Raw genomic sequence first — 72,089 nt, forward strand, 5'->3', positions numbered from 1 at the left:
GTAGTCTCCATTATACGTCCTTAGTTAGACTCAAGTGTGTATGCAAACAGCCAATAAAAAAAAAGTGTGTATGCAAACAATGGTCCTTACATTAGGGGACAAATTATGGAGAGTTGTAAATGGAGGAACCATAAATACAAGACGTACACTGGACAGGGTCATATATTTGAATGGATCTTTGTATTGGTTTAACACTGGAGCACCTCGTACAATAACCTCTTTCGACCTTCCTAGTGAAAAATTTGGATCGATTTCTCTTCCTGGAAGAATAAGTTTTTCTAGAGTTGACAACCTAGTTAAGAATTCGTTATGTGAGTTGGAAGGGTCCTTGTGTTTAATAGGTTTAGATCATAAAATGATCAATTTGTAGATGTTAACAACCAAATGCAACGAAAAAGGGTGGGTTAACCAGCGTATTCTTCTTCCATTTGAACCTTCGGGTTACCATGATACTGTACCTATCCGACATGGGAAAATTTTGATTCCACTCAAGCAAGGGACAACTGCTTTTATGTGTGTCAGTATGATCAGCAGGGTCAAGTATTAAAGACAATAGAAGTGACCGGGTTAGGGATGTTGGTCCCTGGGAAGTATGAGAATAGTCTTGTAACTATAAGCCAGTCTGCAGTTGGTAACCGTAAAAACAACGCTACTAGAATTTTCGAACTTATTCTTACGTTATCAATTATTTATTTTCTACTCTCACATATATATTCATACAATATATAGAGTACGGAATCATTCCACTTTTAACTCTCTAGACATATTGGGCATAAAGGGTAGTAAAACAGATAGTGAGCAAGTAACATTAATAACACGCACCTTTTCCCAACCAGTGTAAATGGAGTCTCTATGGGAAGCCACAGTGCCAGAATCTCCATAGGCTTGATCCCGAGGGAGATGAGAGCTGAAAAACAGAGAGGCGGCAACAGCTGGATTTTCCAAAGCTAAGTCTCGAGTAGTAACATCGCGATCCCTACCCTTGAACTTGGGATGCCAAACTTCGACCGGGCCTAATGTTAAGGGACCAGCTGGAAGTACGTGGATCCTGTCTGTGGCGGCGCGAAGAGACAGCAGACCGCGAAGGATCAGTGCGGGTACTAGTATGGGGATGAGAAGTAGAAGTAGTTTTGGCCTTTTTAGTTGGAGGACTCTTATTTGAAACTTCAACAGGCGCATCGCCATCAGAGTCGCTGTCCCAAAGCTTGTATTTGTTCATATCCATAGCGGTAGCAGAAGGGGGAGAGGAAGTATGGGCAAAATCGTCTTCCCACTCAGCCACACGAGAGTACGAAGGAGGAAGGGTGTCAGCAGTAGTAGTTTTAGCTTTAGCAGCAGCGGCACGTTGGGCAACAGCTCGTGAATGAGAAATTTTGGGGGTATATTTGAAGGACTTGTGAGCTGGACATTTTCTTTTTTGAGGTGGGGAAGGTTTTGGCTTTCTTTCTTTGGGGAGCGGCAGGCGATAGTGGGGGCCTTGGTATTTGCCAATGTCTTTTAGAAAAGGGTCAAGTAATAGAGGATTGGCTTTTTCTGGATCAATGCCGAGAACTTCACACTGTGCACTACCAAGTTCGCGAAGGGATTGGAAAATTTCTGAAGAAACTCCGTTGTATATCTGTGATCGCGAATCGAGTCTCCAACCTATATCACCAGGAATAAAGACAAATTACAAACAAGTGGGACATAAATACTGCGACTCAAAATGGCTTACTTACCACTTGTAAGGAAATGGAGATGCCTCAGAGAAACGTCCGAAAGGAGGTCCGCGGATAAAAAACTCCCAGACACATACAACGGATAGTGGTGCCACACCTTGTCAGAAGTGGTGATGTGAAGAATAAAAGACTTCTTTTGTGGACAAGTGCAGAAAGATTGGTATCCCACACTCCCAAGTTTAGTGCTTTTCTTTATATAGAAGTGAGTAAGGATATCGCGGAGTTGGATTTTGAGGGAGTGGGTCTCATTGTAATAGTTGGCGGCATACATAACACGCTAGAAGTTACCTATGCCTTGGCACGGAGGAATGTTGAAATGGTTACAGACCTCGACGTCAAGAAGAGTTAAGGGAAAACGCAAACCAGCCGCTATCTGTCCTACAGTAGCAACGAGATAACCGGGGCGCGGTGTTACCAAGTGAGGAAAGTGGGTGACGCCAGACACATGTTCTAGAATAACGTCACTAGGTATGCCATAAGCGGCTTTAACGGCATCTAAGTTGGGTCTGCAGTAGTAGGATGGTGGCGGAAGCAGAGAAGGTTTCCTCCCAGAAGTAGATGGAACAGCGGTTGGGTCAGTGGAATCAAAAGTTGGCGATTCAGATCGTTCCGCGGAAGGATGGCTAGATCTAGGGGTAGAGGATTCAGATCTATTGGATTTGGTGGCGGAGGTAGCCTCCGATTCCGATACAGACATGAGGGAACCAGTGCTAAGAGGGGAGTTTACAAAAAGAGAGGTATGCAATTCTAGAAAAGAAGAAAGTGATGAAGCAGCACCCCAACAACGATTAAAACAAATAACGAGAGGAAAGGAAAACAAATAAGAAGGAGGAAGACAAACCTACGATGAGAGGGAGCCAAGACAACGGAGGTCGTAGAACAAGAACAGTGCTGGAGAGCTACCGGAGGGAAGAACAGTGGGAAGAAGTTGGAAAGGGTTGAAAGGAAGGAAGTTGAAAAGAATGGTGAGGGTTTGGGGTTTTGGGGGTTTTGAGAGAAGAGAGAGGTTTGAGCGGGATTTGAAGGGGCAGGGGCAAAAAGGGACTAGCCAACAAAAGAACCAAGGAAAGTGTGACACGTAGAATCTTGATTTTCAAAGAGGCAGAGTATGATGCGCGTGCACCGTATTTCCACGTGGCAATAAAGAGAAAGCACGTGGAGCGCGTGCTGGGAGAGGAAAGATATGGGGACAGAGTGGCAGTGTCAGAGAAGAGAGGTATACCGTGAAAGGTGTATGAGATGAGAAATGTTAGTTCTCGGCCCCATAGTTGTTCGCGGACCATTGACACTGCCTCTTTTTGTGTGTGAGATGTGGTATGGTCGTTGAACAAATAGAAGCATATCAAAACCTAATTATCCCTCAATAAGTAAAGGATGAGTAGGGTATCGTTCCACTTTTAAGTGTATGTTTATATGAAGGACAGGACTGGAAAGGTGGTTTGAGGGATTAAAAACTATGATTATAGATATTGTAGATTCTAATGCTAAACTAAACTAAACTAACTAAACTTATACTAAAGCTAAGAATTGGAAATAAGGAGAAAGAATATGAGAGAGATAGATTCAAGAGATTCAAATCCACCAATGTTTTTTATTCAATGACCTTTTGTTTCATGTTGTTCTCCAAGTAGACTACAATCGGGCAATCGAGCGAGTGCCGATGCCCTCTTGGATGAAACATCGTTAACAATTAACTCTACTCAAGGTTGTTCCTATGTTCATGTTACTAGTATCTTCTTTTCTTTTATGTGAGCTTGGGTAGCTATTCAATGAATCACCATCTAAGGCAAACACAAGGAATACTTCCCTTACTCTAAAACACTACACAACTAGAAGAAAAGTAGAGAATAATAGTATAATATTCAATTACAATAAATAAAACTCTAATTTAGCATTATATTCAATTGCAATAAATAAAAGCATGTTACTAGCAAATATTCAATTGCAATAAATAAAACCCTAAACTAGCATGATATTCAATTGTAATAAATAAAAACCTTAATCTATACTTCCATCCCCTGGTGTGGGCAATGGAACTAATAACTAAAAACATAAAGAACTAACCTGATTGAAGAACACCATGAACCAGAAGAATCATTAAACCTTAAGCACTGGGTTCATCTCCTCCCTTGAAGGAGAAGATTAGCCTTCCATAAAGAAGGAAGAACACGAAAAACGAGAAGAAGAAGAGTTGAAGAACATAAGACTAGAAAGACTAATTTATTAAGACTCTCTGCCTCAAGTTCTGGAGACAAGAATATAAGTGAATTGGCCCCTTACATGAGGCACTTAGGTCCCTCTATTTATAGGGTTACAATGAGCTCTAGAAGCATTCCAAACCGTCATTTGTTTCCTAATACAAATAGACTTCTTTCAGAGTCCAACTTCATGTCCAAAAACTTAGAAGGAATTGGCTACAAATTAATCGATTCATATGCCCTGACTCATTATCCATGCATCTCAGACTCAAGCAATGCGTCTGGACTCACGATCTATGCGTCCCAGATGTGAGCATTGAGTCCAGACTCACGATCCATGAGTCTCAGACTTAGAAGTCTATTTTCCCTCTTTTGCTCCATCCTTCTATCCTCTTTTGCGGGCTTTGGTCCAAGCAACAAATCCTTTGGCCTTGGGCTTCCAAATAGGCTTTAAAATAGGTCCAAATTGTATCTTTAATAGCTTCAATTTCTTGGCCTTCTCCATGATTGTCCACGGGCTTCCCATGTGATCCTTAATGCTCCGAATTGCTCCGTTTTACCCCATTTTCTCTAATATTCTACAAAACTCTCTTTTTCACCTGTAGAATCTTAAAACACAACTTATAAACACTATTAGTCCACTAAGATAGCTAAACAAAAGGCATAATCGAGGGTTAAATTGCACTTTTTGAGCACTTATCACAACTCCCAACTAGCCTTTTGCTAGTCTCTTAGCAAATAGGATAAAAATAGATAAGTGATCAAAATCATATCCTAATAACAAAAATAAAATCCTAACTCACTTTCGCAGGCATCGTGATTGCATTTACCATATGCAACAAGGCTTTAAACCTTTAAGTTCCCCAAAAATGACGAGTTATAGTCTCGTGAGGGTTTTCAGGTGATATACCCACAAAATCAATCAATAGCATGTTCAAGAATGATGATATTTTTCAGAGAGGGAAATTCCTTACCCACTTCGTGCTTACTCCAACAGACAGTCTCCATTGCTAACTACATTGCTGCAAAGACTCATAGATTATGATGGGAGATAGTAAAAATTGACAAAATTCTCAATCAAGGCTTATGTGTGTACTTAGTCAATCTCCTATACTCTCCTATCCAAGAAACGGAATCCCTAGTTTACCATAGATAGATAATCTCGACTTTCAATCCTCACCGGTCATACTCTCAGAAAGGAATCTCTCAGAAGATGGTCTACTATGTTACCTCATGTATGTGGGGAAAAGAATAATGCATACGAACATCCCACATACTACCTTGAAAAATAGACTTCTGAATAAAAGTAGTCTCATGGAAAGAATGTCAATCACATATGAAGTGTCGGGTCCTTCACTTTAGCATCCTCTCACCTATTCTAGACTTTGTACCATACTGTAGTGATAAGTCATGGGTTGTAACTTGGCTTAGGTATTGGTTTATGAAGGAAAGGTAAAAAGGATTCTAAGGTTGTTTCTGAAAAACACTAAGGGTTTTGCTTTCATTCTTTGGAAGATTTCTTCAAATTCTGTATTACAGATAAAATTCTTCCTTTGTCTTAGCTTTTCCATCCATTCTGTTCAACTTCTTTTTTTTTTTTTTTTTTTAGACTAGTGGTATATCCTTGATTAGTACTGGATATACTTGTTTTCCACTAGCTTCTTTCACTTAGAACAGAATGATGGTCTTTATTGTATCTCTCTGGTATTTCCTTGTAATTTTCCTTTTGTGCTCTTTCTTCCTCTTTGTGTCCCTCGTATTCTCAGAAACATATGGGTATGGATGATAAAGATTTGGCTATACTCCTTGTCTGGAGTTGGGTAAAGGATAAAGGGTTTTGGAAGAAAATGGCTTATTGTAAGGCTCAAAAGGGTTTAACATGATGGTCCTACTAGGTGGGATAAAGGCTGAATGGGTTCACTACTTGACTTATCAGTATGATACTCTATTTCGAATAGACTACAAGACCTAATGGCTATCTCCCCAGTTGATGTCACTTCGTGATTAACCAAATCACAAAATAATGAGACTATATTAAAACAACATAGAGAACTGAAAGATGTTGAGTCACTAAGACTCAGATTTTTCGTAAGAACTCTCCAAAGAATAGGTATAAAGCTCAAGTCTCACGGACTAAGTCTAAAAATTCTACTTCCAGTTTATTAGGGGTTTAAATCTCTCCTCTAGCAAAAGTATACAAAACTGATCAAGTATTATGGTGGTGCCTTGATAAAGAATTCTATCAACAAGAACTATGTCCGAGCATAATAAATAGTCTAAGCGGTAATGAAATCAATAATATCAACTATCTATCAAACTCAACACTAAGCAGTATAGAATATATATCCCAGACTCATCATTAAAATTCATTTTTCTCATGTTGCTGATATAGAAACAAAAATATTTTTGTTTTTGAAAACTAATTTTCGAAATTCATTTCTCAAGTACACCCTCCCCCAACTTAACATATGCATTGTCCTCAATGTATAGAAATTAAGTAAATGAAATGAATGAGAAAAAGGGAAGATGTTACCATTGATGCCGAATTTTTAGGTCTTTTTACGTCAGATCCCCAAGACGTAATGTGAGTCTTTTAAAGTCAGATTCTCAAGACTTTATATCATGCATTATCAATTTGGAGTGAGGAGATCAGATTTTCTCACCCAAATCTGACGAATGTTTGGAGGACGAGGAGGTCTTACCTTGTGGGTCATCAAAAATACTCCTTGATATCTTTGGAAAGATTCTTTGGTGAAGTTGCTTCTCTACCTTGAATTATTTCAGGTCTGATGATTGTGTGATAGGCCTTGTGGTTCCTCTGTATAGAAGATTGATGAAAATCTTTCTTTCTAACAGGACAATAGTATCTGATGTGTCCTTTACCACCACAGTAATGATAATGGATGTCTGGCTGACTGCACTCAAGGTGGGCGGTAGACTGGTTCACATACTTCTCTCGTTCAGACAATGATGGTGTAGAAGAAGCTTCAGCAGTGCAATGCTTCTTATCAATATGGTCCATTTTCTGCTTCAGAAGACTCATTTCAGTTTCTAGATTCTGTTGTTTTTCCAAAACTTCTTTAAACTGATTCTCTAGCAACTGATTTTTCTGGGTAGAAGTCTGTTGCTCATCCTGAAATGTAGAGTTCATCTTCTCAAGATATGATACTCTCTCAGTCAATTTTCCATTCTGCTCACTTAAATCCTGAATTTTCTGCAGAGATTCTAAGAACATGGCTCGCAACGCCTCTGTGGTGGGGTTCTCAGGTTCATCATAGTTTTTTGTAGATTGAGCACTTTCAATTGTATCTTCGAATGGGACGAATTCTTGTATCATGCTATCAAGGAAGTACACCTCTCCACCTTCAGTGTCATCACAATCCTTATGCAACAGGTGAAAGATATTTATGTCCATGGACATCTTACCAAAGTTGATCTTCATTTCACTGTTGTGACAATTTATCAAAGCTTTTGCGGTAGCTAGGAAAGGTCGGTCTAGAATAATTGGAATTTTATCAAAGGCCTCCTTGGTGTCTATTACAATGAAATCCACTGGATAGTAGAAATCAGCTACTTGAACAAGAACATCCTCAACTATGCCTCTGGGAATCTTGGTAGAACGGTCGACTAACTTCAATTTGACTTTTTGTAGGCTTTAGGTTCTCCAGGCCCGGTAGCTTTTGTACACATGATATGGCAAGAGATTAACACTAGCACCAAGGTCTAAAAAGAGCATTACACCGTAAATTTTTCTCCTATCTTGCATGATATTGTAGGACTTCCTGGATCTTTGAGCTTGACTGGAGCTTGCTGATGGATAATAGATGTTGTTTGTCCAACTAGAAACGCTTGCTTTGGAACATGAGTACTTCTCTTTATGTTGCATGCATCCTTCATGAATTTGGCATATGATGATGGCAACCTGCTTGATCGCTTTGAGAAAGGGATATTGATGTTATCTTTCTCAAATGCCTCCTTCATCTCTAAAAATTGCTTGTCCTTTTTGCTTTGAGCAAAAAACATATGAAAAGGTGCCTTTGGTACAAACACATCAGCATGTGTTTGCTCTTCTTTCTCTTTGGCATTCTTGCATATCTTGTCTTGGTTGTCTTGACAAATGGGAGTGGAAAGGATTTCCCCCACTTCCTTTTGAACTTCATTTGAAATCTTGACCGATTGCTCTGTAGCAATGTCATCATGAGAAGATAAGTCAACCTTGTTGTCTATCTTCAATCGATCGGTAGTAGTAATCGAGCTAACATGATCATGGAGGTGATCAATACTAGAAGTTGTCCCAATGTGGCATACATCTTTACTCTTCAATATTGGTTCCAATAAGCTAGGTTGAGTGGCTTGTGTCTTTACTGGACAAAGCGGTGGTGAGTTAATCGACCTTAGCCTCTAGAGACTCCATTCTAGAACATTGACTTGCCCGAGATTAACGGGAGATTGAGTGATTGACTGCAAGAAGCTCTAGAACACTTTCAAACTTCTGATTTTTTTGTGATAGCAAAGTAATTGCATTCTCTAGGTTGGCAGGTGCGGCATAATTTCTCCTAGGATCAGGCACTAACTCTCCACTTGTATTGGAATTTTGTTGAGAGTATAATTGTTGTTGAGGGACCAACTGTGAAACTTGACTTGTCTGTGGAATATAACTTTGATCTTGAGAACCTGGGGGTCCAGCATTCTGTCTCCAATAATTACCTTGAAAGTTATTACCACCTTGGTTGGGCCTCTGAAATGAGTTTATATTGTACTCTCCAACTGATGCATGTTGATAGTAACCAGGACATTCTAGAGTTGCATAGGAAGTGTCCAACAGGACTTCGCGCGATTGGCTAGCTTGCATGACCGGAGAGATTTAACTTGAGACTTGTTGAACTTGGAGGGATTCATAGAGAACTGATTAAATTTCTTACTCAGAGTTTCAATGCTGGTGACCAGGCTGGCCAATGTAGACTTCAGTTCTTGATCTGATTGTTCATGTGCTTGGTAACTGAATTGCTTTGGCTCCCCCTCCATGCTAGTGATATCCTCATTGCTAGTAGTCCATTGTTGTGTTTCTTCAGCTAAATTCTCGAGAAAGTTGTAAGCTTCCTCTCCATCCATTGATGTAAACTTGCCTTTGTGCATTGGTATCATCTCGGTTGTTCATCATCGAGAGTCCTCGATAGAAAAAATGAGCGATTAGTGTGCTTTATCATAACCATGATATGGACATGAGACTAGCAGATTATTGAATTTCTCCCAGCTTTGATGATATTCTTCATCACTTTTCCTTTGAAATTGTTTGATAGCTTCTTGCGTGGCATCTGTCTTACAGGGTGGGTAGAACTTGTTCATAAACTTTGTTCTCAACTTCTCCCGTTGTCTATTTGAATTGATCGGGTCAGCGCTTAACCATTCGGAGGCTTTACCTTCGAAAGTGAGAGCGGAAAAAGAATCAACTTGATACTCTCATCTTTGATATTTTGGTTCTTGAAAGTTAGAGGACTAATAGAAATTTGTTCATGTGAACATAAAATTTGAACATTATGCGAACCATTGAACTTTGGAAGCATAGAGATTACTGATGCTCTAAGTTCAAACTGGTTAGCTTCGTCTCTGGAAAAACAATACCGCTTGGTGGGTCTCCAATGATTGGTGAATAGAAATCACTTTCGAACTTCTTCCTCCTGTTGTGCTTGCATGGGAGGGATAGCTTCAGGATTATTGGTGTCCAAAACACCTCCATCATTGCTTGCGGCCATTGTATCAATCTCATCTAGTATTCTTGTGAGTCGGTTGTTAAACCTTATCCACTGTTGTGTTCTTACTGGACGATGATATGGACGACGGGGCATACACTAGAAAATTCTATGCGAAAATAACAAAAAACTATCCTACTATGCTTGAATGCAATTAAACTAATATGCAACTATTCTAAATTATATTATAATGTAAAACTACTTTCCTTCAACTGGGTTAGGCTTTGCAGCTAGTATCTCGCCCGTTGTCTAAAGCTGTCTCTTCTAGGGTTATGGTGAATCACTTGGATTGCTTAAGTACCAATCTTTGCCACGAGACGATAGTCCGTTTGTCAAGATTCAGACAAGAAACACTAGAGTTTGATTTTTCGCTGTGTTGGCTTACAACTTCAATTGTTGAAAAGATCCTAAATGCAATTATGTTAGAAAGCAATAAAACTAAACTATGATGCAACTATACTAAGAAAGCAACAAAACTAAACTACGATGCAACTATACTAAGAATGAAATAAAAAGAATGAAGATTCAACTAACCTAGATGGTATATCTTGTCTTCAAGATGTCCTTCAAGCTTCTTTCTTTCTTAAAAGGATGGATGATGCGGCTAAAATTACCTCAAGATCCAAACTTCTAATCTTGAAAGAAAATGTTAAACATAAACAACTTAAAACGGCGGTGCCATCGACATCGCCTCTTGGGGCTCTGATTAATTATATCCCGGCGGCATGGCGCTGATTGACATGCCTCTTTTTTGTGTGTGAGATGTGGTATGGTCGTTGAACAAATAGAAGCGTATCAAAACCTAATTATCCCTCAATAAGTAAAGGATGAGTAGGGTATCGTTCCACTTTTAAGTGTATGTTTATATGAAGGGCGAGGATTTGGAAAGGGGTTTGAGGGATTAAAACTATGATTATAGATATTGTAGATTCTAATGCTAAACTAAACTAAACTAACTAAACTTATACTAAAGCTAAGAATTGGAAATAAGGAGAAAGAATATGAGAGAGATAGATTCAAGAGATTCAAATCCACCAATGTTTTTTATTCAATGACCTTTTGCTTCATGTTGTTCTCCAAGTAGACTACAATCGGGCAATCGAGCGAGTGCCGATGCCCTCTTGGATGAAACATCGTTAACAATTAACTCTACTCAAGGTTGTTCCTATGTTCATGTTACTAGTATCTTCTTTTCTTTTATGTGAGCTTGGGTAGCTATTCAATGAATCACCATCTAAGGCAAACACAAGGAATACTTCCCTTACTCCAAAACACTACACAACTAGAAGAAAAGTAGAGAATAATAGTATAATATTCAATTACAATAAATAAAACTCTAATCTAGCATTATATTCAATTGCAATAAATAAAAGCATGTTACTAGCAAATATTCAATTACAATAAATAAAACCCTAAACTAGCATGATATTCAATTGTAATAAATAAAAACCTTAATCTATACTTCCATCCCCTGGTGTGGGCAATGGAACTAATAACTAAAAACATAAAGAACTAACCTGATTGAAGAACACCATAAACCAAAAGAATCATTAAACCTTAAGCACTGGCTTCATCTCCTCCCTTGAAGGAGAAGATTAGCCTTCCATAAAGAAGGAAGAACATGAAAAACGAGAAGAAGAAGAGTTGAAGAACATAAGACTAGAAAGACTAATTTATTAAGACTCTCTGCCTCAAGTTCTGGAGATAATAATATAAGTGAATTGGCCCCTTACATGAGGCACTTAGGTCCTCTATTTATAGGGGTTACAATGAGCTCTAGAAGCATTCCAAACCGTCATTTGTTTCCTAATACAAATAGACTTCTTTTAGAGTCCAACTTCATGTCCAAAACTAAGAAGGAATTGGCTACGATTAATCGATTCATGCGTCCGGACTCATTATCCATCGTCTCGGACTCAAGCAATGCGTCTAGACTCCGATCTATCGTCCCCGTGACGCCGAGCATTGAGTCCGGACTCATGATCCATGAGTCTCAGACTCAGAAGTCTATTTTCCCTCTTTTGCTCCATCCTTCTATCCTCTTTTGCGGGCTTTGGTCCAAGCAACGAATCCTTTGGCCTTAGGCTTCCAAATAGGCTTTAAAATAGGTCCAAGTTGCATCTTTAATAGCTTCAATTTCTTGGCCTTCTCCATGATTGTCCACGGGCTTCCCATGTGATCTTTAATGCTCCGAATTGCTCCGTTTTACCCCATTTTCTCTAATATTCTACAAAACTCTCTTTTTCACCTGTAGAATTTTAAAACACACTTATAAACACTATTAGTCCACTAAGATAGCTAAACAAGAGGCATAATCGATGGTTAAATTGCACTTTTTGAGCACTTATCAACCATCAATAAGACCGAGAGAGGGCATATGTATGGGACGTATTCATGACTTGGGAGGTTAGTGGTGACAATGGGACCGGACGCGGTATAGTATGGGGGAACAGGTTGCATGGGATCAGATCCGCGGTATCCTAACTGCTTTGGAACTGCTGCGAGACGTGGAGAGAGAGAGAGAGTGGAATCATAACTGCAAGATAACGGCCGCGATACGTGGAGAGAGAGAGAGAATGGACGAAGAAGATCGACGAACCAGAGGTAAAAAGAGGTGAGAAAGAAAGAAAAGATAAAGAGCGCCAGAAAGGAGAGAAGAAAGAGGGGGAGAGAGGAGAAAAGAAAGAGGAAGAGACAAGTGATATTATAGGTTGTAATAACAGTGTATACACAGACTATCACATAATATCAATTCAAACATCTAATGCTTCAAGCCTAACGTACATTAAACTGTTCAAAGCACGTACTACATTACAATAGAAGTACCTCACTTCACTTGCCTTCCCTTCCACTGTGTTTCACTAAGGCTACAGGGTGATTTTTCCAAATGTGCATTTTTGTTTTCTCAAAGTCTCGAAAAAAGTTGCACAATGGATGTAAGCAAATGTCAACCATTAAGGTGGCGTGTAACCTTTTTAATGGCCAAAGAGGAAAAAAAATCATCATGGCTATAGGGGGATCATCAATTTCATCATGACGATTTTGTTGTTTTGCTCTGTATATATATTACGATGAACCTAGTAGCAGAAAAGGCATTTTGAGTGGTTGAACTTATGCAATGTAAAGTCGAAACTCAATGTATCCACATGGTGGAGCACGGAGTGACGAAGGTTTCACCCAAAGGCTGTGGGGATGGGGATCAGAAATTAAAACAAACAGAGAAGAAGCTAGAAAGCATCTCTAATTGGCTTGTAGTGAATGTGCCATATAAAAATCGAAACACAAAATGATATTCTACAAAAAGAAACGCGGAAAAACATATTAAAAAAAAATGATAAGCTAAATACAAGATTTAGGACTCAACAAACGCTTCTTACAGGTACAAGACTATCTTCATATTTTTCAGCAATGAGCATGCATCCATGAATATGTCTGACTTTAATCACATCCGACACTCGACCCACTTGATTATAGTGACATAAATAGTTGTTTTCCTGTCTACAGCGTACCAAAACCACACCTTTTGCAATAGGTATTACATTGGTGACCATTTCCAATTCAGAAGGAAGAAAAATAGGTCGATTGACCCACATCTGTTTGTTGTCATCGCAGGTTGTCTCTAGCACCCACATATCAATCATATTCTGATAATGATCAATCACACACAGACATCCTTCAAACTCACATAACCAATGTCGATCTTTAAGAAAACCTATATCATCTGGAACTGAAATCTCTACTCCAAATCTTTCATGGGTAAGGTTAAATGTGGTTATCCGTCGCGGAACTCCACTTGCCGTTTTTGTAGAGAACCAATACAATGTTCCATTCAAATGGATGATTTGGTCCTTAAAACGGGTTGTGCCTATATTTCCTATTACCGTTCTCCACGATTTTTCACCCAGTGTGAGGACCTCAATATTTGAATGACTCGATGCATGACATCCAACTACTTTATATTTCTTTGAGACAATATCAAATCCGAATCCAAGTCTGATATTACCTGAGGGGAAAGTCGTTAAAAATCTAGGTTCTGGCAAAGTTACACTGTCGTTCGTGACTGGATTTGAAACGTATAAATTTTCCGAACTTCCAAGGGAACAGATCAAACCATTGCATGCAGGTACGAATGGATCGCTAGAACTATTAGAATCGAAGATTTTCCCTTCGATTACAGTACTCCTTCCATCTTGATCAATCGAATAAATCACATGAGAGAAACCAATACGTCCTATTATTTGAAAACTCGTACGATGTCTCAGATTGACTTGTCGATGTCGGAGACTAAAATGGAATTGTATGAATGCTTCATCTTGGATCAGAGCACACCATTGCTTGCACACACACTTGAATCTAACTAAGGACTTCAACGGGAGTTTAGACATTATGTATACCATGATTTCATCTGGAACGTAATGATTCACTGTTACGCCCCTCTTATTGCAAACTCGTTTCATCTTGCTAACACTCCTACAAGAGATGTTAATGGTTAAGTTGGAACTCGGAAAGCATAAAAGAATTCGTAAACAATGATAGAATACAGATGACGCTAGTGGAAGGGGTCGAAGTGGTCGAAAGACCTCTATATTTAAAATTTCTGGGAGTCGAAGCCTCAATTATAATAGAAGTTTGGGCTGATGCCTATTATATATGGATTCTGGTTTCCAAATTGCTTTCGTAGTCCTATTTCTATTTTGGCAAGTAATGCTTTCACGTTTCAAATAACAGTCTCATTATGTGTGTACTTTATTTGATATATCAAAAAACTCCTACAGTCTCATTATATCGGTTTTTTCCGATATATATCGGAATTTCCGATATAAAATTTTATATTGCCGATATAATCGATATATCCGATATTTACGATATATATCAGTTGACTTTTTGACCATTTTTTAATATAAATCCGATATTTCCAATATATTTTTGATATATATCCGATATTTTTGATATTTTAAATAGTTTGGACTGGTCACCAAAAAAATGGATATATCCAATATATATCGGTTTTTAGGTACACCGATATATTCATCGATATCGATATTTTGGGCCTTGCTTATTAGGAGTCTCTACCACCACTTACGCTAGTAATTAAGTTTAAGAAATTGGTCACAAGGCCCAATTTTGGAGAAAATGAAGTCTAGAGGATACGGTTTTTTATGAGTAACTCACAAATGACAAATTTTAGAGAAAAGTAACTCACAAACCCACTATTTCAAAATTAGTAACCTTTAAGGACAAAATAAGTTGGTCCTGCCTTTTTATATTTTTTAAAATGTCAGTTATACCCTTCCATAAAAATAACCCTCAAGGACAAATGGCCCGGATTTAAAATAAATATTTTCCGATTTTACCCTTTCTGTCATTTTACTATGAATAATGAGTGTTCATACCTTCTGCTGGTGTATGAACAATGATTGTTCATATCCAAATAGGTGAATGTACCTTATACAATATATTGATGTATGAACATTGAATGTTCATACCAAAAGGACTATGAACATTCAATGTTCATACCCAAAGACTATGAAATTGATTGTTCATACCCAAAGGACCAAGGACTATGAACATTGAATGTTCATACCCAATCAATGTTCATACCCAAAGACTATGAACATTGAATGTTCACTATGAACATCGAATGTTTATACCAAAAGGACTATGAACATTGAATGTTCATACCCAATCAATGTTCATACCTAAGGACTATGAACATTGAATGTTCATACCAAAAGGATTATGAACATTGAATGTTCACTATGAACATTAAATGTTCATACTCAATCAATGTTCATACCCAAGGACTATAAACATTGAATGTTTATGTATGGACATTGAATGTTCATACCCAATCAATGTTCATACCCAAGGACTATGAACATTCAATGTTCATACTAAATACACCGGGTTGTTTCATCTGGGCCGGGACATTAATTATTTTGCGTCAGGGGTATACTTGACATTTCATCTACCCGATCCGTTTTTTATTTCGCGTCAAGGGTATACTTGACCTTTCATCTACCCAGTCCTTGTGAGTTACAAAAATAAAAAGGTGTTCTTGAGAGTTACTTTTTCGACATTTTTGTCCTTGAGAGTCACTCCCTGAATTAAGTTTGGGTGGGTCAAACAGAATCTTGGCCCTCGTAGAAAACTGGGTGAAATATATTCTAAAATATTCACCTTTCCAAAACAAAGCTAGAAACACTAAACATTAAAACTTATAAAAATTTCATGAAGATGGAAACTTGTTTAGCCTATTGCCCCATGCCCCCATCCACATTGTTATTTTTACTTACCAAAATGTTGTGAAGCAAAGTACAACACCAACAATCAGTTGAAACAAGATAACCAAAGGAGTAGAATGAATGCAACGAAGTTCAGCTCAAGAAGAAAAATCTAAACATTATGACTTATGAGTCCCTTTGTCGAGAGATAATGATATCTCTTTTACTTATTTTACAAATCAACCTTCAAAGATGTTTTTGTAAAGAAAGGTTGTTTGGAATAACAAGCGACCACGATGACTTAGGAAAATACCTAAGGGACAATCTTATCAAAATCAAGTATGCAATACAAATACCATTCAAATCGAGACGATTGATATGACTCATTTTATACTTAATTGATTGGATTTGCCTCACAATTCACCTCATGGGGGTTTGGATGATTTTGCAGAAGCAATTTCAAGGCTTAAATAAAACTGCCTTTAGGCTTGAAAGCCAAATATTGATAACCAAAGTACATTGAATGGCCAAGTTAAGCATCATAAGTGATAGTCTTTCTCAAAGCTGTTACTTAACAATTCTAATTAACTGAGTAAGAGAACCTGATAGGAAGCAAAAACATGATGTAATAAGATAAATCTAATATAAGACAGTAAGAGATATGATGCAGAGTCTGAATTCCAAACATTCATTTAATAGCTGAAGGTATTAATTGCTAATAGTGAGCATCTTTAGGAGAGAAACCAAAAAAACACCAAATTTTTTAACCAAACCAATAACCAAAAAAACACCAACCAACTTTAAGAGAAACATCAAATAACGCGGTTTTGGATAAACCGCGTCATATAGCCCACGCAGCTTTCTCAAAACCGCGCCAGTGAAGCCCATCTTAAAAGCCCAAGCCCACGCGGTTTTTCAAAAACCACGCGGTGTATCGCATATCAACTTTCTTTTTTCTTTTCTTTCCCAATCTCTCGCACGGCGCCATATAAGCCCAATTAGAAGCCCAAGCCCACACGGTGTTAGAAAAACCGCATGAGTGATTTGATACAGCACCAAAGTTGAAACCAAATTTAGGCCGATTTGGTGTTTGGTTTAGTGTTTTCATCAACATGTGAGTCTCCTAAAGATAAAAAAAAACACCAAATTATTGGAAATTTGGTGTTTGATGCTAGGATAGTATCTCACCTAAAGATGCTCTAATAACATTAGACTGGTCATCCAAGTTGATTACCACAACCAAAATATTTGACATAGTACACCAATTTTGACATGGACTTGCCATAAAGGATTGGATAGTGTAGTTAAAGACTGGGGATAAGGCCTTACCTGAAGGTTACTTCATCAATTCACTTATCTATTTTTATTACTCCAGATATTTGATGGAAAAACCATTGAATGTTTTAGTTGTTTTTTTGGAATATGTCTATTATTATTTTTTGTTTAAGACTCTAGCTATCGTTGTTTAGCCTAGGAAAGTCAAAATGCTGGGTCCACCCTTGAATATAACCAATACAACGTTCCATTCAAATGGATGATTTGGTCCTTAAAATGGGTTGTACCTATATTTCCTTCTACAGTTCTCCACGATTTTTCACACCCAGTGCAAGGACCTCAATCTTTGAATGCCTAGCTTGATGCATCACATCCAACTACTTCATATTTCTTCGAGACAATATCAAATTCGAATCCTAATCTGATATTACTTGGAGGGAAAACCTTTAAGAATCTAGGTTCTAGCAAAGTTACACTGTCGTTCGAATGGATCTATAAAACTATTAGAATCAAAGAACTTCCCTTCGATAACGGTACTCCTTCCACCTTGATCAATCGAATAAATCACATAAGAGAAACCAATACATCCTATTATTTGAATGGTTTACGTGATGGGAAGATAATCTTCACCCAAATCAGCTTGTAGTCCATCTTGTTTTTTAAAGTACTATACTCCAATTTTTTTTAAACTCTATTACTACTTATAAAAAAATAATATATAAATAAGGAAGCAATCCCATCTAGAGTTTCACAGAGTCTCTAACTTTTCCTAAACGTTATAGCTAATTAATTATAAAAAAGTAAGATATAAATAAGGAAGCAATCTCATCTAGAGTTTCAGAGAGTCTCTAACTTTTCCTAAATACTATATCTAATTACGAAAAAAAAAAATCTCATCTAGAGTTTCACAGAGTCTCCAATTTTACCTAAACAATATAGTTAATTACGAAAAAAAAATATGAGATAAAAAACTAAATTGCTAAAAACAATAGTTTCTACCGAAAACGATTTTCCTAAAACCCTTTTGATTCGATGCGTCATCCACTGTGGGAGTTAGACATTTATTCATAGTTAAGGATTCCAAAAATCACAATTATGGCCACAATAATTACAACATATTCCAATTAAATTTATGAATTTATAATTTTTCAACACTGTAATGTAATTCCCCAATATATATATATATATATATATTTCGGCTATTTCGACATACTTTTCTAACATACTATCTTGACATACCCAGCTAACCCTCAGATCAAACAAAATCTAATATCCAGATCTACTTCTAAAAAACCAAATAAATAAATAAAAATGGGCCACAAAAAAATAGGGGTGAAAATGTCATTTTCTATTTTATGAAAAGTAACACCTTTTTCATTCATCGCGAAATAGAAACCCCATTTTCTATTTATTTCCAAGTATACATAAAGAATGAGGGATCTATATACCATGAGGTGTGGTTATGGTTCGACTGCAGTGGAACTTCTAACAAGGTACTACGAAGGAGAGTTGACTCCTATTACCATGATGGATGTTGAAGAGGTTGTAGAGAGCTCCCCCAGGAAACATTCAGAAGCGCCAGAGAAGCCGAGGTTTCACTGTTGAAGGAGATTATAAAACCAAAGGAAAACCGTCCACCCCTATTTGTTCATCTGCGTGAAAGAAAACCAGAAAAACTTGATTATATTGGTGTCTCATTTGGACTAATTTTTGGATCTGATTCATTCTGGAAGAAACATGGTTTTGTTCCATTCTATGTTTGCCGGTTCCATATGCTGTAACTGGTGAACATACGTGCATGGTCATCAGGCCATTGAATAAACGATCAATGTGCTTTTATTCCTCCATTTTATCAAGATTTTAAACACAGATTTGTGGGACTCTGAGGGTCAAGTTTTAAAGCGATGGAGTATAAGCTTTGCATGAGTATATTGTCATATTAGATAGAAAGGTCAACTTCAGATAATCAGAACCTACTTCATACTCCTCTAGTGGATATCTGACCTCGCTGAATGGGATAATTTTGCCTCATGATATGAAGCGTCTCGAATCCTTTGTTCACAATCTTGTGGAGTTTCATTTGATCCTAGACATTGTGCAAAAGCATGTCCGTTTGTACTTCCAAGAGAGGCTTACAGTACCTTTAAGTCTTTAACACCCGTTCAAACTTCTATTCTACTGTGCATGGGATTGAAAAACCAAGATTTCACTTGTATTCGTGAGAGAAATGAAGCTGAGAGGGAGCATATATTGAATATGTTCAAAGATAGTATGAGACGATTCCACAAGTATTTGTATGCGGTATTGCATCCGTATTATATGGTGACTCTGTACTAGATAAGATCAAGAAGAAACTCACTTGTTGGAAGGGTAGAAATCTTTCTTTTCAAGGAAGAAACATTCTCATCAAATCAGTTTTGTGTAGTATTCCAATCTACAATATGGCAATCTATAAATGGCCGCCGCCTATCATCAAGGAAGCAGAGAAAATCATTCGAATTTCTTATGGACGGGGGACCCTCCAAGAGAAGAATCACAACGGTGAGTTGGGAAAAACATGTAAACTTCTCCAAGAAGGAGGGATCGAATTAAACAATTGAGAGAAATCAATCTTTCTATGCAGATGAAACTAGCTTGGTCGATTCTTAATGGTACTGATGACTTTTCTATGCTCATGAGATCGAAATACACGAGGAGGAATGGAAGGTTTATTCATTATTATAAAACATCGTCAATATGGGCAGGAATTAAGGAAGCACTCTTTGAGGTAACAACTAGAAGCCAATGGATCATTGGAAATGGTAATAATATAGACATCTGGAGAGATAATTGGCTCGGTGATTTTTCTCTCCAACAACTCATGCAGTTGAGTGACCAAGATATTGCAGGCCAAAACTCGAAACTCTCGAGTATGGTCACTGAAAATGTCATTACTATTCCTCGGAGCCTCTCACGCATATTGGAATATCTAGGTGTCAGCCCTCGATCCCCAATTATTTGCAGCCCTCAAGATAAAGATTACATAATATGGTGCCCTGATGTTAAAGGTAAGTTTTCCACTAAATCTGCCTTTGAAAGCATCAGGAGAACTCGACCAAAAGTGAGCTGGTACAAAAATATCTTGAACAATTTCATACACCCGAAAACTACTGCTATAGGGTGGAAACTTCTGCATGGGTGTGCGGCAACTGATGACAGAATACAAAAGTCGGGTATTCGACTAGTTTCTGCTTGCAGGTTATGTAAAGCAGCTGATGAGACATTAAAGCACCTTTTATGGGAGTGTAGTCTGTCTATCCAATTGTAGGTATGGTTAGCTTCTTGCTTCCTTATTCAGCAACCAATTCTAGGTTTTAAGAATGTGATGATCCTATCCAAGGCTTGGAGCCCGATGATGAAACAGATTTGGAATTCAAGAGTGGTTGCGGGAATGGTAAGCTTATGGAACATGAGGAACAAGGTATATTTTGAGAATAAAATGCCTAACCTTATGGACTGCAAAATGTTTGATAGAGCTCAAATCTCATGCACGATTTACCACTGTAAGGCATGCAATGGGAGTAATGGCTGGGAAGCACAAGTACTGAAGAATTGGGAAATAACTCCAAGACCAAAACAAGCACCTCAAATGAAAACTTGTTTTTGGATTCCTCCAGAACCAAACATCGTGAAGCTTAATATCGACGGGGCAGTTTTTGGAAGTCCAGGGCCTTCTGGAATTGGGATATGTTGCAGAGATTCGGAGGGTGAGTTCATCTTCACTTTCTGCAAGAGGTTAACCAATAGTACTATCGACAGAGCTGAAGCACATGCAGTAGTGGAAGGGGTTGAAATGGCTACCAATTGAGGGTTCTACCATCTTTGGGTGGAATCAGACTCTCTATCAACAGTCACTTCTTTCAATTCAGGAGATATACCATGGGAACTACACTTAAGATGGAAGAGGTGCATGCAGAAAATCACTTCATTTAGGTGCACTCACATTTGGAGAGAAGCGAACATCTCTGCCGACGCACTCGCAAAAGCTGGAGCTGCACTGCAAATTGAAGACTCTATGGTTTTTGTAGGCAAACCAAACTGGTTACTGAAATGGGAACACCCTTATCAGCAATTTAGTAGATTATGTTAATGCACCACCTAGACGTGTATATCTATGGATGGGTATGAGCACATCGCGAGAAATTGCCTCCATGAAGATCTCATAACCATTCTTTTGTTTTTTCTTTTAATATATTTTTAACTTCTTCGAGCAAAAAAAAACGATATTGCATCCAATGAATTTCATCCAACTCTACCTCAACTCGAGAGAAATTGTGATGTTGCCTCATACATCGTAATGCGTGGACAATGATCTTGATCGATGATGTTGCAAAAGAAGTTAAGGAGAAAATGAAAATGGGACCGAGGGTTTGGTGAATCCCAAGTTACTACAAAGGTATGCTTTTACTAACAAAAACCCGATTGAGAGTGCCTTACAAAATGGGGAGGGAAGATACCATCAAGTGGTCTTGTCGATTATCAAGTCAAGTAAAAATCAAATGGAGAAAAAACGTAAACAGACAGCAAATAACAAAAGTGTCAAGAACAGGAGACACGATGGCAAAGGATCACGGTCGAGGATGCAGTAGCGAGTGCTGCGACTCATTCTTCTCTTTGGTGTTTTGTTTTCGGTGGAGAAAAGAAATACGTGAGTAAAGTATCAAAGAACGAGTTTTTTGGGCTAAAAGCTTAAAAGCTCCGAAGAGCAAAAAAGGTTTTTCTTTTGTGAAACAAAATGTCAGTTTTGCCCTTATTTTTTTTCAATTATTTGTTTGGTTTTTTAGAAGTAGATCTGGACATTAGATTTTGTTTGATCTGAAGGTTATCTAGGTATGTCAAGATAGTATGTTAGAATAGTATGTTGAGCTAGCCGGCCCGATATATATATACAGTCTGACTCTTAAAAAGACCTTAAATAAGTACCAAATCTAAAACACCCATAACTTCACCTACAAAATGATTTAAAACCTAATCTTTTGTACATATGATCTACTAACCATAAAGAACATCTCTACAAAAATTCAACTCGTTTGATATCCTCTAACTTAGATAAAAATTATTGTCCACTTTTGAAAAAATATCTAATAGTCCAGAAATGTCTAGTTTTTGCAATCATCTTTTGCTAATGTTAAAAATTGTCAAACAAGTTGAATTTTTGTAGAGATATTCTTTATGGTTAGTAGATCATATGCACAAAAGATTATGTTTTAAATCATTTTGTAGGTGAAGTTGTGGGTGTTTTAGATTTGGTACTTATTTAAGATCTTTTTAGGATCTCGGTATATATATATACTAGCTTTCGAAACCATCATACGAACGGGTGCTGTTATAAAAGTATTAGCAACTATGCATAACTATGAGATATGAATAGTATATTGACTACTCATCCAAATTTCTTGCAATATATATGAAAATCCCACTTTCAATAAAAAGAAAGAACCCACTCTTGATAAAACTCTTCGACTTTTTTGTTGTTGTTTAATTAGTAATATAAGTTTGTTTGAAGTTTTGGGAGAATGCCCAAAGAGGCGAAGATCACATTGATGCTAATTGAATGGCAAAACATTACGATAAACACCATTTTAAATACAAAACTATATTTGTCAAGACATTCTCATTATATATGATACAACTATGTTTTGAGGTTAGTTTGATGCATTTGCATCCAATTTCCGAATTCCCGGTAATTATTCCTTGAGGTAAGTTCGATGCATTTATATCCTGTTGCCAATTTCCGGTTAATTATTCTTTGGGGATAGTTCAATCAATTTGCATTTAGTTTATGATTTTCCTCTAAATATTTTTTAAGGTTAGTTCGTTGCATTTGCATCAAGTTTCCGATTCCCCGTTAATTATATTATTTGCGGTTAGAATAAACCTTCAATCATGAAGAACAAATTCTTTAGAATAAATATTTAATAACAATCATATAACAATGAAAGCCTAGCTGCCTTTATATAATAACCAATGTTTCTAATTCTATTTAGAAACCAAAATATAAACCTTACTAATTAACCTAAATCTAGAACAAATAAGAAACTCTACTAATAAATTATATAAGACTACTAATAATATAATTAGAAGTTTTTATGTCCATGCATCATACTCTCCGGCTTGAAAGAAACTCGTTCTCGAGTTTGGTTGCATGTAGACTTGTGAATATTCCACAAAACTCTTGTACTTTATCATCATTATTCCATGCAGTTGCGTCTAGTTTCCAATTTCCCATTAATTATGCTTTGAGGTTAGTTCGATGCACTTGCATCAAGTTTCTGATTTCCTGTTAATTATTCTTTGAGGCTAGTCTGATGCATTTGCATCCAGTTTTTGATTTCCAGTTAATTATTTTTTGAGGTTAATATGACGCAGTTACACCCAATTTATGATTTCCCGTTAATTATTCTTTGAAATTAGTTCCATGCAATTGCGTCCAATTTTTTATTTCTCCTTAATTTGATTAGTTTGATTTGAGGTTAGTTTGATGCATTTGCTATCAGTTTCTAATTTTCCGTTAATCTTTTTTTGGGGTTAGATCGATGCATTCACATCCAGTTTCTGATTTTCCGTTAGTTTTTTTTAATGCATTTGCATAAAATTTTCCGATTTCCCACTAATTACCTTTTGAAGTTAGTTATATGCAGTTACAATTAGTTTTCAATTTATCGTTAATCATTCTTTTAGGTTACTTTTATGCATTTGCATTCAGTTTATGATTTCCAATTACTTATTCTTAACTTTGAGGTTAGATTGATGCATTCACATCCTGTTTACGATTTCTCGTTAGTTATTCTTTGATCAGATGTTAGTTCAATGCATTTACATCCAATTTCTGATTTTCCGTTAATTATCTTTTAAAGTTAGATAAATGCAATTTCATCCAGTTTTTAATTTGTCGTTAATCATATTTTTAGGTTAGTTCTATGCATTTGCATTCAGTTTTTTATTTTTCGTTAATTATTCTTTGAGATTAGTTCAATATAGTTGTATCTATTTTCTGATTTCCCATTAACTACTTTTAGAGGTTAGTTGGATGCATTAGCAAGGTAGTGAAACTGGGATGGAAGTATATATAGGTAGAGTCGGATTCCACTACTACAATGAAGTCATTTAATAACAACCAAATGCATTGGTGAGTGCGAGCGGCATGGAAAAAAGTTAAACATCTGGCCGATTGGATTATAATCACCAACACATGTCAAGAGGTAACTTTGGAGTATACATTTGCTCTAAAACTGTTGTCACCTTGGCAAAGGGGGAAACAAATGGTGGGTCGGTACTCCTAATTTTCTATATAGGATAGAAAACAATAATATGACCTACTTACTATAGATTTGTAAATTAGCTATTTGTCGAAATGAAGACATGTTACCTATATTAACTTTAACTCTTTTTTGAAACTTGTAACATTTTCTTAATCAATACAATTATCTTTAGCTAAAATATATATATATATATATATATATATATATATATATATATATTTATTTCCCAATTTCTCTTTGAGGTTTGTTAAATGCATTTGCATCTAGTTACCGATTTTCCGTTAATTATTTTTAGAGGTTAGTTGGATGCAATTGCATCAAGTTTTCGATTTTCCATTAGTAATATCAAATTCTATTAATCCTTCTGTTGTTTCCTTGCAAACATGGCTTTAAAAATATCATATAAGTACATGATTCACAATGTTGGATCATAAAAAAATTTCCAGTTAATTATTATTTAAGGTTAGTTCATTACATTTCCATCCTATTTCGGATTTTCCGTTAATTATTCTTTGAGGTTAGTTCAATGCATTTGCATCATATTGCTGATTAACAGTTTTATTCCTTAACGCGTTTATTGGTTTTCGCCATTTATTTTCTTAAGTCCGAGGTCCACAAATCCCAAAGTCCAAGTCCAAAGACCCAAGTCCAAAGTCCAAAGTCCAAAGTCCAACGTCCGTATAGTAATGCGTTTTAGTCAAGTTACCTTACTCACGTGGGTTTGGTAGGATAGGTCGAGTAAGGGATCGTCCAAACCTTAGGGGCTCGGAAAAGGTTCACAACCGGAATTACAACTTTTGTGAGTAGGATTTTAGGTTTTTAGTTGGTTTTAATTAAATTAACGGTAATGCAAATAATGTAAAGTACTACTGGCGATTATATGTAGGTAAACAAAAAATAGAGAAAAGGGAGAGAGTTAGTCATACTCATGCGAGAATCATTTTTCAACAGTTTATATTACCACATCACTACATCTCTAATTAGGCCTCTTTGAGACGACGCCGAAAGTATTGATCCCTAGCGATGCCCACATCTCTAGGTCGCATTTCACTAGCATAAGGAGTTTCACTAATATCTCATCTCGTATATATATTATTTCAGCTCGGCTCGATTTCACATCAAATTTGACAAGTTGGAGAGTTGTCGACACCCAGAGTGCTGCGACGACATTTTGGGTTCGCGACGAGACTCTATTCTCGGGCATCAACACTCAAATTGGTACAGTCTCGATCATTTTGGGACCGGATGTCTAATATATGCCTAATTCTAAGTAGTGATTCTAGAATATTAACGAAGTCAATCCGGATTTTCACACGAGCAAAGATAACCCTCCCGAGGGGGAATTAGCTCATGGTTATTGAAGGAAGAATAAAACTTCTTTGTAGATATTAAGTAAAAATAAATGCGGACGGAATTACACTAGAAAAGAAATGAAAGATTATTAAGGGTAAATTGACTTCTGAAATTTAAGCTCTTTGGAATGAAAATAACAGAATGTAAGTACTGAAGAAATAAACTAACTAGGCGGAAGCTTAAACATGAAAATGCTGAAGGGGTAATAATGAAGGCGACCCCCTCATATATATAGGCTGGAGACTGAAGGCGGTTTAATTTGATGTTGTTTGTTTGCTAATTGAGTTTTTCAAAACTTTGAGAATCAAAGTTTTGTTTTTTACCTATTTTGTTTTGTCTTTTTGCTGATTTAAGGTTTTGTTTGTTAGCTCATTTCAATTCAAACCACCTGGTTTGAATTGGTATGTGTCTTCTCTCTCTTGCCGTGGTACCAAATTGAAACCATCCTTTGCCACCTGCCTATCTTGACTTCGTCATTCTCGACCCAGACCAGAGTGGGTCCACTTAGTGTGTGTCCATCGGGTCGCGCCGATTTTGGCATTTTACGACTTTTTGTCCTTATACGAAGTTAAATCAGCCGAATGCGCTATGGCGAACCTTCACTAGCCAACGTCGGCATCTAGATTTATCCGATTTGAGCTTCGAAGTTTGTCGCTTCTTTATATGTGGACCCGCTTCAGACCGGTTTTGTTCTTTTTGGAAACTTCGGCTTTAGTCGGGGCTTTGTTGGGCTTCACGGGGGTTGAGTGGAAAACTTCAAATATTCCAAAAGTATTCCCGCATTTCGAATGCATGTTTTATCATTATATTCATTTTAATTATGAAAACCTGCAAAAGTCGCGAAAATATAATTATTACATGATTATTAAACACATAATCGACCAAAATGTTATGTCTCTCAAGGTTTAATATTACAGTTTTGGGTGCTTATCAATTGCTAATTCCCCGTTAGTTATTCTTTAGGATAGTTCGATTCATTTGCATCTAGTTTCTAATTCTCCATTAAATATTCTTTGAGGTTAGTTTGATGCATCTAGTTTTCGATTTCTTATTAATTATTCATTAAGGTTAGTTCCATGCAATTGCGCATAGTTTGTGATTTTCCGTTAATTATGCTTTGAAGTTAGTTTGATGCATTTGCATACAATTTTTCGATTTTTCTTTAATTATTCTTTGAGGTTAAATTGATACATTCACATCAAGTTTCTAATTTCCCGTTAATTATACTTTGAAGTTAGTTCAATGCAGTTACACCTAGTTTTTTATTTCTCGTTAATCATTCTTTTAGATTTGTTCAATGCAGTTGCATCCATTTAATTTTTTGATTTCCCATTAATTATTTTTTGAGGTTAGTTAGATGCATTTGCATACAGTTTGTGATTTCCCATTAGTTATTCAAGATTTCAAGGCGGTGTGTACTACCAACTTCTATTGATTCTTCTGTAGTTTCTTTGCAAACTTGACATAAAAAAAATATATATATTATACATGATTCACTAAGTATGATCATCAAAGAATATCTAATTTCTGATTTTTCATTAATTATTCTTTTAGGTTAGTACAATGTATTTGCATCCAATTTTTGATCTCCCCAAGCATTATTCTTTTGTTGTTAGTTCCATGCAATTCGTCCGGTTTCCAATATCCAATTAATTATTTTTTGAGGTTAGTTTGATGCAATTGCATCAAGTTTTTGATTTCATGTTAATTATTCTTTGAGGTTAGTTCAACGCGGTTATATTCAGTTTCCAATTTCACGTTAATTATCCTTTGAGATTAGTTCAATGCATTTGCATCTTGTTGCTGATTTTTCGTTAACTATTCTTTGAGGTTAGTTTGATTCATTTGCATCTAGTTTTCAATTTTACGTTAATTATTTTTTTAGGTTAGTTCAATACAGGTCCAACCACTTTATGATTTTCCGTTAATTATTCTTCGAGGTTAGTTCAATGCATTTCTATCCATTTTTTGATTTCTTGTTAATTATTCTATAAGGATATTTCAATATAGTTGCATCTAGTTTCTGATTTCTCGTTAATTATTTTGTGAGGTTAGTTCAATACATTTGCATCCAGTTTCTAATTTCCCATTAATTATTCTTTTAAGGTTAATTCCAAACAGTTGGGTCCAGTTTCTGATTTGGCGTTAATTATGTTTTTAGTTTAGTTCGATGCGTTTGCTTTTAGTTTTCGATTTCCTGTTAATTATTCTTAGAGGTTAGATCGATGCATTCACATCCAATTTCTGATTTCCCATTAATTATTCTTTGAAGTTAGTTCAATACAGTTGCATCACCTACTTAGCTTGCTCATGTCACTGATAGAGTGATCTTCCAAGAAATCCTTCCCTTTCTTACTGATCCAAAATAAAACCCCACCTTACACACAAATTTAAACATTCTTGGAGCATTATGTGATTGTTCTCTTTTTGGTCTAATATTTTAATAGGTTATGGACTATCACTATATAGTAACATAAGATTAGTATCGATAGTCTATACAAAGATACAAAGAGATTTGGGCCTTCTATAGATTTGAGAATAATGATGTTTAAAGATTTTACCTAATATATGTTTTGCAAGGTCTACATGTCTTAGAAGTTATTATTTTCTCATAACAATCATTAGTTATTTTCATTATTATCGGTAATCCGGTTTGTCATCATATAAAACACGTGATTGACATTTTTCCTTGACATTGAGGATATAAAACATGATATTGCTTGCTAAAATATAAGTATCGGGATACGTAAATCACCATGTCACAAACATGATTATCTACCTTATTGAACTTCGGCTTTAATATTTAAATAGTGAACACTGTCGGAGTTAAATGTCTCTCCAGCATATTGCTTGACTTCTGTAACCGTATTACCTATTACTGTTAAAACTTAAAAATTGGGTACTCGAAACTCGTTTATAATTGATCCAACTTTGTTAACAACAATTTTTAGTGCAAAAAAAAATGAAATCTTGTAAATATGGGGGTTTTGTTTCTTTGAGGTTATTTTCTACGTGGGTTTTCTAGGGTTTATCAAGCTAAAATTTCTAATTTAAAAGAAAAATTGAGAAAGAGTGTTTTTGTGGGACTCCTTGTTGAACCCCCATTACATGAATAATGGAAAGTCCTAATTTGGAATTCATTTTTTTTTTCCGTAATTAATATTAGAGTTTACAAAAAATTGGAGACTCTGTGAAGCCTTGAAAAATAGAGCCAAGAGGGTATATATATATATATATTCGGCGGAATAACGAGATTCAGTTAAAGTGGACATTGGGCTTAAATAAATTATATACCAAACCAAAACAAATTACATGTAGAAAATTAAATTATACAAAAATAACATCACAAAATATATAATAGAAAATAAAAAAATAAAAAATAAAATAAAATAACGCAATAATAACAAATATTTTAAAATATATATAATACTTAATGAAACTAACGCGTCAAACAATTAATGGGAACCCGAAAACTGGATGCAAATGCATCGGGACTCACCTCAAATAATATTTAATGGAAAATCGAAAACTAGATGCAAATACAAGCATTAAACTAATCTTAAAAAGTAATTAATATAAAATCAGAATATGGATACAACTGCATTAAACTAACCTCAAAGAATAATTAACTGGAAATCAAAACTTGGATGGAAATACATCAAACTAACATAAAAAAATAATTGTCGGGAAATCGAAAACTGGATGCAAATGCATTGAACTAACTGATAATTACAAATTTATGTAAACTAACTATCTATGCGTAAACACAAATAATCAATCAACTAAACAAGTGCTTAGATCAATATTCCTACTCTCAATTCATTATGCAATATAGAGAGTCGATTAGCTTCCACTCTTAATCTATTAAGACTAAATAGAATTCAATTAATCAAACACAAAAAAAACAATGGTGAGAGTAATATTGTATTGAGAGATTTTTTATTCTAATGATTATACTATGGATTCAAATAAATCTAAATTAACTAAACTAATAAAAATAGGGTTTTGATGGAAGAGGGAAGTTATAGAGAAGTGTAATCAATCCACCTAATAATTAGTTTCATGCAAGAATCAAATTATTCATTGAAAAGAGATCATATTTAGGTTTTCACTCAATGATTCAACTTAAAGCCTCAACCTTTATCATCCATAGCAATAACCTACATCTCTATAGTCATTATTACTAGCATATAGGATTATTACAACCAAGTCTCTCGACTTAATTATAATAATCCCTAGTTTAATTTACTATATGTTTATTTTGGAAGTCATACAATAAACTAAACTCATTGAAACACATACACAATTAAATAATTCTACTAAGCAATCTATTCCTAATTAGGTTTCATAATCACTCCCTCTAATGAGGGGATTAGCCTAATATCATTGGATTAATTAAACTAAAGCAAGAAGAAGAAAATATAATAATAACTTGAATTGAATTGAATTGAAGTAATGGTGGCTACGCTAAAGAAAACATAAATTATGTTATATAGAAGAGAGAGAGAGAGAGAGAGAGAGAGAGAGAGAGAGAGCTAATTTAATTAAACTAAAGAGAGAAGTAGCCAAGTTTTATTTTACCTTAACCCTCTTTATATAGGAGAGGGTTAGGTTTACAATTTCATGCATGGGTTTTTAGCCTAAGTTATGGACCCATAAATCAAGTCCAAAACCCAATTTGTTGAATCCAAGACTTCCAATTCTAGTCGTTCTTACTGTAGTGTGAGTTTTACCAACTTATGCTATTTTAATCGAGTAAAGGCCTGGACCATTAGAAAGAGCTTTCGAGCCGGTCATTTTGATATAAAATGGGCCCAAATCCAGTCCGAGTCCAAAGATATAGCCTTTTAAAGTTTTGTTGACTTTTCTTCACTTTCTAATCCCAGCTAACTTTCACTTAACATTTTTTTGACTTTAGCTTTTAAGAGCTTTTTCTCCATGAAACTTGGGCTTTCTTCATGGAACTTTCATAGCAATCACTTTAGCTCCTTTTAGCCTAATTAGTAACAAATTTATATTTATTCAACTCAAGCCTAAAATACTCAAAAGCACGTAATTAGTTATAAACATATATTATTAATAACATAATTGGCTAAATAGAAATACTATTAAAAGGTTTAACCTACAGTTTTGTGCTCTTATCACTAACCTCAAAGATAAAATTAACGTGAAGTCGGAAACTAGATGCAAACCCATTGAACTAACATCAAAGAAAAAATAATTATAAATTGGAAACATGATACAAATCGTGGCATTAATCTTAGAGAATAATTAACGGAAATTGAAAACCGGATGCATGCAACCCACTTAACTAATCTCAAAAATACACCTGGATGTAAATGCATTGATAACTTCATGAAATAATTAACGACGGAAAATCGGAAACCGATGCAAATTCATTGAACTAACCTCAAATAATAATTAACGGAAAAATCGAAACTAGATGCAAATGCAACCTTATCAAATAATAAACGAAATCGGAAACTGGATGCAAATACATTAAACTAATCTTACAGAATAATTAATGGGAAATCAGAAACTGGATTCAAATGCATTGAACTAACATCAAAACAAAGTTGGGTTATATATTGTAAAAATGTCTCGATAAGTATAGTTTTGCATTTAAAATGATGTTTATTTTATCTCTTTCTGTATGATTGGGAACTCCTTGCTGTTCAGGTAACTTCAATATATATGAACTTCGCCTTACTAGGAAATCTCACAAAACTTCAATCAAACTTCTATTATTAACACAACAAAATGAAGTTGAAGGGTTTTATCAAAGGTAGGTTATTTTTTTTTAATGGAGAGTGAAGTTTTCACGTTATACGAAATTTGGATGAGTGATCAATATAATAATTATGCATATTTACAAATAATTTTCAGAATAATTAATATAACAAGACCCGTTCGTAGATAATCTTTGAAAATTTCACATAGTGAGTCATCAAGTCATGCATAATTTAAAGAATAATTAACAGGATTAACCAGCACACTTTTGCCACTTCCACCTCCATTCCCACCACAACTACAACTATCACATCAATGACCAGCACCACTGTCATCTCCAACTGAACTTACCACCACCAGTGGTCTTCCACCCACATAACCACCATTAAACCCATAACCTCGCCATGACCACCATCAGCACCACTTCACCCCCTACCACAGCAGTGCTCCTAACACCAACACCATTGCCATCACCAAACCCGTACCCAACCACCACTGCAGCCCGGGGAACAAAAAGATTCCTCTATATGTTTTGTTTATAAAGAGTAATATTTTATTTATGACCGTTAATGCAACTAAGAAATTTAAACACCACTTGGAAAAAGTATTGTCAGGCAGAAAGAAAGAAAAGCACATCGAAATTTTTCTCTCTTCAGAACCCACCTCCCATCTATCTGGAGGTTTTAATATCTTTGTCGAAGGTTGTTAGGCGATTTCACATGGTAAATTCTATTTTTTGGCAGGTTTCGGAACAAGTGTGCATGCTACAAGCATTTAAGAAGAAGATCGCAATCTTAATGGATGAAGATATCTGAGAGCTTCACAATAATCATCCGTAGAAAAAGATCGAAACGCTATGAATTAAATTTCTCGAATATAAGCTTTTCAGAGTACATTTATTTAAAGGAAAGCAGAATTAACAGGATTCTCCAGAGTAATACTACACTACTTAATACTTTGCTTTTGAAGCATTCAGAATTCCCTACAGTGTACTACTTTATAGCTTTAGCATTGTCCAAAGTATATTTCTGCAAATAAAAAATGAATGAACAACATAGTAATACTACACTACTACTTAATACTTGCATCTCGAGCATTTAGTATTCCCCAGAGTATTACATGATATTTCTTGCCTTGCAGTATGTCTCTCTCATCTCCCACTGTCATTCCCGCCAGCAAAAATTCTGTCCCTATCAATGCCTTGTGATAGGCTGTAATAACATCAATTCTGCGTTCCATTCCCACTCGTATTCTACCCTTTCTTGAATGTTCACTTCCCTTTGAGCAAGGTTTTGTGCTAGTGTGCGTATAGTAATCGTCCTAGTTGGGTCCAAGAATGGATGACTCAGCAGATTACAAGCAGTTGGCCTTGCTGTTGGATCTTTCGCCAGACACCAACCTAAAAATCTCTGAAAACCTCCGAAAATGGTTCGCCTAGAGCATCTTCAACAATGGTATCTAGATTACCAAACCTACCAAACAATGCTGTAATAGGTTTTGAAATCGACATTGGTGGTTTTCCATACGCGAGCTCGAGTGCGAGTATACCAACTGACCAAATGTCTGACTTTGTATATAAATCTTGAAGTGGAACAAATTTGTCATTGGGGTAATTGATCAGTTCTGGGGCAACCCAATAGGGATGATACCTATAATTTCCTTCATTCTTCTCTTTCTTAGCGTCACTTGATGTAGGGTTGGGAGTATAAAAGGAAAAAGATAGTTTGAGTGAATCTTTTGTCTGATCGGCCTGATCCACATGTAATAGTATATTCCCCATCTTCAAATCCTTGTGTGCACACCCATTTTCATGCAAGAACTGGACCCCTTTCACAACTTCTCTCATAATCGTACAAACCTCAATTTCCGTTAACCCAGAGTTCAACTTTGATGCCAGATTGCTGATAGACCCACGGTTCATTAGGGGCATAACTACCCAATAGTTATCTTCAGTGATTTTGATATGTAGATGAGGAAGAATGTTGGGAGTGTGGGTGGTAGGTCTTCAATCAGTAGAAAGTTGAAACAGTTTGGCTTAGGTCAAGAATCTTGATAGCAAGGTCAGCAGCGTTTTGGGCTTTAATTTGGCTTGGTGTACTTCCGATGTCACATTGCCACAGCTGAGTTTCTTTTCAATGATGTACCGTTCGTAACCAGGGGATCAAAGTTGTTTGCCATGGCTGGCTTTCAAGTTTCAAGAAAGCGTGGTGAGGAAGAAAAATCAAGAAACAGGAGAGAGAAGAGGAAAGGACGAGAAAACCAAACTTTGAATTGTGTTTTCGATGTTGAAGCGGGCTCGGTTCGATTGTTGTTTTAGAGATGAACTTAAACATACAAAACACGTGCGCTTCTTCTAAGTTCAAGCAATGGTCACCTTGGTTTTGGACGCACAGAATCTTGAAGGTTTCTGAAGTTGAATGTTCACTCATGTTATCATATCGATCATTTATATAGGTCCACCAAAACATGTTGATCACTAAAGACTAGCTAGTTCGCAGTTCGAACCGTACTATCCCCGTTTTTAGACAGTAGCCACAAGTCACATGCCAATCTAAGTTTGTTTGTTTTTGCTAAAGGTAACTTGTTTTAAGCAAAAAGTGGGGTTACAGGAACAATTACAAGTGATCAGAGATCTTATATCATATAGAGTGGGAGCACTACTGTGCAAGTCCCCTCAATACATTTTAAGAATCAAATCTGAAGTATGTAGAGTTAGGGTCTTCAATCCTCGAGATAAAGTCTGCTCGAGAGTTCCACCCATTGTTTTACCCCTTGGGTAATGAAGCCCTTTCCTAGCACAAGAGTCGGCTGAGAAATTCGTTTCTCGCCATGTAGATGAAAATGAGAAGCCACTCCATTTTGTGTCGTGCCTGTTCCCAAGCAGCCTTGCACTGCCAATGGACTTTATTTGTGTTGAAAGCTGCTGCTGCTGCTGCTAAAGCCAATCTAAGTGGGCGTACAGTTACTCTTGCATGCCATGCACAAAGGACTTTGGCCTTTGCGGAGCGGATGGGAATCTCACACACCATTTGGTTTGGCGAATGGGTGGTTCGCGACATTGCCTGGCGTACAACTTTGCTATTATACCATTCAAGTTGAATCGCATATATATATTGTAGGTTTTAGGGTGGCATTATACCTGATTGCCAAAGGGTCGGAGGTTGGTTCATAAGTACAGTACGTGGGAGTTTGACTTAATAGTAGTCCGCCATAATAGAATTGGGATCAATCATGCGCAAACATCACAAATGTATGGCATCCATTTTGCGCAGATTAAAAGAAGCAAATGACGAAGGGATTGAGACTCTTTAATAGATTGAATCAAGTATAGGACTTGAGACATGCATCAACTGTAACAACAAAAAAATAAACAAAGAATAGCAACTACAAGAACAGACAAAAACAATGAAGGAAGATGCCACATGACCACTACTACGAAAAAAATGTGGGTTAGGTTGAAGACTGAGAAAGGTATTAATTAGTATATGTAGTTATCAGTTCAGTTATAGACTAAATGCTGTAACCTTTTGGCATTAGAAATCCACAAGTTTACAAGTGAATGTGTAAACTCCTCCTGAACTCGATCTATAATAGTTTTAATATATAGTTTTTCAGTTAATCATTAACAATAAAACATTTGCGTCCTTTTCAAGTACTTTTACATTAGTTAACAGCCCTTGCGTCCAAACTCTTGGTTTGCAATAATATCTTCGCCGATAGAGCCAAAGAAACTGGATCCACAATTGCAAACACACTCCACTAAACCTGGTATTAGGCTAAGATCGAGCTCTGTTCTTTTGAGCAGCAGCTAATCTATATACAGAGAATTTGGTCAAATGATGTGTCGCACAGTTGTGCCAAAACCAAAAGCAATAGCATTGACGACCTTGAGCGTGTACAAATCAAAGAACAAGGAGACTTGAAAGGATTTTAATTCATTTAGTATTTTCCTGACCCTTATAAGGTACTCTGCATCTCCAATGATCAGCTGCTGATTGCTTCAACTGAGAGCTTCTTCAGGATGTTTGGGTACGGGTCACCTCCAAATTAAAAACCTCAGGGGCTTCTTAACTGAACGTGATTGTAGTCCAACGCACTTCTGCAAAACAGACCTATTTGTGTTAGTCTCTGGGAAACAATAGCAAAGTCTGTAATGACAGTGCACTGGCTCCCCAAATACGTATTTCCTTTCGTGTCTGTGAAGAAAATGTCGTGAATTAGTTTAGTGTCAAGTTTGGCATGGAAACACCTGGTAAACTGAGCTGCTTGAGGCGCTTATCAACCATCAATAAGACCGAGAGAGGGAGGCATATGTATGGGACGATTCATGACTCGGGAGGTTGGGTGACAATGGGACGGATCTTGGTATGATGGCAGGGAACAAGGTTGGCTGGATCAGATCATGTATCCTAACCGCTTTGGAACTGCAGTAGGCGTGGAGAGAGAGGAGGAATCATAAGCTATGAGGATAACGCCCACACGGAGAGAGAGAGAGAGAGAACGGACGAAGAAATCGACGAACCCGAGGTAAAAGAGGTGAGAAAGAAAGAAAAGATAAAGAGCGAGAAAGGAGAGAAGAAAGAGGGGGAGAGGAGAAAAGAAAGAGACAGAGTGATATTATAGGTTGTAATAACAAATTGTATACACAGACTATCACATAATATCAATTCAAAATTCTAAGGCTTCAAGTCTAACGTACATTAAACTGTTCAAAGCACGTACTACATTACAATAGAAGTACCTCACTTCACTTGCCTTCCCTTCCACTGTGTTTCACTAAGGCTACAGGGTGATTTTTCCAAATGTGCATTTTTGTTTTCTCAAAGTCTCGAAAAAAGTTGCACAATGGATGTAAGCAAATGTCAACCATTAAGGTGGTGTGTAACCTTTTTAATGGCCAAAGAGGAAAAAAAATCATCATGGCTATAGGGGGATCATCAATTTCATCATGACGATTGTGTTGTTTTGCTCTGTATATATATTACGATGAACCTAGTAGCAGAAAAGGCATTTTGAGTGGTTGAACTTATGCAATGTAAAGTCGGAACTCAATGTATCCACATGGTGGAGCACGGAGTGACGAAGGTTTCACCCAAAGGCTGTGGGCATGGGGATCAGAAATTAAAACAAACAGAGAAGAAGCTAGAAAGCATCTCTAATTGGCTTGTAGTGAATGTGCCATATAAAAATCGAAACACAAAATGATATTCTACAAAAAGAAACGCGGAAAAACATATTAAAAAAAAATGATAAGCTAAATACAAGATTTAGGACTCAACAAACGCTTCTTACAGGTACAAGACTATCTTCATATTTTTCGGCAATGAGCATGCATCCATGAATATGTCTGACTTTAATCACATCCGACACTCGACCCACTTGATTATAGTGACATAAATAGTTGTTTTCCTGTCTGGCAGTACCCAAACCACACCTTTTGCAATAGGTATTACATTGGTGACCATTTCCAATTCAGAAGGAAGAAAATAGGTCGATTGACCCACATCTGTTTGTTGTCATCGCAGGTTGTCTCTAGCACCCACATATCAATCATATTCTGATAATGATCAATCACACACAGACATCCTTCAAACTCACATAACCAATGTCGATCTTTAAGAAAACCTATATCATCTGGAACTGAAATCTCTACTCCAAATCTTTCATGGGTAAGGTTAAATGTGGTTATCCGTCGCGGAACTCCACTTGCCGTTTTTGTAGAGAACCAATACAATGTTCCATTCAAATGGATGATTTGGTCCTTAAAACGGGTTGTGCCTATATTTCCTATTACCGTTCTCCACGATTTTTCACCCAGTGTGAGGACCTCAATATTTGAATGACTCGATGCATGACATCCAACTACTTTATATTTCTTTGAGACAATATCAAATCCGAATCCAAGTCTGATATTACCTGAGGGGAAAGTCGTTAAAAATCTAGGTTCTGGCAAAGTTACACTGTCGTTCGTGACTGGATTTGAAACGTATAAATTTTCCGAACTTCCAAGGGAACAGATCAAACCATTGCATGCAGGTACGAATGGATCGCTAGAACTATTAGAATCGAAGATTTTCCCTTCGATTACAGTACTCCTTCCATCTTGATCAATCGAATAAATCACATGAGAGAAACCAATACGTCCTATTATTTGAAAACTCGTACGATGTCTCAGATTGACTTGTCGATGTCGGAGACTAAATGGAATTGTATGAATGCTTCATCTTGGATCAGAGCACACCATTGCTTGCACACACACTTGAATCTAACTAAGGACTTCAACGGGAGTTTAGACATTATGTATACCATGATTTCATCTGGAACGTAATGATTCACTGTTACGCCCCTCTTATTGCAAACTCGTTTCATCTTGCTAACACTCCTACAAGAGATGTTAATGGTTAAGTTGGAACTCGGAAAGCATAAAAGAATTCGTAAACAATGATAGAATACAGATGACGCTAGTGGAAGGGGTCGAAGTGGTCGAAAGACCTCTATATTTAAAATTTCTGGGAGTCGAAGCCTCAATTTCATAATAGAAGTTTGGGCTGATGCCTATTATATGGATTCTGGTTTCCAAATTGCTTTCGTAGTCCTATTTCTATTTTGGCAAGTAATGCTTTCACGTTTCAAATAACAGTCTCATTATGTGTGTACTTATTAGCAAGGAATAAAATATCGCCGATATATATCAGTATTTTGGTACACCGACATCGATATTTCCGATATATATCCACCGAATATAGAATCCTTTTTTCCGATATATATCGGAATTTCTGATATAAAACTTTATATTGCCGATATAATCGATATATCCGATATTTACGATATATATCGGTTGACTTTTTTACCATTTTTTAATATAAATCCGATATTTCCAATATATTTTCGATATATATCCGATATTTTTGATATTTTAAATAGTTTGGGATTTGGTCACAAAAATGGATATATCCGACATATATATCGGTTTTAGTACACCAATATATTCATCGATATCGATATTTTGGGCCTTGCTTATTAGGAGTCTCTACCACCACTTACTCTGGTAATTAAGTTTAAGAAATTGGTCACAAGGCCCAATTTTGGAGAAAATGAAGTCTAGAGGATACGGTTTTTTATGAGTAACTCACAAATGACAAATTTTAGAGAAAAGTAACTCACAAACCCACTATTTCAAAATTAGTAACCTTTAAGGACAAAATAAGTTGGTCCTGCCTTTTTATATTTTTAAAATGTCGGTTATACCCTTCCATAAAATAACCCCCGAGGACAAATGGCGGATTTAAAATAAATATTTTCCGATTTTACCCTTTTCGTCATTTTACTATGAATAATGAGTGTTCATACCTTTCTGGCGGTGTATGAAACAATGATTGTTCATATCCAAATAGGTGAATGTACCTTATCTGAATATATTGATGTATGAACATTGAATGTTCAATGCCTAAAGGATTATGAACATTCAATGTTCATACCCAAAGACTATGAAATTGATTGTTCATACCCAAGGACCAAGGACTATGAACATTGAATGTTAAATACCCAATCAATGTTCATACCCATGGACTATGAACATTGAATGTTCACTATGAACATCGAATGTTTATACCAAAAGGACTATGAACATTGAATGTTCATACCCAATCAATGTTCATACCTAAGGACTATGAACATTGAATGTTCATACCAAAAGGATTATGAACATTGAATGTTCACTATGAACATTAAATGTTCATACTCAATCAATGTTCATACCCAAGGACTATAAACATTGAATGTTTATGTATGGACATTGAATGTTCATACCCAATCAATGTTCATACCGAGCCAGGACTATGAACATTCAATGTTCATACTAAATACACCTAGGTTGTTTCATCCGGGGACATTAATTATTTTAAGTCGAGGGGGTATACTTGACATTTCATCTACCCGATCCGTTTTTTATTTCGCGTCAAGGGTATACTTGACCTTTCATCTACCCAGTCCTTGTGAGTTACAAAAATAAAAAGGTGTTCTTGAGAGTTACTTTTTCGGCATTTTTGTCCTTGAGAGTCACTCCCCGAATTAAGTTTGGGTGGGTCAAAATCGTAATCTTGGCCCTCGAGAAAACTGGGTGAAATATATTCTAAAATATTCACCTTTCCAAAACAAAGCTAGAAACACTAAACATTAAAACTTATAAAAATTTCATGAAGATGGAAACTTGTTTAGCCTATTGCCCCATGCCCCCATTCACATTGTTATTTTTTTTTTTACCAAAATGTTGTGAAGCAAAGTACAACACCAACAATCGGTTGAAACAAGATAACCAAAGGAGTAGAATGAATGCAACGGTTCAAAAAATTTCAAGAAGAAAAATCTAAACATTATGACTTATGAGTCCCTTGTCAGAGATAATGATATCTCTTTACTTATTTTTACAAATCAACCTTCAGCATGTTTTTGTAAAGAAAGGTTGTTTGGAATACCAAGCAGCCACAGATGACTTAGGAAAATACCTAAGGGACAATCTTATCAAAATCAAGTATGCAATACAGCAATACCATTCAGTCGAGACAGTGATATGACTCATTTTATACTTAATTGATTGGAATTGCCTCACAATTCACCTCATGGGGGTTTGGATGATTTTGCAGAAGCAATTTCAAGGCTTAAATAAAACTGCCTTTAGGCTTGAAAGCCAAATATTGATAACCAAAGTACATTGAATGGCCAAGTTAAGCATCATAAGTGATAGTCTTTCTCAAAGCTGTTACTTAACAATTCTAATTAACTGAGTAAAGAGAGAACCTAGGAAAGCAAAAACATGATGTAATAAGATAAATCTAATATAAGACAAGAAAGAGATATGATCACGATCTAATTCCAAACATTCATTTAATAGTCAAGGTATTAATTGCTAATAGTGAGCATCTTTAGGAGAGAAACCAAAAACCAAATTTTTTTAACCAAACCAATAACCAAAAACACCAACCAACTTTAAGAGAAACATCAAATAACGCGGTTTTGGATAAACCGGCGTCATATAGCCCACGCACTTTCTCAAAACCGCTGAAGCCCATCTTAAGCCCATCTTAAAAGCCCCACCCACGCGGTTTTCAAAAAACCACGGTTATATCGCATATCAACTTTCTTTTTCTTTTCTTTCCCAATCTCGCCGACGCCCATATAAAGCCCAATTAGAAGCCCAAAGCCCACACGGTGTTAGAAAACCGCGATGAGTGATTTGATACGACACCAAAGTTGAAACCAAATTTAGGCCCATTTGGTGTTTGGTTTAGTGTTTTCATCAACATGTGAGTCTCTAAAGATAAAAACACCAAATTATTGGAAATTTGGTGTTTGATGCTAGGATAGTATCTCACCTAAAGATGCTCTAATAACATTAGACCGGTCATCAAGTTGATTACCACAACCAAAATATTTGACATAGTACACCAATTTTGACATGGACTTGCCATAAAGGATTGGATAGTGTAGTTAAAGACTGGGGAAGGCCTTACCCACGAAGGTTACTTCATCAATTCACTTATCTATTTTATTACTCGGATATTTGATGGAAAAACCATTGAATGTTTTAGTTGTTTTTTTGGAATATGTCTATTATTATTTTTTGTTTAAGACTCTAGCTATCGTTGTTTAGCCTGGGGAAAGTCAAAATGTTGGGTCCACCCTTGAATATAACCAATACAACGTTCCATTCAAATGGATGATTTGGTCCTTAAAATGGGTTGTACCTATATTTCCTTCTACAGTTCTCCACGATTTTTCACACCCAGTGCAAGGACCTCAATCTTTGAATGCCTAGCTTGATGCATCACATCCAACTACTTCATATTTCTTCGAGACAATATCAAATTCGAATCCTAGTCTGATATTACTTGGAGGGAAAGCCTTTAAGAATCTAGGTTCTAGCAAAGTTACACTGTCGTTCGAATGGATCTATAAAACTATTAGAATCAAAGAACTTCCCTTCGATAATTGGTACTCCTTCCACCTTGATCAATCGAATAAATCACATAAGAGAAACCAATACATCCTATTATTTGAATGGTTTTACGGATGGGAAGATAATCTTCACCCAAATCAGCTTGTAGTCCATCTTGTTTTTAAAATTACTATACTCCAATTTTTTTAAACTCTATTACTACTTATAAAAAATAATATATAAATAAGGAAGCAATCCCATCTAGAGTTTCACAGAGTCTAACTTTTTCTAAACGTTATAGCTAATTAATTATAAAAAGTAAGATATAAATAAGGAAGCAATCTCATCTAGAGTTTCAGAGAGTCTCTAACTTTTCCTAAATACTATATCTAATTCTGAAAAAAAAAATCTCATCTAGAGTTTCACAGAGTCTCAATTTTACCTAAACAATATAGTTAATTCTGAAAAAAAATATGAGATAAAAAACTAAATTGCTAAAACAATAGTTTCTACCCAAAACGATTTTCCTAAAACCCTTTTTGATTCGATCGTCATCCAATCGTGGGAGTTAGACATTTATTCATAGTTAAGGATTCCAAAAATCACAATTATGGCCACAATAATTACAACATATTCCAATTAAATTTATGAATTTATAATTTTTCAACACTGTAATGTAATTCCCCAATATATATATATATATATTCCGGCTACCTCGACATACTTTTCTAACATACTATCTTGACATACCCAGCTAACCCTCAGATCAAACAAAATCTAATATCCAGATCTACTTCTAAAAAACCAAATAAATAAATAAAAATGGGCCACAAAAAAATAGGGGTGAAAATGTCATTTTCTATTTTATGAAAAGTAACACCTTTTTCATTCATCGCGAAATAGAAACCCCATTTTCTATTTATTTCCAAGTATACATAAAGAATGAGGGATCTATATACCATGAGGTGTGGTTATGGTTCATTTGCCGGTGGAACTTCTAACAAGGTACTACTGAAGGAGAGTTGACTCCTATTACCATGATGGATGTTGAAGAGGTTGTAGAGAGCTCCCCCAGGAAACATTCAGAAGCGCCAGAGAAGCCGAGGTTTCACTGTTGAAGGAGATTATAAAACCAAAGGAAAACCGTCCACCCCTATTTGTTCATCTGCGTGAAAGAAAACCAGAAAAACTTGATTATATTGGTGTCTCATTTGGACTAATTTTGGATCGACTCATTCGAAGAAACATGGTTTTGTTCCATTCTATGTTTGCCGGGTTCCGTGTATCAGAATGGCGGTGAACATATCGTTAAATGGTCATCGCCATTGAATAAACGCATCAATGTGCTTTTATTCCTCCATTTTATCAAGATTTTAAACACGTTTTGTGGGACTTTGAGGGTCAAGTTTTAAAGCGATGGAGTATAAGCTTTGCATGAGTATATTGTCATATTAGATAGAAAGGTCAACTTCAGATAATCAGAACCTACTTCATACTCCTCTAGTGGATATCTGACCTCGCTGAATGGGATAATTTTGCCTCATGATATGAAGCGTCTCGAATCCTTTGTTCACAATCTTGTGGAGTTTCATTTGATCCTAGACATTGTGCAAAAGCATGTCCGTTTGTACTTCCAAGAGAGGCTTACAGTACCTTTAAGTCTTTAACACCCGTTCAAACTTCTATTCTACTGTGCATGGGATTGAAAAACCAAGATTTCACTTGTATTCAGAGAGAAATGAAGCCACAGAGGGAGCATATATTGAATATGTTCAAAGATAGTATGAGACGATTCCACAAGTATTTGTACGGTATTGCATCCGTACTATATGGTGACTCCTGTACTAGATAAGATCAAGAAGAAACTCACTTGTTGGAAGGGTAGAAATCTTTCTTTTCAAGGAAGAAACATTCTCATCAAATCAGTTTTGTGTAGTATTCCAATCTACAATATGGCAATCTATAAATGGCCGTCGTCTATCATCAAGGAAGCAGAGAAAATCATTCGGAATTTCTTATGGACAGGGGACCCCTCCAAGAGAAGGATCACAACGGTGAGTTGGGAAAAAACATGTAAACTTCTCCAAGAAGGAGGGATCGGAATTAAACAATTGAGAGAAATCAATCTTTCTATGCAGATGAAACTAGCTTGGTCGATTCTTAATGGTACTGATGACTTTTCTATGCTCATGAGATCGAAATACACGAGGAGGAATGGAAGGTTTATTCATTATTATAAAACATCGTCAATATGGGCAGGAATTAAGGAAGCACTCTTTGAGGTAACAACTAGAAGCCAATGGATCATTGGAAATGGTAATAATATAGACATCTGGAGAGATAATTGGCTCGGTGATTTTTCTCTCCAACAACTCATGCAGTTGAGTGACCAAGATATTGCAGGCCAAAACTCGAAACTCTCGAGTATGGTCACTGAAAATGTCATTACTATTCCTCGGAGCCTCTCACGCATATTGGAATATCTAGGTGTCAGCCCTCGATCCCCAATTATTTGCAGCCCTCAAGATAAAGATTACATAATATGGTGCCCTGATGTTAAAGGTAAGTTTTCCACTAAATCTGCCTTTGAAAGCATCAGGAGAACTCGACCAAAAGTGAGCTGGTACAAAAATATCTTGAACAATTTCATACACCGAAAACTACTGCTATAGGGTGGAAACTTCTGCATGGGTGTGCGGCAACTGATGACAGAATACAAAAGTCGGGTATTCGACTAGTTTTACGCTACGTGTTATGTAAAAGCGGTGATGAGACATTAAAGCACCTTTTATGGGAGTGTAGTCTGTCTATCCAATTGTGGGTATGGTTAGCTTCTTGCTTCCTTATTCAGCAACCAATTCTAGGTTTTAAGAATGTGATGATCCTATCCAAGGCTTGGAGCCCGATGATGAAACAGATTTGGAATTCAAGAGTGGTTGCGGGAATGGTAAGCTTATGGAACATGAGGAACAAGGTATATTTTGAGAATAAAATGCCTAACCTTATGGACTGCAAAATGTTTGTTAGAGCTCAAATCTCATGCACGATTTACATGATGGGGCATGCAATGGGAGTAATGGCTGGGAAGCACAAGTACTGAAGAATTGGGAAATAACTCCAAGACCAAAACAAGCACCTCAAATGAAAACTTGTTTTTGGATTCCTCCAGAACCAAACATCGTGAAGCTTAATATCGACGGGGCAGTTTTTGAAGTCCGGGCCTTCCGAATTGGGATATGTTGCGAGATTCCGGAGGGTGAGTTCATCTTCACTTTCTGCAAGAGGTTAACCAATAGTACTATCGAAGTGGCTGAAGCACATGCAGTAGTGGAAGGGGTTGAAATGGCTACCAATTGAGGGTTCTACCATCTTTGGGTGGAATCAGACTCTCTATCAACAGTCACTTCTTTCAATTCAGGAGATATACCATGGGAACTACACTTAAGATGGAAGAGGTGCATGCAGAAAATCACTTCATTTAGGTGCACTCACATTTGGAGAGAAGCGAACATCTCTGCCGACGCACTCGCAAAAGCTGGAGCTGCACTGCAAATTGAAGACTCTATGGTTTTTGTAGGCAAACCAAACTGGTTACTGAAATGGGAACACCCTTATGAGCAATTTAGTAGATTATGTTAATGCACCACCTAAACGTGTATATCTATGGATGGGTATGAGCCTGTAACTGAGAAATTGCCTCCGCAAGATCTCATAACCATTCTTTTGTTTTTCTTTTAATATATTTTTAACTTACTGAGCAAAAAAAAAGTACGATATTGCATCCAATGAATTTCAGTCAACTCTACCTCAACTCAGAGAAATTGTGATGTTGCCTCATACTGTGTCTGTGGACAATGATCTTGATCGATGATGTTGCAAAAGAAGTTAAGGAGAAAATGAAAACGGGACCGAGGGTTTGGTGAATCCCAAGTTACTACAAAGGTATGCTTTTACTAACAGTAAAACTGATATTGAGAGTGCCTTACAAAATGGGGGAGGGAAGATACCATCAAGTGGTCTTGTCAGTATCAAGTCAAGTAAAAATCAAATGGAGAAAAAACGTAAACAGACAGCAAATAACAAAAGTGTCAAGAACAGGAGACACGATGGCAAAGGATCACGGTCGAGGATGCAGTAGCGAGTGCTGCGACTCATTCTTCTCTTTGGTATTTTGTTTTCGGTGGAGAAAATAAATACGTGAGTAAAGTATCAGAAGAACGAGTTTTTTGGGCTAAAAGCTTAAAAGCTCCGAAGAGCAAAAAAGGTTTTTCTTTTGTGAAACAAAATGTCAGTTTTGCCCTTATTTTTTTTCAATTATTTGTTTGGTTTTTTAGAAGTAGATCTGGACATTAGATTTTGTTTGATCTGAAGGTTATCTAGGTATGTCAAGATAGTATGTTAGAATAGTATGTTGAGCTAGCCGGCCCGATATATATATACAGTCTGACTCTTAAAAAGACCTTAAATAAGTACCAAATCTAAAACACCTATAACTTCACCTACAAAATGATTTAAAACCTAATATTTTGTACATATGATCTACTAACCATAAAGAACATCTCTACAAAAATTCAACTCGTTTGATATCCTCTAACTTAGATAAAAATTATTGTCCACTTTTGAAAAAATATCTAATAGTCCGAAATATCTAGTTTTTTGCAATCATCTTTTGCTAATGTTAAAATTGTCAAACAAGTTGAATTTTTGTAGAGATATTCTTTATGGTTAGTAGATCATATGCACAAAAGATTATGTTTTAAATCATTTTGTAGGTGAAGTTGTGGGTGTTTTTAGATTTGGTACTTATTTAAGATCTTTTAGGATCTCGCATATATATATACTAGCTTCGAAACCATCATACTGAACGCGTGGTAACGTTTATAAAAGTATTAGCAACTATGCATAACTATGAGATATGAATAGTATATTGACTACTCATCCAAATTTCTTGCAATATATATGAAAATCCCACTTTCAATAAAAAGAAAGAACCCACTCTTGATAAAACTCTTCGACTTTTTTGTTGTTGTTTAATTAGTAATATAAGTTTGTTTGAAGTTTTGGGAGAATGCCCAAAGAGGCGAAGATCACATTGATGCTAATTGAATGGCAAAACATTACGATAAACACCATTTTAAATACAAAACTATATTTGTCAAGACATTCTCATTATATATGATACAACTATGTTTTGAGGTTAGTTTGATGCATTTGCATCCAATTTCCAAATTCCCGGTAATTATTTATTGAGGTAAGTTCGATGCATTTATATCCTGTTGCCAATTTCCGGTTAATTATTCTTTGGGGATAGTTCAATCAATTTGCATTTAGTTTATGATTTTCCTCTAAATATTTTATAAGGTTAGTTCGTTGCATTTGCATCAAGTTTCCGATTCCCCGTTAATTATATTATTTGCGGTTAGAATAAACCTTCAATCATGAAGAACAAATTCTTTAGAATAAATATTTAATAACAATCATATAACAATGAAAGCCTAGCTGCCTTTATATAATAACCAATGTTTCTAATTCTATTTAGAAACCAAAATATAAACCTTACTAATTAACCTAAATCTAGAACAAATAAGAAATCATGTACACCCGAATTTCGACAGAATTAGAAAAACATTATTTGTCCCCGACTCTTCGATCTCCGGGTGTGACGCGACTCTCCACTCCCAAAACCCATAAACAGTTTTAAAATATCTTGATAATTAAAACCAATAAAAATTTCAATTATACATAAGTCCTCTTCATTACAAAAATTCCCAATTAAGATTAGGTTACAAATCTCTTTTCAATAACTCTTTAATTAAAATATACAAATGAGAATACAAAAACATTGTCTAGGACTGAAAAGCTATATCACCTCGAGGGAAAAACAAAAACGTGATCCGGAGATGTAACGCTAATGCAAACCACAAGCGCAATGACCAACCTTCTTCAACACTAAACCTATCAAAACTTATCAACTATGTTCATTGAATGAACACACCGATAAACAAACATGCAATCGGGTCAAAGATTATAAAAATGCTTGGTGTGAGTAATACCTAAAATACAACATATAATATACATATACATACACAATCCATCGCAGTTAGTTCCTCCATCGAGCCTTTAACTTTCAACGACTAATACAACATCCTTAAGTTCAATAACTAAAGGGTAGTTCCTCCACTCGAAGGCCTTAACTTCCCACTAACCACACAACAAACTATACTATAATAAATAAGGCATGTAGTTCCTCCATCGAGGCCTTTTAGGTTCTAACTAAACTATAACCCAATGACCATATACAAATCATCTATCTAGAGATATATCATTTACCAACATATTACCATAATTAGATTATTTCGGGCTTTCTTTGTGTGTCCCTAAAATCACGTCAGTATCTATGTCTTTACCTAGTTTCCACGGCTACCACAATGCAACCCAACGAACATGTACATCCACATGCCTCCCCTTACATAATGAGCCACTCAGATGCGTAACCACCACTGGCGGGGATGCCGCGACACCGTAAATCCTCACACCTGAAGCCAAATCTATGTAAGCACCCCACTATTCGGCATAAAATATTAGCGATCATCGTTCTATTTTGCGAACGGAATAATCAAAGCCAACTATTCGACTCGCCCGGGAGGGCCGAAGGCCATTCAAACTTTAATCGAAGCGCCGAAGGGGCCGCCGGGCGCCATTCCGATTAACTGAACGCCCGGAAGGGCCAATCACATGAGTTGTGGTAGTCGGGTTCTAGGATTTTCGTTATGTAATTTATTCGGTGTCATACATTAATGACTCATAAACATTTCTACTATATCACGTCGCGGTCAATTACCTTATTGCGACTAAGCCATAATATCTAGAAATATCTCAATTATATCTCATAGTCACTTTCATTCTTTCACGTGCCAATATTATTATTGCACAACGCCACACTCCCGTAGGCAAATATTCACCGCTATATCTTAGCATCTCACATATAAAATAATGGAGTGTATATACATTTTCCAAGATATTGCATCAATATATTATAACGTATTATATCATGTCATGTCACAATGCTTCCAATGATCGCGATACATTATTTATTATAACGTATTAGGAATATAATGTCTCCTAACATCTCAATATCGTCACGTGTCAAAAATACACAACATCACAGTCAAATCTTTTCTTGAGGCGGTGACTAACCAATTATCGCGGGTTTCCGTTACCATTTTATTTTATGGCTTGTCCATACAATATACAACATAAAACGTAACAATTAGGCGAGGTCAAAAGTCTACAATCAAAGCCCAATATTTATATATTTTACACACTACTCACGCGTCGAATCTTAATTAGATAATGACCAACCAAGTTATACAATATCAACAATATTTTCTTACTATATATATCCATATGAACAAATATGTGAAAACCTGGAAAAGTCAACGGTCAAAGTCAACCGTCAATGGTCAATCTGGCCAACACGCCATGGTCAAGGTCAAAGTCCACATGTCCCGGTCCAAAGTCAAACTGTCTGGTCAAAGTCAACAGTCCCGTCAAAGTCAAACCGTCTCACGGTCAAAGTCAACCGGTCCCGGTCAAAGTCAGCGGGTCCCGGTCAAAGTCAAACATCTGGTCAAAGTCAACAGGTCCCGTCAAAGTCAAACCGTCTGGTCAAAGTCAACCGGTCCCGGTCAAAGTCAACCAGTCTCCGTCAAAGTCAAACAGTCTGGTCAAAGTCAACGGGTCCCGTCAAAGTCAAACTCGTTTTAGTTGTTACAAAGTCTAGGGTCATAGCCATGGTTCATGGCTAAGGTCAGGTCGTAAGTCTTATAAGCTCATGACCAAGATCACTTGCCGACCTAACCAGGCCAAGCCCAAACCTTAAACCCGAAAGTCTAAAATGCCAGAAAGACCCATGTAGATCTATTTTAAGTCCTACGGACCTGGTCCCAAAGAATATTAGATACGGGCCCAAAACGATTATCTTGGCGCCCAAAACAACAAACTGGTGAGTTCGGTCCAAAAATACAAATGAAACGGGCCATAGACTAATATTAGAACTGGTCCCAAAACTTAAGTTAATCTGGGCCCAAACTAAACTCAATAAAATCGGGCCCAACAACTAAAACTGAAATTTCGGCCAACCACCATCGAAATTTCGGCCAAACAACTTAAACTCAATCGGGCCCAACCAACTAAACAAACTAGGCCCAACCGATTTGGCCCAAGCCCAAAATCGGTGAACAATGATCGGTCATCTCCTTCCTCAAGTTTCTCTCCACCACCACGGCACTAAACCGACCACCACCAACCACCCGTTAAACTAGGGCGGTTTTACTCCAAAGGAAAACCCACCAACATTAACAAAGGCAACAATCTCCAAAGATAAAACCCAAACTTCACCAATCTAGATCTACAAATTTGATCGCCATTAAAGCTTGCTCCAAGCTCTAATCGACAAATTTCAATCGCCATTCAACAAACCCCAAACAACAATAACCAAAAACGTTCAAAACAATGAAAAAATCAAAGACAAAAACGCGATCGCTCAAGAACACAAGAAAAAGCCGACGGCTTTAAATTAAAGCTTCCTCAAAGCTTTGGCAAAGACCTCCGTCCACCAACAACCAACCTCCAAAGACTCACTCAAACCCCACTCATCCATTCTCACCCAACCAAGACAACCACCAATCCAAAACAGCCCAACCGCCAGATTATCTGCGAGGTCGTCCCTCGATCCGACCGCCATTCGCGTCCCCTTGAGTTCCAACCCAAACAACACAACAATAACCCATTCAAGACAAATTTAAACCAACACACAAAATTTTTACCGACGCCATTAGCGCCTGCAGTGGGAGTTTCAAGCTTCCGGCTTTAAACGGTTCAAAACCCAAATTTACCCAAAGTTTCGATAGCGGTTTAAACTCTTAATACAAATCAAATTAAACAAAATTTAATAAAACCAATGGCACGAAGTCCAATACAACGGATAATGAACAATATCCATACACGAAAAACCATAAGTTCGGTGAAATAGCAAAATAGCTACTCACCAGATGAGCGACTCAACGAATCCCTCAGTAGTCCAACCGTCGGCTCCAACGCTCCAAAGAAACCAAGGTGTCTCTCTGCCTTTTCATTTTCATTATTCTATTTTTCTCTTAACCCTATTTTCTAGAAAATGTGTTTATATACTTGGGTCCCAAACCCAAGCCTGAACACCGACTTCGGCCAAAACCGGTGCCCACGATCCCCGAGTCCGATCCGGCCTAATTTTGAAAATAAAATAATTTAATTAATTAATAAATAGAAAAATATACGTATTTAAAAATACTGCAAATAAAAACTCTACTAATAAATTATATAAGACTACTAATAATATAATTAGAAGTTTTTATGTCCATGCATCATACTCTCCGGCTTGAAAGAAACTTCGTTCTCGAAGTTTGGTTGCATGTAGACTTGTGAATATTCCAAAAACTCTTGTACTTTATCATCATTATTCCATGCAGTTGCGTCTAGTTTCCAATTTCCCATTAATTATGCTTTGAGGTTAGTTCGATGCACTTGCATCAAGTTTCTGATTTCCTGTTAATTATTCTTTGAGGCTAGTCTGATGCATTTGCATCCAGTTTTTGATTTCCAGTTAATTATTTTTTGAGGTTAATATGACGCAGTTACACCCAATTTATGATTTCCCGTTAATTATTCTTTGAAATTAGTTCCATGCAATTGCGTCCAATTTTTGATTTCTCCTTAATTATGCTTTGAGGTTAGTTTGATTTGAGGTTAGTTTGATGCATTTGCTATCAGTTTCTAATTTTCCGTTAATCTTTTTTTGGGGTTAGATCGATGCATTCACATTATCCAGTTTCTGATTTTCCGTTAGTTTTTTTTAATGCATTTGCATAAAATTTTCCGATTTCCCACTAATTACCTTTTGAAGTTAGTTATATGCAGTTACAATTAGTTTTCAATTTATCGTTAATCATTCTTTTAGGTTACTTTTATGCATTTACATTCAGTTTATGATTTCCAATTAATTATTCTTAACTTTGAGGTTAGATTGATGCATTCACATCCTGTTTACGATTTCTCGTTAGTTATTCTTTGATCAGATGTTAGTTCAATGCATTTACATCCAATTTCTGATTTTCCGTTAATTATCTTTTAAAGTTAGATAAATGCAATTTCATCCAGTTTTTAATTTGTCGTTAATCATATTTTTAGGTTAGTTCTATGCATTTGCATTCAGTTTTTTATTTTCCATTAATTATTCTTTGAGATTAGTTCAATATAGTTGTATCTATTTTCTGATTTCCCGTTAACTACTTTTAGAGGTTAGTTGGATGCATTAGCAAGGTAGTGAAACTGGGATGGAAGTATATATAGGTAGAGTCGGATTCCACTACTACAATGAAGTCATTTAATAACAACCAAATGCATTGGTGAGTGCGAGCGGCATGGAAAAAAGTTAAACATCTAGCCGATTGGATTATAATCACCAACACATGTAAAGAGGTAACTTTGGAGTATACATTTGCTCTAAAACTATTGTCACCTTGGCAAAGGGGGAAACAAATGGTGGGTCGGTACTCCTAATTTTCTATATAGGATAGAAGACAATAATATGACCTACTTACTATAGATTTGTAAATTAGCTATTTGTCGAAATAAAGACATGATACCTATATTAACTTTAACTCTTTTTTGAAACTTGTAACATTTTCTTAATCAATACAATTATCTTTAGCAAAAATATATATATATATATATATATATATTCCCGTTAATTTCTCTTTGAGGTTTGTTAAATGCATTTGCATCTAGTTACCGATTTTCCGTTAATTATTTTTAGAGGTTAGTTGGATGCAATTGCATCAAGTTTTCGATTTTCCATTAGTAATACCAAATTCTATTAATCCTTCTGTTGTTTCCTTGCAAACATGGCTTTAAAAAATATCATATAAGTACATGATTCACAATGTTGGATCATAAAAAAATTTCCAGTTAATTATTATTTAAGGTTAGTTCATTACATTTCCATCCTATTTCGGATTTTCCGTTAATTATTCTTTGAGGTTAGTTCAATGCATTTGCATCATATTGCTGATTAACAGGCGTTTTATTCACGAACGTTTATTGGTTTTCAGTTACTTATTTTCTTAAGTCCGAGGTCCACAGTCCAAAGTCCGAAGTCCAAAGACCCAAGTCCAAAGTCCAAAGTCCAAAGTCCAACGTCCGTATAGTCGTAGTACGTTTTAGTCAAGTTACCTTACTCACGTGGGTTTGGTAGGATAGGTCGAGTAAGGGATCGTCCAAACCTTAGGGCTCGGAAAAGGTTCACAACTGGAATTACAACTTTTTGTGAGTAGGATTTTAGGTTTTTTTAGTTGGTTTTAATTAAATTAACGGTAATGCAAATAATGTAAAGTACTACGGCGATTATATGTAGGTAAACAAAAAAATAGAGAAAAAGGGAGAGAGTTAGTAATACTCATGCGAGAATCATTTTTCAACAGTTTATATTACCACATCACTACATCTCTAATTCGTCTCGTTTTCGGAGACGACGTCGAGTATTGATCCCTAGCGCATGCCCACATCTCTAGGTCGCATTTCACTAGCATAAGGAGTTTCACTAATATCTCATCTCTGGTATATTATTTCAGCTCCTGGCTCGATTTCACATCAGCTGGACAAGTTGGAGAGCTGTCTGACACCAGAGAGTCGCGCGCGAGACATTTTGGGTCGCGCACGAGACTATTCTGGGGCATCAACACTCCAAATTGGTACAGTCTCAGTCATTTTGGGACCGGATGTCTAATCTATGCCTAATTCCTAAGTAGTGATTCTAGAATATTAACGAGTCAATCCGGATTTTCACACGGCGAGCAAAGATAACCCCCGGGGGGAATTAGCTCATGGTCATTGAAGGAAGAATAAAACTTGCTGTAGATATTAAGTAAATAAATGCAGGACAGGAATTACACTAGAAAAGAAATGACTGTTATTAAGGGTAAATTGACTTACAGAATTTAAGCTGCTGGAATGAAAATAACAGAATGTAAGTACTGAAGAAATAAACTAACTAGGCGGAAGCTTAAACATGAAAATGCTGAAGGGGTAATAATGAAGGCGACCCCCTCATATATATATAATTTGGAGACTGAAGGTTTAATTTGATGTTGTTTGTTTGCTAATTGAGTTTTTTCAAAACTTTGAGAATCAAAGTTTTGTTTTTACCTATTTTGTTTTGTCTTTTTTGCTGATTTAAGGTTTTGTTTGTTAGCTCGTTTCAATTCAAACCACCGGTTTTGAATTGGTATGCGGTTCTCTCTTGCCGAGGTGGTACCAAATTGAAACCATCCTTTGCCACCCGCCTATGCTTCGACTCGTCATGCCTTCGGACCAGCAGAGTGGGTCCACTTAGTGTGTCCATGTTGGTTTTGGCGTTTTTTACGACTTTTTGTCCTTCTACTTGAGTTCGTCGCCCGAAGTCGCTATGGCAGCTTCACTAGCCAACGCCGGCATCTAGATTTATCCGATTTGAGCTTGAAGTTTGTTGCTTCTTTATATGTGGACCCGCTTACCGGTTTTGTTCTTTTGGAAACTTCGGCTTTAGTCAGGCTTTGTTGGGCTTCACGGGGGTTGAGTGGAAAACTTCAAATATTCCAAGATTCCCCGCATTTCAATGCATGTTTTATCATTATATTCATTTTAATTGCGGAAACCTGCAAAAGTGCGAAAATATAATTATTACATGATTATTAAACACATAATCGACCAAAATGCTATGTCTCTCAGGGTTTAATATTACAGTTTTGGGTGCTTATCAATTGCTAATTCCCCGTTAGTTATTCTTTAGGATAGTTCGATTCATTTGCATCTAGTTTCTAATTCTCCATTAAATATTCTTTGAGGTTAGTTCGATGCATCTAGTTTTCAATTTCTTATTAATTATTCATTAAGGTTAGTTCCATGCAATTGCGCATAGTTTGTGATTTTCCGTTAATTATGCTTTGAAGTTAGTTTGATGCATTTGCATACAATTTTCGATTTTTCTTTAATTATTCTTTGAGGTTAAATTGATACATTCACATCAAGTTTCTAATTTCCCGTTAATTATACTTTGAAGTTAGTTCAATGCAGTTACACCTAGTTTTTTATTTCTCGTTAATCATTCTTTTAGATTTGTTCAATGCAGTTGCATCCATTTAATTTTTTTATTTCCCATTAATTATTTTTTGAGGTTAGTTAGATGCATTTGCATACAGTTTGTGATTTCCCATTAGTTATTCAAGATTTCAAGGCGGTGTGTACTACCAACTTCTATTGATTCTTCTGTAGTTTCTTTGCAAACTTGACATAAAAAAAATATATATATTATACATGATTCACTAAGTATGATCATCAAAGAATATCTAATTTCTGATTTTTCATTAATTATTCTTTTAGGTTAGTACAATGTATTTGCATCCAGTTTTTGATCTCCCGTTAATTATTCTTTGTTGTTAGTTCCATGCAATTGCGTCCAGTTTCCAATATCCAATTAATTATTTTTTGAGGTTAGTTTGATGCAATTACATCAAGTTTTTGATTTCATGTTAATTATTCTTTGAGGTTAGTTCAACGCGGTTATATTCAGTTTCCAATTTCACGTTAATTATCCTTTGAGATTAGTTCAATGCATTTGCATCTTGTTGCTGATTTTTCGTTAACTATTCTTTGAGGTTAGTTTGATTCATTTGCATCTAGTTTTCAATTTTACGTTAATTATTTTTTTAGGTTAGTTCAATACAGGTCCAACCACTTTATGATTTTCCGTTAATTATTCTTCGAGGTTAGTTCAATGCATTTCTATCCAGTTTTTTATTTCCTGTTAATTATTCTATAAGGATATTTCAATATAGTTGCATCTAGTTTCTGATTTCTCGTTAATTATTTTGTGAGGTTAGTTCAATACATTTGCATCCAGTTTCTAATTTCCCATTAATTATTCTTTTAAGGTTAATTCCAAACAGTTGGGTCCAGTTTCTGATTTGGCGTTAATTATGTTTTTAGTTTAGTTCGATGCGTTTGCTTTTAGTTTTCGATTTTCTGTTAATTATTCTTAGAGGTTAGATCGATGCATTCACATCCAATTTCTGATTTCCCATTAATTATTCTTTTTTCAAGTTAGTTCAATACAGTTTGCATCACCTACTTAGCTTGCTCATGTCACTGATAGAGTGATCTTCCAAGAAATCCTTCCCTTTCTTACTGATCCAAAATAAAACCACACCTTACACACAAATTTAAACATTCTTGGAGCATTATGTGATTGTTCTCTTTTTAGTCTAATATTTTAATAGGTTATGGACTATCACTATATAGTAACATAAGATTAGTATCGATAGTCTATACAGTACAAAGAGATTTGGGCCTTCTATAGATTTGAGAATAATGATGTTTCGTATTTTACCTAATATATGTTTTGCAAGGTCTACATGTCTTAGAAGTTATTATTTTCTCATAACAATCATTAGTTATTTTCATTATTATCGGTAATCTGGTTTGTCATCATATAAAAACACGTGATTGACATTTTTCCTTGACATTGAGGATATAAAACATGATATTGCTGCTAAAAATATAAGTATCAGGACAGCGAAATCACCATGTCACAAACATGATTATCTACCTTATTGAACTCGGCTTTAATATTTAAATAGTGAACACTGTCCGAGTTAAATGTCTCTCCAGCATATTGCTTGACTTCTGTAACCGTATTACCTATTACTGTTAAAACTTAAAAATTGGGTACTCGAAACTCGTTTATAATTGATCCAACTTTGTTAACAACAATTTTTAGTGCAAAAAAAAAAAATGAAATCTTGTAAATATGGGGGTTTTGTTTCTTTGAGGTTATTTTCTACGTGGGTTTTCTAGGGTTTATCAAGCTAAAATTTCTAATTTAAAAGAAAAATTGAGAAAGAGTGTTTTTGTGGGACTCCTTGTTGAACCCCCATTACATGAATAATGGAAAGTCCTAATTTGGAATTCATTTTTTTTTTCCGTAATTAATATTAGAGTTTACAAAAAATTGGAGACTCTGTGAAGCCTTGAAAAATAGAGCCAAGAGGGTATATATATATATATATTCGGCGGAATAACGAGATTCAGTTAAAGTGGACATTGGGCTTAAATAAATTATATACCAAACCAAAACAAATTACATGTAGAAAATTAAATTATACAAAAAATAACATCACAAAATATATAATAGAAAATAAAATAAAATAACGGCAAAGCAATAATAACAAATATTTTAAAATATATATAATACTTAATGAAACTAACGTCAAAGAACAATTAATGAGGAACCGAAAACTGGATGCAAATGCATCGGACTCACCTCAAATAATATTTAATGGAAAATCGAAAACTAGATGCAAATACAAGCATTAAACTAATCTTAAAAAGTAATTAATATAAAATCAGAATATGGATACAACTGCATTAAACTAACCTCAAAGAATAATTAACTGGAAATCAAAACTTGGATGGAAATACATCAAACTAACATAAAAAAATAATTGTCGGGAAATCGAAAACTGGATGCAAATGCATTGAACTAACTGATAATTACAAATTTATGTAAACTAACTATCTATGCGTAAACACAAATAATCAATCAACTAAACAAGTGCTTAGATCAATATTCCTACTCTCAATTCATTATGCAATATAGAGAGTCAGGATTCGTTCCACTCTTAATCTATTAAGACTAAATAGAATTCAATTAATCAAACACAAAGAAACAATGGTGAGAGTAATATTGTATTGAGAGATTTTTATTCTACGATTATACTATGGATTCAAATAAATCTAAATTAACTAAACTAATAAAAATAGGGTTTTGATGGAAGAGGAAGTTATAGAGAAGTGTAATCAATCCACCTAATAATTAGTTTCATGCAAGAATCAAATTATTCATTGAAAAGAGATCATATTTAGGTTTTCACTCAATGATTCAACTTAAAGCCTCAACCTTTATCATCCATAGCAATAACCTACATCTCTATAGTCATTATTACTAGCATATAGGATTATTACAACCAAGTCTCTCGACTTAATTATAATAATCCCTAGTTTAATTTACTATATGTTTATTTTGGAAGTCATACAATAAACTAAACTCATTGAAACACATACACAATTAAATAATTCTACTAAGCAATCTATTCCTAATTAGGTTTCATAATCACTCCCTCTAATGAGGGGATTAGCCTAATATCATTGGATTAATTAAACTAAAGCAAGAAGAAGAAAATATAATAATAACTTGAATTGAATTGAATTGAAGTAATGGTGGCTACGCTAAAGAAAACATAAATTATGTTATATTAAAGAGAGAGAGAGAGAGAGAGAGAGAGAGAGAGAGAGAGAATTAAATTTAATTAAACTAAAGAGAGAAGTAGCCAAGTTTTATTTTACCTTAACCCTCTTTATATAGGAGAGGGTTAGGTTTACAATTTCATGCATGGGTTTTTAGCCTAAGTTATGGACCCATAAATCAAGTCCAAAACCCAATTTGTTGAATCCAAGACTTCCAATTCTGGTCGTGTTACTGTAGTGTGAGTTTTTACCAACTTATGCTATTTTAATCGAGTAAAGGCCTGGACCATTAGAAAGAGCTTTCTGAGCCGGTCATTTTGATATAAAATGGGCCCAAATCCAAGGTCTGAGTCCAAAGATATAGCCTTTTAAAGTTTTGTTGACTTTTCTTCAGCTTTCTAATCCGGTTTAACTTTCACTTAACATTTTTGACTTTAGCTTTTTAAGAGTTTTTTCTCTATGAAACTTGGGCTTTCTTCATGGAACTTTCATAGCAATCACTTTAGCTCCTTTTAGCGCCTAATTAGTAACAAATTTATATTTATTCAACTCTGAAGCCTAAAATACTCAAAAGCACGTAATTAGTTATAAACATATATTATTAATAACATAATTGGCTAAATAGAAATACTATTAAAAGGTTTAACCTACAGTTTTGTGCTCTTATCACTAATCCTCAAAGATTAAATTAACGTGAAGTCGGAAACTAGATGCAACTGCATTGAACTAACATCAAAGAAAAAATAATTATAAATTGGAAACATGATACAAATGCGTGGAATTAATCTTAGAGAATAATTAACGGGAAATTGAAAACTGGATGCATGCAACTGCACTTAACTAATCTCAAAAAATACACTGGATGTAAATGCATTGATAACTTCATGAAATAATTAACGACGGGAAATCGGAAACTGGATGCAAATTCATTGAACTAACCTCAAATAATAATTAACGGGAAATCAGAAACTAGATGCAAATGCAACCTTATCAAATAATAAACGAGAAATCGGAAACTGGATGCAAATACATTAAACTAATCTTACAAAATAATTAATGGGAAATCAGAAACTGGATTCAAATGCATTGAACTAACATCAAAACAAAGTTGAGTTATATATTGTAAAAATGTCTCGATAAGTATAGTTTTGCATTTAAAATGATGTTTATTTTATCTCTTTCTGTATGATTGGGAACTCCTTGCTGTTCAGGTAACTTCAATATATATGAACTTCGCCTTACTAGGGAATCTCACAAAACTTCAATCAAACTTCTATTATTAACACAACAAAATGAAGTTGAAGGGTTTTATCAAAGGTAGGTTATTTTTTTTTTAATGGAGAGTGGAGTTTTCACGTTATAAGAAATTTGGATGAGTGATCAATATAATAATTATGCATATTTACAAATATTTTTCAGAATAATTAATATAACAAGACCCGTTCGTAGATAATCTTTGAAAATTTCACATAGTGAGTCATCAAGTCATGCATAATTTAAAGAATAATTAACAGGATTAACCAGCACACTTTTGCCACTTCCACCTCCATTCCCACCACAACTACAACTATCATCAATGACCAGCACCACTGTCATCTCCAACTGAACTTACCACCACCAGTGGTCTTCCACCCACATAACCACCATTAAACCCATAACCTCGCCATGACCACCATCAGCACCACTTCACCCCCTACCACAGCAGTGCTCCTAACACCAACACCATTGCCATCACCAAACCCGTACCCAACCACCACTGCAGCCCGGGGAACAAAAAGATTCCTCTATATGTTTTGTTTATAAAGAGTAATATTTTATTTATGACCGTTAATGCAACTAAGAAATTTAAACACCACTTGGAAAAAGTATTGTCAGGCAGAAAGAAAGAAAAGCACATCGAAATTTTTCTCTCTTCAGAACCCACCTCCCATCTATCTGGAGGTTTTAATATCTTTGTCGAAGGTTGTTAGGCGATTTCACATGGAAATTCTATTTTTTGGCAGGTTTTGGAACAAGTGTGCATGCTACAAGCATTTAAGAAGAAGATCGCAATCTTAATGGATGAAGATATCTGAGAGCTTCACAATAATCATCCGTAGAAAAAGATCGAAACGCTATGAATTAAATTTCTCGAATATAAGCTTTTCAGAGTACATTTATTTAAAGGAAAGCAGAATTAACAGGATTCTCCAGAGTAATACTACACTACTTAATACTTGCTTTTGAAGCATTCAGAATTCCCTACAGTGTACTACTTTATAGCTTTAGCATTGTCCAAAGTATATTTCTGCAAATAAAAAATGAATGAACAACATAGTAATACTACACTACTACTTAATACTTGCATCTCGAGCATTTAGTATTCCCCAGAGTATTACATGATATTTCTTGCCTTGCAGTATGTCTCTCTCATCTCCCACTGTCATTCCCGCCAGCAAAAAAAATTCTGTCCCTATCAATGCCTTGTGATAGGCTGTAATAACATCAATTCTGCGTTCCATTCCCACTCGTATTCTACCCTTTCTTGAATGTTCACTTCCCTTTGAGCAAGGTTTTGTGCTAGTGTGCGTATAGTAATCGTCCTAGTTGGGTCCAAGAATGGATGACTCAGCAGATTACAAGCAGTTGGCCTTGCTGTTGGATCTTTCGCCAGACACCAACCTAAAAAATCTCTGAAAACCTCCGAAAATGGTTCGCCTAGAGCATCTTCAACAATGGTATCTAGATTACCAAACCTACCAAACAATGCTGTAATAGGTTTTGAAATCGACATTGGTGGTTTTCCATACGCGAGCTCGAGTGCGAGTATACCAACTGACCAAATGTCTGACTTTGTATATAAATCTTGAAGTGGAACAAATTTTTCATTGGGGTAATTGATCAGTTCTGGGGCAACCCAATAGGGATGATACCTATAATTTCCTTCATTCTTCTCTTTCTTAGCGTCACTTGATGTAGGGTTGGGAGTATAAAAGGAAAAAGATAGTTTGAGTGAATCTTTTGTCTGATCGGCCTGATCCACATGTAATAGTATATTCCCCATCTTCAAATCCTTGTGTGCACACCCATTTTCATGCAAGAACTGGACCCCTTTCACAACTTCTCTCATAATCGTACAAACCTCAATTTCCGTTAACCCAGAGTTCAACTTTGATGCCAGATTGCTGATAGACCCACGGTTCATTAGGGGCATAACTACCCAATAGTTATCTTCAGTGATTTTGATATGTAGATGAGGAAGAATGTTGGGGTGTGGTGGTAGGTCTTCAATCGAGTAGAAAGTTGAAGCAGTTTGGCTTAGGTCAAGAATCTTGATAGCAAGGTCAGCAGCGTTTTGGGCTTTTAATTTGGCTTGGTGTACTTCCGATGTCACATTGCCACAGCTGAGTTTCTTTTCAATGATGTACGAAGTTCCTAACCAGGGATCAAAGTTATTTGCCATGGCTGGCTTTCAAGTTTCAAGAAAGCGTGGTGAGGAAGAAAAATCAAGAAACAGGAGAGAGAAGAGGAAAGGACGAGAAAACCAAACTTTGAATTGTGTTTTCGATGTTGAAGCGGGCTCGGTTCGATTGTTGTTTTAGAGATGAACTTAAACATACAAACACGTGCGCTTCTTCTAAGTTCAAGCAATGGTCACCTTGGTTTTGGACGCACAGAATCTTGAAGGTTTCTGGAAGTTGAATGTTCACTCATGTTATCATATCGATCATTTATATAGGTCCACCAAAAACATGTTGATCACTAAAGACTAGCTAGTTCGCAGTTCGAACCGTACTATCCCCCGTTTTTAGACAGTAGCCACAAGTCACATGCCAATCTAAGTTTGTTTTTTTTTTTTTGCTAAAGGTAACTTGTTTTAAGCAAAAAGTGGGGTTACAGGAACAATTACAAGTGATCAGAGATCTTATATCATATAGAGTGGGAGCACTACTGTGCAAGTCCCCTCAATACATTTTAAGAATCAAATCTGAAGTATGTAGAGTTAGGGTCTTCAATCCTCGAGATAAAGTCTGCTCGAGAGTTCCACCATTGTTTTACCCCTTTGGGTAATGAAGCTCCTTTCCTAGCACAAGAGTTGGCTGAGAAATTCGTTTCTCGCCATGTAGATGAAATGAGAAGCCACTCCATTTTGTGTCGTGCCTGTTCCCAAGCAGCCTTGCACTGCCAATGGACTTTATTTGTGTTGAAAGCTGCTGCTGCTGCTAAAGCCAATCTAAGTGGGCGTACAGTTACTCTTGCATGCCATGCACAAAGGGACTTGGCCTTTGCGGATGGGAATCTCACACACCATTTGGTTTGGCGAATGGGGTGGTTCGCGACATTGCCTGGCGTACAACTTTGCTATTATACCATTCAAGTTGAATCGCATATATATATTGTAGGTTTTTAGGGTGGCATTATACCTGATTGCCAAAGGGTCGGAGGTTGGTTCATAAGTACAGTACGTGGGAGTTTGACTTAATAGTAGTCCGCCATAATAGAATTGGGATCAATCATGCGCAAACATCACAAATGTATGGCATCCATTTTGCGCAGATTAAAAGAAGCAAATGACGAAGGGATTGAGACTCTTTAATAGATTGAATCAAGTATAGGACTTGAGACATGCATCAACTGTAACAACAAAAAATAAACAAAGAATAGCAACTACAAGAACAGACAAAAAAACAATGAAGGAAGATGCCACATGACCACTATTACGAAAAAATGTGGGTTAGGTTGAAGACTGAGAAAGGTATTAATTAGTATATGTAGTTATCAGTTCAGTTATAGACCAAATGCTGTAACCTTTTGGCATTAGAAATCCACAAGTTTACAAGTGAATGTGTAAAACTCCTCCTGAACTCGATCTATAATAGTTTTTAATATATAGTTTTTCAGTTAATCATTAACAATAAAACATTTGCGTCCTTTTCAAGTACTTTTACATTAGTTAACAGCCCTTGCGTCCAAACTCTTGGTTTGCAATAATATCTTCGCCGATAGAGCCAAAGAAACTGGATCCACAATTGCAACACACTCCACTAAACCTGGTATTAGGCTAAGATCGAGCTCTGTTCTTTGAGCAGCAGCTAATCTATATACAGAGAATTTGGTCAAATGATGTGTCGCACAGTTGTGCCAAAACCAAAAAGCAATAGCATTGACGACCTTGAGCGTGTACAATCAAAGAACAAGGAGACTTGAAAGGATTTAATTCATTTAGTATTTTCCTGACCCTTATAAGGTACTCTGGGCATCTCCAATGATCAGCTGCTGATTGCTTCAACTGAGAGCTTCTTCAGGATGTTTGGGTACGGGTCACCTCCAAATTAAAACCTCAGGGGCTTCTTAACTGAACGTGATTGTAGTCCAACGCACTTCTGCAAAACAGACCTACTTGTGTTAGTCTCTGGGAAACAATAGCAAAGTCTGTAATGACAGTGCACTGGCCCCCAAATACGTATTTCCTTCGTGTCTGTGAAGAAAATGTCGTGAATTAGTTTAGTGTCAAGTTTGGCATGGAAACACTCTGGTAAACTGAGCTGCAACTATATTTTTTTTCTCATTTCCTAATTAAGTGGCCTCAGTTTGGTGACTCAGAAGGCTATAAACAGTATAGTACGTCACCGCAGATACGAGTGCGTGTCCTTTTTCTGTAGTGAAGAAAGGTACGCAGAAACATCATATTCTCATGCGGTTTTTATACCTTTTCAAAAGCATCATATGGATTATGGATTGTGGGCACAAAATAAAGCTCCCTCCTTGAAGCTGCCGCAGACCCCTTGAGGAGTTCCAAAGCTAGAAAACTTCATTGATGAAATTTTCTGCCCAGGAGCACACCTTTGATAAGCTTTAGGCCTTAAGTCAGTGTTGCCATTCAAAAATATCAGCACAAACGCTGTCAACTATTCGGCTAACCAATGAAATTCATCGAGGTCACCGCCCCATTCTTGAAATATAACTAAAAGGTTCCCGCTTGGATGCAGCCATAGGCCGGGGATATGATGTGATACCTGAAATAATATAAATTAACATATATATATATATATTATGTAACCCAAAAACAAGTCATCCTTGCCTCCACCATCTCTGGGAGGCATCTCGGCAATTGCTTAAGCATTTCTTCACATCATATGATCCAGTAGAACTGCAATTACCACAAGTACCTGATGATGATTTGTATGCAGGCGGCCAGTAAAGCCCAATTCTGCTAATTTATCTGTACCTGGCCTGTACATATAAAGCCAAGGGATCATCCCCATCTGGTAAATCAAAAGTAATCTAAAAGCATCACAACAAATAAAAAGACTTCATATCAGACGATGGACCAACATAAAATATCTGATGATGACAGACTTCCTAGATTCAATAGAGAGAAAGGTCGCCAGAAAATCTCCAAAGCTCTTAACTATTTCAAAGGTTTCCACAGGCTAAAAAGCCCCTAGTGGAAGCACACCATAAAACTGACATACTGAGGCAGAGACCTTGCAATTTGAATACCTAACAGAGAAAATACATTCTTTGCAGAATGCCCAGGTAGCCAGGATCCCAGGACCAAACACTTACTTCCTCATGATCTAACGGACACTCCTCTCCAATCCTTGATGGAGTAAAGACTCAAGGCCAAGTCTGAAGCAGCATGCAAGTTTAGGCTAATCAAAGAGTTATGGCATGCAATGGGATTGTAAAATAATGGAAACACAGGAATAGAGTGTACCGTGAAAATATGAACATACCCTAACATTGAGTACTGAAAGCAGATGGCTCCGCAAAATATGCACATGACGTATAGACTTTCTACAAAGTCCATGGCATATAACACAAAAGCAGATATACAGGAACATCATCAAAAAAAATAAATAATAATAACTTGTACAATCAAAGCAGAGATTGAAAAAGAACCTTTAATTTTTGACTCGGTATTTACATGTATGCGATAACAAACATTTGAAAATGGAACTCTCATTGTTGCAGGAAAAAAAGCTTCCAACAAATATTTGGTTTGGGTAGGGAGAGAGGGAGTGAGGATCGGATTATAAAGAGCATAGATTTGGGACATGGTTAGGCTTCCAAATTCTTTCTCTGACTCTAGTTAGGATTATGTGTTAAAGTGGCAATCTTAGATTTTTAGTCCAGCATATATATTAGGAATTTTTGGGATTTCCTATACTCCTAATAACAACCTTCCATCCATCCAGCAATTTGAAAGTCTAGCATATTAATGAATCTTATGGCATTTGCAATTTTAACGTCGACTACATGCACAATCTACCAACTATTAGGCATAGCTCAGACAAAATATGTGCTTGATCCATAAAATTTGAACTCACAGAACACTCCTATAAGCATGGTATGTAGAATCTAATAATACTATCAAAGACTCTCTGAAGATCATGACAAGTGGAGAGTGATAATAGCTTAATGTGACATTCTATTTTATGTCAACAATTGAAATGCAAGAAAGGAGAAACTAAAACTACAATTAAGGAATCTAAGTCCTAATTACTAAAAGTAGGTACCACATGTTTTACATCAGCAAAGTGAAACCGCATGGTAACATTATTGCTCTGTTGAAAATCAGAAACATAACACACTACACCATTTTTTGCAATAAATTGGGTTTGGAACGGATTACAAGTGTTCTTGGACTCGAACACTAAATAGGTGTCCCAATATTTTAAAACTGTTCCCTTTAAATAAAATAAAATTAATAAACTCTTATTTTGTTTTGGGTGAGATTCAAACACTCACTGAACCTCATACCTAGAATTAACAGTTAACCAAGTGAGCTAAACACTTTTTTGATGCTAAATGAAGCAACCATAAAATTAAGACTAGTGTAGCGGGAATTAAGACTTAAGTGGGTATTTGGTTCTCATTTTTTCTTAAAAAGTATTTTTTTGAAAAATTATTTATTCTAAAAACAGTTTTTCAATAAATATGTTTGATTGTGATTTTTCTTAAAAACTATTTTATCAAACATCCGGAGAGTTCATTTGTCTTGAACATCCAAAGTGTTTCCTTCAAAGAAAAATAGTTTTTTAATTTGAAAAACAAGTTTTACCTAATTATCATAAAACAAATTTTTGGGACCAAAAAATATTTTTTAGATGAAAAACTATTTTTTTTTTAAATAGAGACGAAACACATTTATTTTTTCAAAAAATATATATATTTTTTTTTGCAATAAATAAATAGGATCCAAACAGCCCGTTAAGTTTTGTTATTTTTCATTTTCGTTCTAAAAACAAGGGTTTCAACTCACGCTCCAACTTTTCTTTTGGAGGCATCCTCATTTCTCGATCAGGTAATATTATTTCTATCGAATCTCACTCTTTATTATTAATTTGATTAATTTCGAATCAAATTAACTAAAATCACGAATTAACTGTTTCTTCAATTCATGAATCAAAATTGTTTATGCTCTATATTTTGAATCGGATGAAATCTTTTTTAGCAATGTTTCTGCTCTATATTTTGAATCGGAATTAACTGAGGTTTTTAATGCTCTTTGAATTTTCGTTAATATGAAATCAAATGTGTTTTGGAAATTGGCCGTGCAGCTCTGCAACATCCTGATGCTAACCCATTTACTCACGATTGTCTTCTCTCCATGGCGCTAGCCGAGGTTAGACACGTTAATAAGAGATTAGTTCTTACAAGCTCTGTTGATGGTATGTAATTTAATAGAAAATTTCGATTGTTTTTTTTTTTTTATCTCTCCACCAGAAATGTGGCAGCCAGGGAGATGGAAGGTTTATTCTATTTTCTGATGTGGCAGTGCTTTTGTTAGCTTCGGTGGGATGCATTTTTTAAGGTAATTTAGTCACACTCAATTGAATTGTATTATGTAGTTGGATTTTATATGAAAATTGTGATTGCTAATGCATTCTGTTGTTGAGTGTCTATGATAATTGCCTGCCTCATGAGTCTCATTGCTTATCGAAAGACTGGCTTGTTTTTGTTATTTACTTGTAAGCATCTGAAAGGAAAATATTATTTACTCAGTTTTGATCCACTCAGAAAATTTGGACCATTTCTCGGTATGAGCATTTTTGTGTCAACTTTATCCGATGCCAGTGTAAAATAGGCTAGTTTTTTTAATCGTAACACGAAAGTAGAAGACTGTCCTTTGTCAATAATGAACTTCTGATCAATATTGTTTTGTATTGTATTGTTCATTTTCTAACACGATATAGTCACTTTCTTGGTTTTTCCATTTCCTTTCGGAGTAAAAGTAGTTTATTTGTTGTTTAGGGAGTGTTAGAATCCAAGTACTTGGAAGAGGTTGTTCCCCACTTAGTCTGCATTCGGTAGTGCAATGAGCAAAAACTCAATGTTACTAGGTAGTAGTGACCTTGAGTCATTAACTGCATGCAAGACAGTGGCTCTTCAGGGCTGAGGCAGATCAACCACTTTGCTAGAATGTTTTGATATTCCATACTATTCAAGGAAGCAATTCTTACTTCTCGTTTCCTTTTCTGAAGGGAGACAAGGAGCACAGGTTCTCAGTTTTTATTCATTCTAGGCCTGGATTTGTATTCAACAAGGCAACGGCAAGATCCTCCTACTTTTATGGCCGTCAGATCAGTGATAGTATACAGGTATGAATTTTCTTCCACTTTAAACAAACTGCAAGGAAATGATAATAGCTTATTTGTTATAATTTAAGATCGATAAGAAGTATGCATAATTTGTTTTCTGTTGGGTGTTCTTTGTTTGCTAGATAATGTACTGGTGGAATTTTTCTTCCAGGTAGATTGGGGAGAAGCAACTATGATTCTAGCAGAGCGTATTCTGCTTGGGAAGGCATTAAATGACTCCCATAATCATCGGTTTGTATTTTTATCAGACAGGTGAGCTTTACTCTTTGTAATGGCTGGTACAGATCATATGTGTTCTGCATGATGTATCTTGATCCATTTCTTTCATCTATGGACATTTTTTACTTTTAATAGAATTAATGTTCTGGTAATCAAGTGATACGAATTTATGCTTCTGTCTCTTATCGAGCTGGACCAAGCTTCGTAACTTTATGATTCTAATTAGTCACTGCAAGAAAATTTGTTTTAATAGTAGCTCCATCATCATATCTTTATCAGAAATGTGCGGAATTAATCACTGCAAATGGTGTCCCGATTAAGTCAACCCCTGCCATACCATGTATTAATGAAAGCTTTTCCTACATGTCCTGTACAAGATAACTTATTGACCCTCGATCCTGGTTGGTACCTGTGATCGCAATGGGAGTTGAAAATGTGCCCATTCTAGCTGTCTATTTTGTCCTAAATTAGGTAATGGATTTGATGTATATAGAATACCAGAATGAGCTAGGTCTGGATTATCTAATCACATTATACATGTATACTGGTACAGTTCAATGCATATGTATTACTCATTCATTCAAATAGCTTATGTTATTGTGTAACCTCATTGCAGCTGCATACCATTGTATAACTTCAGCTATACTTACGATTATATCATGTCAACATCAAGCAGTTTCGTTGACAGGTGAGTGAAATGGTCCTTTTGCTCAATAGCACTATATTATAATCAATGGATAATTTGGTTCCATGTTTATTCGTGTTTTAAAATGTAATAGTCCCAATCAATGGAGTAGAGAAGTACGTTCTACTTGATAATTGTCAATCATCCATGACTGTTGAATCTGTTTTTAAAATCCACATGGTAAGTACTATCAGAGTAAGATTTCGGACTGAAATGCTAAATACTATTGTATAAACTCTGAGCGTTTCAGCATAGAGGTTCTAACTACTGCTTTAGCTTATCAATTTCAATTAGGCTCGATGCTCTGCCTTGCAGCCTCGTAAAGTTACAGGGTCCGAACTGAGGCTACCAGCCTAGTGTCATGTTCTTGTTCAACAAGTTTCTAATGATTCTCAATGGGGCTCCTATTTAAACTACATGTTGCATTTGTCTGATAGCTGAATTATTAAGTTTTCACGAAGCTCTGGTATTTATTTCCAACTCATGTATTCAGGTACATACATACAAATGGACCGGCGATGGTGGAAGAAAAAATCTTCTGATAAAACAGCTGAGAAAGCAGCGTCAGCAGCAGATTCAGCTGGGACTTCTTTGGCTTCAGTTGGATCTCAAGGGGATCAGGTCTGTCAATCTAATTTAAACTAATCTGGTAGTTTAAAACGCCTGGTAGTTTATACTGATGAAATAAATGAGATCCAAAATATTTCTCACATTGGAATGTAGTCCAAAAGTACCACTCTTCCTCCTTTTTGACGTTCTGAAATTCAGGAAAGTAATTGGAGTTTACATCCAATGTAAATGAATCAAACAGACATCAGATTTTCTTACGCTAAAAATGTTATATAAAAGTCCAAAAAAATGCGTTACTTATTTGAGTTCTTTCTTATTATCAAACTCATATCTCGACCTCGTGTTATAATCAATTAACGTTTTTTCCTCTGCATCTGCTTCATTTCAATGGTCAGGTGAAACCCAAGAAGCCCAGTTATGTTCAAGTTTCTGTGGAGACATGCAGATCTGACTGGATTGGAGGATGAAATCAAGACACTTAATGATCATGTAAAGACATTGAATGAAGAAGTTGATATTTTGAATGAAAAACTATCGCCTGCTCATTCTGAGATAGATGCTATTAAGGAAACTGTTGTAAAGCAGCACACAAAAGTTGCTGAAGAAGCTGTTTTAGGAATATGCTTTTGTAGCATGTGTTTTGTTTGTATCTACTTTGGATAAATTACTCAATATAGTTAGGATTTATGTGTTTTCTTTCAATTTATCTCTTTTGGTAAGGTTATGCTTTGTGTTAATGTTGGGTTTTTTGTAACATTTGTCCGAGTAACACAGGTTTCTAAAACCCACCCAATAGCACTTTTTTTTTAGTTCGAATGCTCCATCTGGAACGCATAAAAAGTGTTCCAAAATTTTCATTTGGAACGCTTAAAGAGTGTTCCACCTTTTAAATTTGAAAACAGCTGTGGTATGTCCCGGAAGAGCTTTGTAACAAGTACAGTCCGTTCCAAGACTTTAAACAGGAACGCACCAAATGTGTTCAATCATTTTAGGAACGCGGTCAACAGAAACGCATAGCATCTGTTCCAAATCTGTTCAGGAACAGATTACACCCGTTCCAGATAAAAAAAAATGGTGTAGTGACAGTACTTCATACTTGCCGACAAAAAAAAGCAGGGGAAAAAAAAATTATTGTTCGAAACCCATACGTAATTTCTCTGTACACAATTGAATTTCGTTCACAAATGATAAAAAGATGGAACTGGGAAGAGAAGTAGTTAATGCCACTTTTTGTCCTCTGTAAGACTGTATGGACAAAAGAGTAAAAATGGCTCGTTTTTTATTAACTTAATGAATTTTAAGCATGATAGTGGAGAATTTGATCTTGTGTTTTTGGTGTCAGGTATCAAGATAGAAGCTTAGAGCATCTTTAGTAGAGCAACAAAAAAAACACCAAAATTTTGAACCAAAAAAACACTAAACCAAAAAAACACCAAACAACTTTAGGAGCAACATCAAAAAAACACCAAACAACTACGCGGTTTTGCCAAAACCGCGCCATATAGCCCACGCGGTTTTGGCAAAACCGCGCCACTAAAGCCCAACTAACAAGCACAAGACCACGCGGTTTTGCCAAAACCGCGCGGTTTTTCAGAAACCGCGTGTTATAACCATTTAACCCTCTTGGTTTTGCGATGTTCTCTTCATTTTTCATGTTCCCTCTCATCTAAACTCATCTCCTTGAGCCAAAAAAAAAACACTACCAAAACTCTTGAAGATTTTTGCAATGGATCATTTATCTTCTTATGATTCTTCATCGAGCTCGAGCTCTTCAAATGATAACACTGCAGTTAAAACTCGTAAATTAGTGGCTATTGCTCTACCTTTGGTTCGATATCGTCTGAGTTTATTGCGTCAGCAAGAAGCGGAGTCTTCTTATAGACCACATGGTGGTTTGAAGAAAGGAAGAAAATATAAGCCTCGTCAGTACGAGGCAACGCTGGCTCGTGTAAATGCTAACTACTTTGGCGCAAATCCTATATTTCGTGACCACGACTTTCGACACCGATTTCGTATGGGTCAGTCATTATTTACTCGTATTTTCAATCATCTTAATCATAATGTACCATATTTTCAACAAAAAGTTAATTGTGCGGGTAAGTTTGGGATTAACCCAAAAATAAAAGTAATTGTTGCTATACGAATGCTTGCTTATGGGACTGCCGCTGATCTAGTAGATGATATGTTACATGTTGCTGAACCAACTGTTCATGAATGCATGCGCTATTTCTGTGATGGAATTATTAGAATTTTTGGAGGTGAATACTTGCGCAAACCAAATGCTGCAGATATTCAACGTTTGCTTAAAGAGTCTGAGGAACGCGGATGGCCTGGAATGTTAGGAAGCATTGATTGCATGCACTGGCAATGGAAGAATTGCCCATCTGCGTGGCAAGGGTCTCACACTGGCCATAAGCATAAACCAACAGTGATTTTGGAGACAATTGCCAATCGTGACGCATGGATTTGGCATACTTTTTTTGGAATGGCGGGTTCTCACAATGATCTTAATGTGCTTGACCGCTCACCAATATTTGATGATATAGTTAATGATGAAGCTATTCCTTGTAACTACACTGTGAATGACCATCATTATGATATGGGCTATTACTTGGCTGACGGTATTTATCCTAATTATGCCACCTTGATTCAAACGATTGCTAAACCGACTATTGCACAAGACAAACATTTTGCAAAGAAGCAAGAAGCTGCTAGAAAAGACATAGAGCGGGCGTTTGGTATATTCTGATCGTGTTGGGCTATTTTAGCGAATCACATGCGAGGTTATGGTATTTGGAGAACATGGCTACTGTTATGAGGGCTTGCACTATTTTACACAATATGATTGTGGAAGATGAACGCGAAACGGATATCCCGCAGTATATTCTTGATTTGGAAATACAAAGTAGAGAAGGTGCTCCTGAAGATCAACGCCATTTTGTTCTATCTCGTTGGGCATCTGGCGTCGAGAGGGTTCGTTCAAAAGTTGTTCATGATAGATTGAAGAATGACTTGGTCGACCATTTGTGGAGTAGGCGTGGGCGGACTTGATTTCTATTTTTATTTGCACTTCATTTAGACTTTGTGTTTATTTATCGTTTCAATTTCTATGTATTTGTGTTCCAAGTTTATTTCTATGTATTTGTGGTTTTATGAAAGGATTTCTGT

General features: G+C 36.0%; 5 protein-coding genes across 10 annotated transcripts; 3 read left to right on the forward strand and 2 right to left on the reverse strand.

Annotated features, from left to right (window-relative positions):
* Nucleotides 1–19,606: 19,606 nt before the first annotated feature.
* LOC147505724 (uncharacterized) lies at nucleotides 19,607–20,472 on the forward strand. Its single transcript, XM_086605612.1, has 2 exons — nucleotides 19,607–19,706; nucleotides 19,910–20,472. Exons 1-2 carry the CDS (start codon nucleotides 19,607–19,609, stop codon nucleotides 20,470–20,472), a joined length of 663 nt encoding a protein of 220 aa, XP_086461738.1.
* A 12,476-nt stretch (nucleotides 20,473–32,948) lies between these two features.
* On the reverse strand, nucleotides 32,949–33,395 carry LOC147505725 (serine/threonine-protein kinase BLUS1-like). Its single transcript, XM_086605613.1, has one exon. It carries the CDS (start codon nucleotides 33,393–33,395, stop codon nucleotides 32,949–32,951), a length of 447 nt encoding a protein of 148 aa, XP_086461739.1.
* A 26,920-nt stretch (nucleotides 33,396–60,315) lies between these two features.
* LOC147505726 (serine/threonine-protein kinase BLUS1-like) lies at nucleotides 60,316–61,302 on the reverse strand. Its single transcript, XM_086605614.1, has one exon. The coding sequence runs from the start codon at nucleotides 61,300–61,302 to the stop codon at nucleotides 60,316–60,318; it is 987 nt and encodes a 328-aa protein (XP_086461740.1).
* A 4,712-nt stretch (nucleotides 61,303–66,014) lies between these two features.
* LOC147505727 (uncharacterized) lies at nucleotides 66,015–69,623 on the forward strand. 6 transcript variants are annotated; one of them, XM_086558195.1, is made up of 8 exons: nucleotides 66,015–66,150; nucleotides 66,407–66,471; nucleotides 66,573–66,660; nucleotides 67,101–67,447; nucleotides 67,570–67,699; nucleotides 68,283–68,354; nucleotides 68,845–68,972; nucleotides 69,317–69,623. In XM_086558195.1, the coding sequence occupies exons 5-8, from the start codon at nucleotides 67,660–67,662 to the stop codon at nucleotides 69,386–69,388; spliced, it is 312 nt and encodes a 103-aa protein (XP_086414321.1). In that variant the 5' UTR covers nucleotides 66,015–66,150; nucleotides 66,407–66,471; nucleotides 66,573–66,660; nucleotides 67,101–67,447; nucleotides 67,570–67,659; the 3' UTR covers nucleotides 69,389–69,623. The 6 variants fall into 6 exon arrangements, with proteins under 6 accessions (XP_086414321.1, XP_086414322.1, XP_086414319.1 ...); XM_086558196.1 differs by having other exon boundaries at nucleotides 67,603–67,699; XM_086558193.1 differs by having other exon boundaries at nucleotides 67,331–67,447.
* A 1,024-nt stretch (nucleotides 69,624–70,647) lies between these two features.
* On the forward strand, nucleotides 70,648–71,670 carry LOC147505728 (uncharacterized). The gene has a single exon (XM_086605615.1). It carries the CDS (start codon nucleotides 70,648–70,650, stop codon nucleotides 71,668–71,670), a length of 1,023 nt encoding a protein of 340 aa, XP_086461741.1.
* The last annotated feature ends 419 nt before the right edge of the window (nucleotides 71,671–72,089 follow it).

Source organism: Coptis chinensis, chromosome 4 (assembly GCF_015680905.1).
Source record: "Coptis chinensis isolate HL-2020 chromosome 4, ASM1568090v1, whole genome shotgun sequence".
Taxonomy (NCBI): domain Eukaryota; kingdom Viridiplantae; phylum Streptophyta; class Magnoliopsida; order Ranunculales; family Ranunculaceae; genus Coptis; species Coptis chinensis.

Bases quoted from the DNA above. Each gene is read 5' to 3' on its own strand.
- LOC147505724 (XM_086605612.1), top strand. From the start codon at position 19,607: ATGGCAATCTATAAATGGCCGCCGCCTATCATCAAGGAAGCAGAGAAA. The intron at 19,707-19,909 runs GTGAGTTGGGAA...CAATATGGGCAG, and splicing joins CCAAGAGAAGAATCACAACG to GAATTAAGGAAGCACTCTTT.
- LOC147505725 (XM_086605613.1), bottom strand. From the start codon at position 33,395: ATGAGAGAAGTTGTGAAAGGGGTCCAGTTCTTGCATGAAAATGGGTGT.
- LOC147505726 (XM_086605614.1), bottom strand. From the start codon at position 61,302: ATGGCAAATAACTTTGATCCCTGGTTAGGAACTTCGTACATCATTGAA.
- LOC147505727 (XM_086558195.1), top strand. From the start codon at position 67,660: ATGACTCCCATAATCATCGGTTTGTATTTTTATCAGACAG. The intron at 67,700-68,282 runs GTGAGCTTTACT...ACCTCATTGCAG, and splicing joins TTTGTATTTTTATCAGACAG to CTGCATACCATTGTATAACT. The intron at 68,973-69,316 runs GTCTGTCAATCT...TTCAATGGTCAG, and splicing joins TTGGATCTCAAGGGGATCAG to GTGAAACCCAAGAAGCCCAG.
- LOC147505728 (XM_086605615.1), top strand. From the start codon at position 70,648: ATGGATCATTTATCTTCTTATGATTCTTCATCGAGCTCGAGCTCTTCA.